The sequence below is a fragment of the Dermacentor silvarum genome, chromosome 4, assembly GCF_013339745.2.
Source record: "Dermacentor silvarum isolate Dsil-2018 chromosome 4, BIME_Dsil_1.4, whole genome shotgun sequence".
NCBI classification, from domain to species: domain Eukaryota; kingdom Metazoa; phylum Arthropoda; class Arachnida; order Ixodida; family Ixodidae; genus Dermacentor; species Dermacentor silvarum.
Genome location: NC_051157.2, coordinates 44,257,796 through 44,329,884, shown reverse-complemented (window position 1 = coordinate 44,329,884; position 72,089 = coordinate 44,257,796). Strand labels below are relative to the sequence as shown.

Genomic DNA, 72,089 nt, shown 5'->3' with positions numbered 1-72,089 from the left:
AAGAACGGTGGCGGTGGCAAATGGCAGCACACGTCGGAACAGTTGACAAAATGACTTGTATTAAAAACGCAACGTAGGTGGAGATATGCATGCTGCATGGATGACAATGAATCGGGCATTGAAATAATGCATGGCTTCAGAACGGCGCAACAAGGAAGACGAAAAGACGAAAGAACACACGAACACGGCGCTTGTGTTCGTGTGTTCTTTCGTCTTTTCGTGTTCGTGTGTTCTTTCGTCTTTTCGTCTTCCTTGTTGCGCCGTTCTGAAGCCATGCATCCGTACCAACTCGCCCAATTGTCAGTGCTACTCATTGAAATAATATTCCGCAAGATAAAAACAAGAAAAAAAGTACAGCACCAAGGCAGGTTGTCACAGGGATCGGGCATATATCTCCCTGTACTTCGCGGTAATTCATGTGCGTCACTGAATACCCAAGAAGATTGCCAAAATAAAAAAAAAAGGGGGCTGACAGATGGAGTAGCACACGTGGTAGAAATGTTATATAAACAGGGCCATCTGTACTATTATAGCGTCATATAAGATTGCAGTGTGCGCTAATGGACACAGGTTGTGACAGAATACTTGTGCGTTGGGAAAACGCTTTGTACTTGTGTCGTTGGCAGAATTATTGGTCGCTTAGACATGTCACAGAGTGCGAACACCTGGAAGTGAAGTGAATTCACACAGCGTACCGAATGCCCGGCTCAATCCTCGGTCGAAGCCGCGTCAAACCAGCTAAGTTGTGCGCGGTGCGATTCCGTGAAGCAGTCACGTGGCATGCAGTCTGGACATTTGGTCTACGGACCGGATGTAACGTGAGAGCTCGTATGTGTGAATCCACCTTTACAATCATATATCGAATGAAGACGGAAATGACTCAATTTCAAAATGGTGAGGGACTAGAATAATTTCTTGCTGGCATAGCGAAGAATATTGAAAGGTGAAAAAAAAAAAACGCACAAGACATGCTGGGAAACGACGAAACCTCGTTGATTTGATTGCCCTCCAATTGTATTACAAATAAATATGACGTCTCAGGGCTACATTGTCTACCAACAGGCATGTCATCGTCAAAGAGTATATATACATGTCCAGAAGATGTGAACATAATGACAAGGAATAAAAAGAGGGTGAGTGAAAAAAAAATACATGACACAATGAAATGATGCGGAAACAATGAAACTAAATGAATAAAATAAGAATATAAAGGTCAAGCAAGCATTGTGTAAAAATACACAGCTACACAGACTCACAGGGCACATGCTCACGGAGATCTAGCACAGGCCGTTGCACGTAACGCATAAGGCAGCTAAAGGAGTACATTATCAGGCAGAAAGCGTCCATAGAAACCCGGCGCAGGTATATATGCGCAACAGAATAAACAGATAACTTAACGCTCTCGCGCCATAAGTATACGACGCGTCAGAGAATGCTGGTGTGCCTGAATTTAAAAGGCTGTTGCCGCACGGAAAAATAAACGAAACATTGTACGCCTGCATCTAATGATCTTTCACCGGGCTGTGCCGTGCATGATTTTTGATTATGTGCGGTCAGCATGCGAGTCTATCGCGGCCGCCGGGCAGGCATTTGATCCCGCGACATCGTGCTAAGCAGCACAACACCATAGCCGCTAAGCCACCGCAGTGGGTGCAGCTGCATTGATTGAACGCATGTTTTAGCAGAAGATGTCATTTAAACGCTCTCGCATTGGCAGTCATCGATAGATGGGTTCTACTTCATTTCTGCCCTCATTTCTTGCCACCCATCTTCATAGCGGGAGCCCTATATTCTAGGCATTTGGCCAATGCTTGATTTACCGAAGAGCCCTTTCCGTTTGTCTCCGCTGAATCCATGGTCCCGAATAGCACCCATGATCAAAGCGGGACTAACTGTACGTAAGGGACAACTTGTCACAGAGCACGTGCGCCGGGTTTCACAGGAACGCTCTACGCCTTTTTTTCTTGCACCTTATTCCCCCGCGGAACGGACCGGCCTGAAGATCCGCACGTCGCGGCCGAGCTCCTGCAGAGCACGCACGGCAATCATAGTCGGGACGTCCGGAATAAGCACCACGACGCCTTCCGGCCGGGGTCGCTCGGCGAGTCCCGCGGCAATCCGTTCGGCGTCCCGACTACACTTTGCCGTGCCCATGTGGCGCTCCAGGTTCGAAAACGCTCGCGACGCGTATCCGCATAATCCACACCCGTATGGCTTGGTTTGGGTGTGGACGAGCATGTGCCTGCAGAAACGATGAAAAGAGGGAGGCATTGGCAAACGAGCAGCAGCGAACAAATAACAGGACTTAGTCACGTTCGGGCGCCGTTTGTAATATAGTGTATGTCCTCGTACCAACAAGCTCGGCTAATCATTACTTTCAAGTATAAATACCGGACCTGCAATCTGGTCTCACAAAAAAGAACATATATGTAACGTTGTACAGGTCTCGCCGTTTCTTCACGGAGATCATTTACAGGTTCTGGAATCGCTTTGAAGTGACCCCGAGCGACACTTGTCAGGAATTCCTAAAGATTACATAATCGCTAAATTTAGCGATTATGCAATCTTTAGGAATTCCTGACGAGTTGTACGTCGACTATATGACGACTTCTGTCAGTACGGACGCCACATTTTTCTCAAAGTACACCAATTTCCGCCCCAATACCTTTGTTCTGTTCTCTCGTTATTTAAACCATTTGCATGCAACCCACATGACACACAGAACAAACTGTAATGAAATCTTGATAGTTGACGCTACAGCCACGAAGAACAGCACTGGTATGGAGAATCCTGGACATGCATGTCTACATTGTATGGCAGTCGTATTTGTCCAATGGTGGCAACCAAACTGCCTCATATAATGCGTTTGCAAATTCCATAGAGCTGAAGGAGTGCTGGTCTTGCCTGGTTGGTACATCCTTAGGATGGGAACAAATAGCGCTTGGACGGGATGAAGTAAATATACTGACAGACAAGGCGCTGACTGTCGTACGCACTTCGTCCCGTCCAAGTGCTGTTGCCGTCCTAAAAATTCCACAGAATATTGGTTCAATATTGAGAGCGTCGATGCTTTACAAGACAGACCTATATTGGAGTGTAGCGTTAATGCGTGAATGAGCTTGCACTGGAACCGATGCACAGTATGTGCACTGGCAAAAGTTTCGATGTTATAGCATTACACGGATTAGTGATCTTCGTTGATGTGGGGTCGAGAGTGATGGAGCAGGCAAGGAGCGATATATATACAAAGGCACGTGCTTGACAAAAGGGGCAAACGTTGCACGCCGGGCTTGCTGGATTGCGTAATGCCCTCCACTACACTGGTCTGCATAAAGGTGATTTTATTATAGCAATGTCGATGAATAAAGTCGGACGATAAGGAAACAACGCCAACGCAATGCAGTCGCTCAAGTCTGGCATGTGAACCTGCGAGCTCTAACAGTTTTTTTTTTTTGACCAACATTGCAATAAAGAATTGTTATCGTGCGCACCAAAAGCATATAGGGGCAACATTCGTTTGAGATGCCCTGAAGCACCCGACTTAACCTGAACGATACAAGAGAAATAACGAGTTTTCAGCGCTAGTAATTTCCGGACATGTGGCATGCATGCATCACTTTCTAGTGGTTACTCGAGCGAAAGCACATGTAGGGCCTTCTTATACTGCATGTTCTCGCGCCTGGCCTAGGTGATGTTGCGACGACGTTTTTCAGATTAGTAAAATAGAAAATTCGCTTCGAAATAGCCCATCTTATTCACTAAGATTCATTGTAGCGGCGGATTTTTTCTTTGCATAAAAATAATCAGTTTATATTGATACTGGCGATTATCGCGCAATTTCTGGTGTCTGGCGCTGCCATGAAGTCTGGCAAGTAGAAATTATTCGACGATATACCCCCGATAATTTATTACCTGAGGCAGTCAAAGGAACGTAAATCGCTGAAGAGCGCGTTACCAACAGTGTGTGGTGCAACGCAAAGGAATCGCCGGTTTCATAGTTCTTGCGCGCCAAGTCGTTGCTTATATATGCAGGGCTTCTTTAGTGATCCGATTGTGATGGCTAGCTATAGCTGCTTATACGTCCTGGATTGATAGGTTCAACGTTGGGCACCTTTCCGATCGCAAACGCGAGGCGCAATGCCGCCCGAGCAAGAATTCTCTTCATTGAATTCGTTTGGCAACACGGCACGGGGCTCCTATGCGTGACAAGTTGCGTCAAAGAATTCACGTTACTGGAAGACAGGCGCGCAGATACCGACACAAGTATTGGCGAAAAGGACAACCTAAGCATGTGTCCGTGTTTGCACGTCTGCATGCGAGTCGAATTATTTGACATTACGAGGAGACGAGAAGGTGTACATAGAGTATCGCCATTTCTTGCAGACGGATTGAAGTCTTTCTTCACGATGGCTCACAGAGCTATCTGAACGTTGAGCATACCGGTATGGGCACAGGAAGGTTGCCAATACGCGATCGCCACCTCACGAATGAGCTCTTGACGCATTCATGTAAACGGGGCTAAGGTTGCCAATACTCAATCGCCACCTCACGAATGAGCTCTTGACGTTAACGCTTTTGACAATGTACTATTTCCAGTGCTAAGACCTGAGAAAGAAGGTGCTCACGCCTTTTTTTTTTTCGCGGTAGTAGAAGTGCTAGTTCTAAACTTGAGGGGCGCCCGAACTGAGTGAACGCACTCGTTGGAGTGTACGAGCACTATATCAAAAACAGGCTTAAATATATATAGAAAAAAACGGTTGCCCTTCAAACAGTATTAGTCGGCGCTCCCTGCTAGTTCAGAGTACTGTATATCCGATGCCCACAATGACCCGACTATATATAAAGTGCTCACCGCTGGAGGTGCGACCGCCTGGGAAGGAGGCGCCCACATTGCTGGCACAGGTGTCCGTCACCATGCTTGAGTTTGCGGTGACGCGAGTAATCGTGGAGCGTCACGAACACCTTGTCACAGCAAACTTTTGGTTCCTTCGCTGGCATGCCCGGGAGAGGGTGTATCAAGCAGGCGTGGACCTTCTCCCTGTGCCGCCTCATGTTGAAGGGCCTTGGGCTTTTGTAGTCGCAGTCGGCAATGTTGCACAGCGAAGACGGCGTCCCCTGGTCATTGCGGCTAGGTAGGGATGGGGGCATACGAAAAAAGAAGAAATACGACTTAACTCCCGAGCGGCGTGCTGATTTCTTTTTCGCGTCTTCATGGTTGGCAAGTGAACGCGTGGCGTGGATGATGCATTAGTGCGAGCGCGATGAAAGCATTGTGAGTCGCAATAGAGCTTTTACCAAGTCTGCACTGGCGCGGTGCTTCTACAGACTATTAAATGCGAAGCATTTCTTGGCGAACATTTGCTACTTTGACCGTATCTATCTAGCCGCCTACGACTTTGTGCTCTCATGGTCGTTTCGTTAACTTGTTATGCACCAAAATTGACATACTATGACAAGAGTACATGACGAACATAAATGATATGACATGAATACTTGACATGCGCGTCATGTAGGTCATGAAAGAGCCGCCTACGTCTTGGTGCTGTCATGGTCGTTTCGTTAACTTGGTAGGCTCCCCGCACACTGCTTCGCATAACATCGATTCCCACAGGGCGTGGGATCTGCTGGTTTTTTTTTACGGGAGCGTTTACGTGCCGCCATCTTGGGCTGGTAACGCTGCTGTTTTTTGTCTTAACAACGAAATGTAGGTACGTTACTACAGTCGATTCACAAGCATGAAAATTGCATAAATGCTGCCAGCGCTTCAAGACCATGTTACGTGACTGGACTTCTCATAAAACTTAAAGATTGGGTAAAAGCCCAAGATGGCGGCGCCCATGAATATAATATAAAATCATCTATAGCAGATACCAGGCACTTTTAGTGTCCCTCAGCTAGCGTGAAACCAGGGGTCCTTTAGACGTCGCATTACAGTAGTGACACTAGCTGCTCGCTGGGAGTCACAGGGACGGTTTCATTGGATACGATCTGGAGAGACAGGCTTTCCTGCCGCGATGCCGCGGCGGGCTAGATCTGGCGCCACACTATTGTGTCCACGTGACTCAGAAGCCGCGAGCGAGAGGGGGGCGAATAGCGAAGGGAAGAGAAACCGCTCGATCGCTTTCGAGCACATTGTTTTAAAGGCCCTTCAAAATATGAACATAAAGCCAGAACACTCCTAGATATGCACGAAGCTTAGGACTTGCGGACACTATATAGCAAGGAATGTGCCGAGCAAACAACTCTTGGTGCCACAAAACAGTTAAATTAAGGGACACTGAAAGCTGCGCTAAATTGAAAAGCCGAGTTAAAGTATTCTAGAGAAAAACAGCTTTTATAATAGGTTAGTGGAGTGCTCTGGAATAACGTTTAGTAAATGGGGTATATATATTTTTTAAATGTTCACCCAAAGCACGAGGAAAATGAATCAATCCGCTAACGTCACTCACCTTTTCTGTAGCTTGCAAGGACAGGCCACATGCTCATACGACATGGTGTTGCGCAGCGTTAACGGGCAACTTCTGGAAACAGGAAGAGTGGAAGTCGGAGGCAGGAAATGAAGCTGCTAAGTGGCATGCTGCTTCAAGCATGCGGCTTGGAATTCAAATGGTTCAGAAGCATTGGGTTTTGCGTGCTATGCAAAGTGAACGAAGTAAAAAAAAAAAAAAACATGAGTGAGAGAAACAAGTTTTCTTTGTCGTTTATTTGTGTTAAAGGATGCTGAACATGTTTCGCTGGCAGTATGACTATATAGGAGGACACTCCAGGTGTCACGGAGCGGCATATTTTCGAATGGTTTGGACGCTGATTAAGGACACGCCGAATTACGAGCGTCAAAAACGTGGGCTCCTGACTGTGCAGCGTATAATGCATTCGACATCGACACGCCGAATTACGGGCGTCAAAAGCGTCGTGGCCGCTCGGGCTGCCATCTCGATTCCAGACGCGACACGCCGATTACGGACCCCGAAGTGTGCGTGTACGGCCACGTGGTAGTGCCGGGCTCGACCTTCGCCCTTGACATTGGGAGAGAGGATAATCTGCGGTTCTTCGTCCATGCTGAAAGGGACGCGGCCAAGATTGTTGGGAGCTAAGAGCCCTGAATTCGGAGAACTCCAGTATCGCCTCGGCCGCCTAGGCGCGTCGGAACTCCAAGTAACTAGTTGACGTACGAGACGTCAAACCAGGGTCTGCAACGAAGTCCTCGGTAGTCCGCCTCAAGTTAGCTCAACCTGCTTGAGGGAAGTCGTCGGATCTAGACTCCCGGGAAACCCATTCCGCCTTTTTCACGGCCCGACGGCGCATGCGCCCTGCCCTGGCGGATTAGTCGCGAAACGTTTTGGAAGGGTCGCGCGCGCGGCCGCGCGGCCCCATCTCAGGCGAAAGTCCTCCGAAAAAAAAAAAAAAAAAAGAACACTCGGACGCGCGCTACTGCAAACACTTGTACTGTGTGTACCGCGTTAAGACTCCGCTGATAGCTCGACGTCGGTACGGCACTGAAAACATACGTAGCGTAAGACAAACTCCACTTTAAAGCAGAAAGTGGCGAGGGCTTCGTCTGGACTTCACAGGGAACCACGTTGCCGCCTTGCATCGATGGCTATAATAGTAAATTTATCGATAAACCCCTGCGTTACACTTGGACGGCACTTAAAAACATCACATTGCTGACGAACACTTCTTGCAGCGTCGGTCCTCGCATGCTGCTGGTGGCAGCGTGTGCCTGACTTCACGCACTTGTGAAGTCTGGCGCGGTAACACTTGGACGATATACGAGACCGACAAGACGCTCACGCCAACGATTGGCCGACTATTCAGCACAGTGTGTCGCTCAGACGATTTTATCATACCAGGCCTTGAAGACGCAACGAGTCATTCTCCCCTGTTCGAAGCAGGCGATGACATTGCAACATTTGCCAATTTCGGAGTGCATGTGCGAGAGAGAAAAAAAAACCGTATCGTTGGTCTGTCATGCTGCTGGCAATTCTTTAACAAATGACGTTTTGGCTTCCCTGCCCTTTAAGAGGGTTGACACTACAACAACGTAAATGGTTTTACTTAGTAGTTTTCGAATTGAAAACGGAATGACACTGAAGGCCATCGAGGCCGAATATTTATTGGCATTTATGGCGAGAAGGCCGAATGCTGCGAGAAAGCGCCAAAACCATGGCCAGGGCGGAAGCTAAAACCACGCCAAGAAAATTAGCTAAACATGAATTGCGCCATCCTATGTGGTAACTGAGGGCGAGCTAAGGTTATACAAGTACATGTCTGCCAATATTGGCTGAAATAAAATGCATAGGAAGTCACCATGAAAACAGGCCGCGGCAAGCCGCGAGTCTCATACGAAAATTACCATAGAGGGAACTGTGGCTGCGATCGTTCAACTGTAAAGGGAATGGTGGGTGCATATGTAATATCTTTGTGCGTGTGGCTTTCAGACGTTGTCTTGGCGTCACTTATCAGACTTTTTTACACATTTCCAAACGATATTTTTAAGCGCACGAATGCAGTAAACAGCTGCGCAGCTGCATTATACAAGAAACAACTCGCAATGATTATGCAATATTTTGTTGAAAGCGATTTTCCAAGTCTCAGCTGTTTAGGCAAATCTAGGTCCAGGCAACTCCCGTTAATCTGGCCACTAGTGGTTAGTTTGAATTCTCGCTTAATTCGAACGTACGAGAATGTCCTAGCGAGAAACCGCGCATTGCTATATACAGGAAATACAGGAAAGCTTGTTTAGCTCGAGCTCGAACGTATGCCGCTTCGGTTAATTCGACAGGCCGACGGGCGCTCCATCATGCGCGCAGAAGTAACTAGTAGCTTGAAAACAGAAATTTTATCAGACGGTTCCACTGCGTAACTAGGCGCGTTGTGCAGTTTTATTTAATTTTAAAAAAATATTTTAGACGTCAACATTCTTTCCTCCCGTGAAGCCATCCATTCCCGCTTGTTTCGTCGGGTCGCGCAGCCATGGCGGAGCTTGTGCAGTGCAGACAAGCGGCCTTTGAAACGCTGCAAACGGCATGGTTCCTCCTAGCTATTCTACCCAGAAAAAGACGTGCGACACGTTGCGACCACTGGAAGGCTGCGCTGGCTCGACGGAGGTAAAACAATAAAAGGGCACTCACAGTATTTCGTCGCAGCCTTATAGTTAATGCATGGAATTGCGTTTATAAGTGCGTTCAGTTCATGCGAAGGCGGGGGAGGAGGGGGGACGCAACGTACGGCCGCAGTCCTTTGTCCCTTTGCAGGAGCGCTGATCTCCACATTCAACTAAGTTCTACACTTGATTTGTCATACGACGAACTATTTTTCGCTGGTAGCGCATCACTGTATGAAACTCACACTTGTTCCTTCTGATTGCGCGATGCAAAGCCACACAAAACCAACCTGCTCAAGCTTCCATACAAGATGACGCTGTTTAACCAAGACGAGAAGTTTGGTATGACGGTACATCTTTGTAACAGATACAAAACAAACTGTACGAGAGCTGAAACTCCGCGAACACTCGTAAAGCGTTTGGGTGCGCATGCAGTTTTACGCGCTGTACCCGTCGTCATGATGCCGGTAAAGTTCCGAGATTTCAAGTTACAGGTGAAACGGTTACGTGGTAGGAACAGAAAATCTACTGTATACTCACTGAGAATGCGAAGCAATGTCGATGTCCTGGATGGAGCAAGGGAATCTGCTCTTGACGGCCACCAGTGCGAGCGGACCCTCTTGATTGTGAAGTCTTCCGCGAGGCGCTGGACACGAAGCTTTCGAGACAAATGTGCAGACCGCTTGCTTCGCCGCCGCGCTCGCGTCTTTTCTTCGGTTCCAATGGTCCAAGCCGACATTTCTGAAGGCCAATGGTGAGCGACGCAGAGTTGACAACAGTTTCCAAGGGGTGATTGCGAAGTGATAGTATCTGTAAGTATCAGACGCATGAGTCAACTCACTGTCGATCTTAATTCCCTTCCCTAGGGAGATTTCGCTCTCTTCAAAGAATAGTTTTTTTTTTTTTTTTAGCCAGTCGCTTGCAGTTGAGCTGCAAGCGTTAACGACCGAGCGCTTAACTATCTGAAGATACGCAGTGAGTCTAGTATTGAAGAAAAAAGAAGTATGGCCGTGACAAATGTAGAAAGAGAATGAAGGAAGTTGGGTTTTGAGAACGTATGTTGTTAGCTTGGCTTCCTATTGAGTGACGGCAAAGAGCTGCTGTTGCTACTTCTAAATGCTAAGGCATCGCAAGTTACGCTGAAACGAACGCTAACAAAAGTCACAAGCGCGAGCAAAGTAGAGGTGTTACAATGAAGTTTTCTAGTAGTTAAATATGCAAATTACTGCATCGTGCATCAATGTAGCAAAAAAAAAAATCCGAGGACATCTAAGCACTTCTTAGAGTTGTGAATGCCAAGCCATTAATGTCCAGGTGAACGCCGCTGAGCGGTCCTTCGAGTTATGAGCTCCTCACCGGCAAGCGGGCGCGTTGAGACTCTGCGCCAGTTTAGCCCAGTGGGTAAGACACTCGTATTATGAGCTTGCGGTCGTAGGTTAGAAACTCACTACCTCCAACGTTTCTCCTTTCAAATTTATTCTGTTTTCTTTTTATACATTAATTTCTTTATAGCGATTACCGAGACGAAGTTAGAACGCAAGGAGCTTGCGCGGACAAGGAACGCGCGGAACACACACACACACAGACAGAGAGCGATCAAAAGAAGGAAATGATTCTGCAACCCCTGAAGGCAACACAGGCTTCCGAGAGCAATGGCGTCACGCCGATGCCATCTATCCTCGCCCAACTCCTGGCGCTCCAGCAGGTGTCTCCTTTCGCCTGCTCTGCTTAAAGTCCCTATATAGGGACTTTAGCTCTGCTCCGTGGAGGCGCGCACCCTGACGCGACGTGGCAGCCAATGGGAATTTAGGTGCCGTTTCGCTGCTACAGACGTCGGCTTTTTCGCTCAATTGGCCATCCGATGCTTTCGCATCGAAAACTCATTCATGCGTGTTGCTGTACGTCTGTGCGCGTGCTGAGCTGCTCTCGTAAAAGGGACTAACAGCGTGTGCTGTGTAAAGGTGATGTTAAGCCGCCGGCAATTGCGATCAGTCTAAGTGGCTCGCACGAGCATGCGCAGTTCGCGGGAATAAGCGACGAAAAGCAATATTATCGAAAATCAATGTATTAACAGGCGTATAACGGTTTATGATGAGGCCTCAGCCATGTTTTCATTTATTGCAGAGACTATAATGAAGAGTTTCACATAATTGCTACCAAAATCGCCGACCATTTTGCTAGCGTGAACGCTGCCACTGCGAAACGCCTTGTTAGCCACCACAGTGTTGCATGCGGTGAATGAAAGTGTATAGAAGTCATGGACCGAACATGCCAAAAGGTAGAACTGTCAGTGCTGCCCTATATATGCGAAGAACTAACTTACAAGTTGTCGCGACGCAAGATAAGACGCTTTTAATGAAAGGCTTACAAGGGAGCTTAACACGTACTACTTACAACGTCTACCCAAGGTCGTGGTATACTGTGAAGCTTGGAGAATGATTCGACTAAAGAAGTTTCTTCTTTTGAGCAGAGAAACTGACAAAGCACCGCTCCGAAGTAAACAAATGGTGGACATAGAAAGTGACACGTGCTTGGTGCTTAGATTATATACAGGCGTTCCAACGGAGCCAGGAAACAAGGGGGTGGCCTGCGTCATAAATGCATGTTCTCGTTTGCTTAATCTGCCGATAAAGGAAAAGGCGCCGAGGTGACGCTACTAGGCGAATGCACGAAGAAAAGAACTAAGCATAGGGTAATGAATTGCTGAAAATAGTTAACAGCTTTGGAGATGGTCACAAATTTTACTTGACGGTTTCTTCGCGCTATACCACTCTTTATTCTTCAAGTATGAACCAGCGCGCCCGTATCCAGGTGTTTCCACAAGTTTGTGTACTTTGGATTGATCGAAATTCCATAGAATTTTTTTTCCTCTTACAGCCGATACAGCTCCATAAAGCCCAAGGCATGACGCGCACGAGTTGATGGATGTGTTGGGAGTGACGATATAGTAAGCACTGACTATTGGTTTCACTGGTCTTTCCACAGTGACCGACCGATTGCCAGATTAAACTATACACAGGATGCGAGTATGAGCCGCCTATGACCTAAATCATACTTGATATGGAAGCAATGCGAGCGCATTTCCAACTTTACCACCTTATGAAATACGCAGCACGTTACAGTTGCATATGAATGATTCGTAAACATTCTTGCACGACATTAAACTCAACCGAAATTGTTCAAAATTTGGTGCAAGCTGACGGCTCCCGAAAAGGTGGCGTGCCACGCGTTGACGGCAGTAGAAGAGCTTCGTCTCGAGAATCATGCTTCGCACAATAGGCGCTGTTATCTTATCGACTCTCTACTGTTTTTTTTTTTTTTTTTTTTGCTTTTTTTTGCGCGTCGCCTTCTGGGGAGATCAAACAGTGCGCTCAAAAGCTGTTTTCAGTCTTGGTTCGTTTGTAATCTGCGGGCCACCAAGCGGAACGATCTGGACAAAGCAGCGACCGGTCAACGTTTTTTTTTTTTGCGATAGGCGAAACTGTCCCCCTTTCCGGCCCATTTCTTTGTCCCCATTTGCTCAGTCGAAGACGCAGGACGTACTTATCGCGTCCTTCACCGTGGTTGACGAAGTTTTTCGCAGCTCGTAGAAAGCCGCATGATTTTATCGCGGAACGATGAGCACAAGAGAAAAATGCTGACAAGAGGGAGGATGGCTCTTTAAGGGACGCCGAACAACAGTAATCAGATGCGGACTCTCCGGACACTCTGAAGGCACTGAAAGAAAAACCGTGAGATTGCAAAGAAAAAGTCAGTGGAATTTTCGAAATTCTACCATGATATTACAGCCGATGCGTTATAATGTAGCCGTGTCATTTTTTCAAGGAGTGTGCCGTTGTTACGGCAAAGCGCGGATATTGTGCGGAAAGATTTGAAATTTTGTGAAGCGGCTTTACGTATTTCGTAATCTACGGACCGCCAAAGCTGCTCTTGATCTCTTTACGGAGATGAGGCGGGCGCGGTGCGCGTGCGCACAAATTGGCAGGGCGTCACATTTTCGGAGCAGTTTGTGCACACGGGCCACGTCGCGAAGTGCAGGTTTGTCGTGGCGAGATGAAATTTAAATATGCCTACGTGGAGTGGTATCGAATTATTATTATTATTATTATTTGGTTTGTACACATATAACACAAGGACACGAAGGAAATAGGGAGGGAGCAAGCTGACAACTGCCACCGACAGGGGCACAACGCCTGCCTGCTCTTTCAGGAGGAGGGAATAGAGGAAATGAAAACAGGGGGAAAGAAAAGAGGAAATGAAGAAATGACGGAGACACAGACAAGCGAATACCGCCCAATCACCCGCTTGTGAGCTGTGAAGCACGTCTGCCTGGGTTAATAAATTGTCTATAGTATATATATATATATATATATATATATATATATAAATGGAAACACGTAGGAAAAACTAACAGGACTTTACTGACGTTTCGGCCGGGGCCGGGGTCCTGCCATCATCAAGAATGCGATTGCAAGTACCCAGAGCTCAATCTATACATCGTACCTGTAAGGGTGAAGCATATTAAAGAACTATTGAAAGACGTTACGGTGTCAGGAATACTGCTATGAGTCACGAATACCTTATACACGCGTACATGCATCAGGAAAAAAAAAAGCAAGTTGACCTATGAAACAAATATGTCGTTATGAATACAAACACGCGTACATTCAGTAGCATCCACAAGGGAGCGGCGCGAGAGACATAAGATGGCAAGACACAGCCAGTGGAATGCAGGGGAGAAGGGTCACATGTTAGCATAGAGCAAGCGAGGGGTCGGAGCTGCCAGAAGAGTCTGGTTCTTTGTTTGCGGTTATTGCAACTTTTGTGAGACCGCGAAGACGGTCAATACACTCCCACCTAGTTATACGACACCCATACTATGACCTTCAGTAACAGAGTTCTGCAAACTGCTGCATTCCATTGCATTCTTCGCACAGGTCGTATATTTTGTTATTGCGGGCAAACTTTTTTTATACTATGTCCCGGCCACGGCGGCCGCATTTCGATGGGTGCGAAATGCGAAAACACCCGTGTACTTAGATTTAGGTGCACGTTAAAGAACCCCAGGTGGTCCAAATTTCCGGAGTCCCCCACTACGGCGTGCGTCATAATCAGAACTGGTTTTGACACGTAAAACCCCATAACTTAATTTTTATACTATGTCTATGGATGTATAGAAAATAAAATAAAGAAATTAATTATACCACAAAGTGAAGTAACAAACGTCAACAGAAGGGCGAGAAGAATCTAATAAATGATGCGGAATTATACATATAGCTTCATAAACATGCTTTATATTATGTGCCATATATAACCGTTAGTATATGCATAAATCAGGCAGGAAAAATATTCAAATGACGCACCAAACGTGTCGGCAATCTTGTAAACACGTATCTCGCTAGTCGGCATAGCCTAACTATGCTTTCATTAATTCCCCTAGAAAGTGTGCTGCGCTTGTGTGTTAGAAGTGACTCGCAAGATTCTCTGTCGTAGAGAATCCCGATTTCTAAATAGTGGACTTAAATTTTTCGAAAGGAAGGCCTAGTGTGTTTACATGTTTGGAGTGGGGGAGCTGCGGTATATATTCTACATGTGATTATTAAAGCGTAGTCCAAAAGGAGTTTCCGTTTGTCCGTTGTATTGTGCGCGGTAAGTGCTAACATGCGACCCGTCTTCCCTGCATTCCACTGGCAGCGCCTTTCCATCTTATATTTCTCACGCCGCTCCCTCGTGGACGCCACTGAATATATGCGTGTCTGTATTCATAGCTACCCTATATGAAATGTTTGTTATTGCTTTTCTACGTGCGCCTATACTTCTTTCAATTCTATATACATATATACCTAACCATTCGGCCACAATCTCACGTATACTAACATGCTAACGCCAAGTATACCTCAAGTGATCGCTGCATGTTGATTTTCATTCTATGCCACATACCCACAACTGGGTATCGGCAAAAAAGCGGGCGGTACACTTAATATGAACAAGAAATGGAATATAAGGCAATACAGAATTTGTCACATTGCGTAACACGAATGCGCGCGCCAGTTTCCCTTACGTTAAAGAAGCAGAAATGAAATGAGCGAATTCATAGCATTTCATTAACCGCTTCACGAAAGCTTTGCTTCACAGATTCCGAAGTGTGCGTTAGATCAGCATAATAGTTTTTTGTAGCGACTTGTGTACCCAGCGATAGACCTGAACTACAGCGGAGGCCGCCTTCTCATTGCGCCGTTTGTCGACGAATCACAAGGCCCCACGTGCTGGATGAAAGGATGCTCACAATTTTTTGCCCCCGATCCTAAGCCGTTTTCATTGGCGGCTAATCGCGCCATCCGTACACTCCCCGCCAATATAAAAGGAAACTTCGCCTGAGTTCGAACAGGGATCCTTGCAAATGTGCAAGTCAGGGCCTCAATTGCTACTTCGTTAATGTTCTGTTGAAAGGTCGTGGAACTTTTCTGCATTGCATGCACGCACAATAAAAATGACCCGCTTTGAACACAACTCCGGTGTTGCCGTTACACTGGCCGAGAATGTAAACGGTGAGCATTCCGGGCGTAATAAATTAAGAGGACGTCTACGCGCTACCTGGAGGCAGAGTTTCCGACGCTTTCGAAGTGTACCGATGTTAGTGACAACATTCCAAGAAGGCGGAACTACACTAGCGGGGACAACCGCTCATCCGATACAATTTTAAGGCGCGGCATGTGCTATGCAGCCGCTGGCGAAGTCGGATAAGTCGCGTTGGCGACTGCAGGAACACCGGAAATGGGCGCCCTGTGTATAATTCGAAATCAGTTCACGGAAGCCCGCAAGGCCCTCCATGAAACTTGCGAGCTACCGCAGATATTATTTGCCATGTTCATTTGCTCATTCACGAAATTTACTTCACCCTACGCGGGATTGCGAATGACTGATTTGCCAGTGATGTTTCTATCGTTGTGTACGAAGCATAACAGCGAGGCACAGTCCTCAACTCAAAGAGTAATCCACTAAAAGGGAACTGACAGCAGCGGCAGAGAAATGTGCACTTATATATAGGCATGGATTAAGTGAGAATTATTAACCTGCGGTAAGCCGACGAGCTTTGTGGATGCCATGTTTCTCGGAGTTTCTTTCACTGCCGAATGCCGAAAAGCGTGCGGTGTCGGCAGTGTTGGTGCATGGCAAATTATACGCCCCTCGTCGACATCCGGGCCACAGACGTCGCTGTCTGTAAGCATAGCCATGCGCTGGCTGGCACAATGACAATATGCTCAAAGAAATGCGCCGATGATCGAAAACGGCGCACGAAAGTTGCAGTTCAGATGGCACTGATAACTGTTTATATGTGCCCAGGTGATAGATGACTCTTGTGCCTGAAACCATACACGTGGCTGGGATTTCGCTCGAACGGGAACTGCGATATGAGGGAGATAAACCACGACGGCGTTTATCTTTCTAAAACAACGAAGTTGCGTTGTAAGGTGGACTGAAGCTATACTAATTACCACGCTTTGTCCGGCGTTCACTATCACACGAAAGGCTTGGTCATGATTTCGCAATTTGTTTCTCTATGATTTTGCTTTGCTCATTTCTCAGTTTTTGTATCCGCTATCTAGCAAGCGCTATACAGTCGAATGCCTCTACAACGTAATGACCTGCATAATGAAGGATTGTTTATGTTCCAACCGAATATATATCTTTGAAATGTCTTGCGAACGCCTCTACAACGAAGATCCCTACAACAAATTTGCCCATACAACGAAGAAATTTAGGCGTCCCCAACGGCCAATTTGTTGCTTTACAACGAACGTCACGTTGCAATGTCGCCACTGCCATCCGCAGACGTCACCGAGGTAAGCTCTGCGCTAGCACTAACGGCAGCGACGCGCTCTACGAACCCATGTCCGAAGTCCTGCTATACACTGCTCCAGGAATCGCTCAACTCGTACGCTGCTTGTTGTAACGCATCAGCGGGTGGCGATGACTGACAAGGCTGACAAATACGTGGCAGTTGATGACGACGTGATGATGTCATCGTAACTGATGACCGCGACGACGTCTTCGAAGCCATCTAGGGCGAAAAGAGCGCGAATATAAAAGAACGCAATAGTGAAGGAGTTCCTATAAACGAAACAATAATTTTGACCGCAAAGGGAGGCGATAGCGGAATTCAACGGTCTGTAGCTTTACTTTATTGTGTAGCTCCTGCGTTTCTTCGTGGGACATGCTGTGGATTGGGGGCATTAAGCTTGGCTGCATTCGCATATTCTTTCAGACGAAGGGCGCGCACACACACAAAGAAATAAAAAAAGAAAGTAGCGAATTATTTCACGAGGCCTCTCGTGAAATCATGTTAAATAAAGGGTGTTTCTTGTTGAGCCACGGCGTACTGGACTGAGGATGCCGCCCACCATGGGGACGGCCATCATCGTGTGCTCTTTCAATAAAGCTGATATATATATATATATATATATATATATATATATATATATATATATATATATATATATATATAGTGAGTGCTATGGTGTGCGATCTCCACAACGGAGAAGTGACCTGTATAACGAAGAACTTTGGAGATTCCGAGCACTTCGTTAGAAAGTCGCCCTGGTAATATTTCTGAAGGGACTTTGGCTAAGTTCAATGTCTCGACCCCGTCTTATCCCAAAGGGGATATGTCCTCCTCCATTTGCGACTACTTTTAAAGACATACCAGAGAGCTTATTTGTGAACCATCTGGGTGCATTAAAGCTGATTGTCAAGGCAAAGCACAATCTCGGGATCTGATACCATTTTAGAAATTCGAGAGTTGACCTTCTTTTTCAAAATCTGATCACTGACTCACCACTGCAGCAAATGACTTAAAGCTATATAGTGTAAAGAATAACAAGGAAGACGTCTTGAAAGAAAAAAAGAAAAAAAGACATTCCAAAGAGGACATAATTTCGAGCAAGGCATTGTCATCATCACTTATTGACTTCTCGCTAAGAAATTGGGTGTTTTGGGCCGCGACGTGGCGACTTCGTCTAAAGAAACAACTAAAAGAAAATTTCAGACTAATGTGCACACTGTGATCGTATGTTGTCTGACTGCATCTGACGTTCACTGGGCTAACGAACGACACGAAGTAGATGCCGATTACACGAAAGCACCTATATGTTATGCAGTATACCTGAAGGTGACGTCGTCAAAAAATATTCGTGGTGATGCTAAGCTCCATCGCGTTTTCGAAGGCTTTATCGCCGTTCCCCTACACTTGTGTTCTCTGCGCGACCCTGTTGCTACTCCGCACCTTGGTCTTCCCAGCATGACATCCGTGCTGAGACTGGAAACGGTTCTTTCAGCTGCGACAAGAGATGGCGCCAGCGCTCCGCTGCCGGCCCCACGTGAAATGCTTGTGCAACTTCGGCCGTTTATTGCAACGCACACATTTATTGTCTTAGTTGCAACCCACACGAGTGCGGCTGCCGTGCCCGTTCTCCATTCGCAGTGAGGGTGGCGGTGAGAGACACTAAAACCTATCCGACATGATAACGCGATGGGCCTACATTAGCGTGCTTAAACTTTATCACGTGACACTCCTTCCCAGTTTCTTTCCTTCATCAATAGAGGAGAAGCTGGAGTGTCTTGCACACAAAAACAGCCGGCAGTTGATTCGCCCAGGCCCCGCTTCGTCAGTTGTTAAATGAAATTGCGGATTTAACGGTCCTGAAACTGTATACAATGGGTCACGAGGAGCGCCGTAGTGGAGGGCATCCGCTGCGGTATAGCTAAGTAACCATGTCACTGCACTGCTAAGCTCGAGGTCGCTGGTTCAATCCCGGTTGCGACAGCCACGTTTCGATGGGGGTGCAATGTAAAAACGCTCGTATACCGTGGCGAGTCTTAAGTTATGTCAGACGCCCTATATCACCAACTGTATAATGATATCTGAGGGAGCTGGGTATGAACCTAGAAAAGTCTGAACACTTGAGTTCGCATATTGGCCACATCCGCAGTATAATGTAAAATTAATTCGATGTGAGGGATAAGGCTTAACGTCACAAAGTATGTAGCACGGGGGCTTTGAAAAACATTGTGATGCAAGGCTCGTGGTTACTCTTGGCCATCTTGGGCTTTTTCTTTAGCGTACGCCAAAGAATCAGACGAACACTTTCACGCTCCACTTACATCGGAATGAGGTCATCACGCCGATGTATATATAGAACCCGTGACGTCATTATCAGCAGCAACGCAATAGGCCAGTGAACTATCGTGGCGCTAATAGGAAAGCTGTGCAGAAAGTGAGGCTTATACTTTTCACTATAAATGTATGCGCAAAGCTGAAGCTGCCTGAATATAAAAGTGAGAACATGACGGTGGGGTGGCGAACACTTCTAAGTTACCACCTGCAAAAATGGAATCGCTTCATTATCACAGATGACGTAAAAAGAGAAGAGGAGGAGGAGGAGGAGGAGAGAGATAAGAAGAAGACTGAAAGGGGGGTCGAGAGGTCTGGGGATTGGGGGTCATATTTATTTGTACCGACAGCGCCTCCCCGAAGAATGCCAAACGTGCCTGGCCTGCGTGAGTCTGTCGGCTCGCATCAGAGTAGATGTACTATACATATAGTATGAAACAGGACATGCGTATTCGTGTGTGAACTGGCCAGCATCTATGCTACTGCACGGGCAAATTGCAGTGTGATGTATACCTGAAGTCAGCGCACGTTTCAAAGAACAACGCAGGCAGCGCAGTGGTAAAGTAAAACAGCCGGCTGAGGTCCTCGACCGAACGATTTATTCTTCCGCAATCGCATGGTACGATTGTAGAGCAGCGAATGCATTCACCTCCTCGTCATGACGCACAGGCGACCCGCGACTACTGAGTCAAAACTTGCCCTTTGACGTCAAACGTTGTTTTGATTCTTCCATTCCGCCAGTCTGAATTCCTGTCTGGCTGCTTGGACCGCAACACGCCAGACATCTTCTTCTTCTATCGTTTTCCTTGCGCCGGCTTTACTGTGCGTTTTTCGCTGCTCTTAAAATGCGAAATTTCGCTTTTATTTTGTTTGTCTGTTTCACTTCTTCAAACGAGCGAGCGGGACGGAGGAGCCACATGCTGGGCACGTTCACCGCTTTGTTTCCAGCACTGTTTCGGCTTCGCTGCATTCGAAGTGTTTGCTTCTTTTCCTTATCGGCCACCAGGGGGCGGCAGACCGGCAAACCTCGCGCCACACGCGATGAGGTGAAGAATTGCAAGCTGTTCGGGGCTGGCCGACGGAGCGAGGACGCGACCTGGGTCCACCAAAATTCGACCTCTGACCCACGGTTGCTTCAGCATAGGTGAGACGGTGCCACGTTGGGTCGCCGTGAGTTGAACAGTTAGAGCTTGTGATCCGCCTCACTCCCTTGTACGGCTGTCTGCGCTGTTAAATGTGTTATGCACGAACTGAACAACCTCCCAATTACGCGCTCCGCGCGCCTTCGGCGTCCCTTTTAACCATTGCTGGCACCAGGTGATCCGCACCATTGCTGACTACACATAAGAAGGAAATTGTAATTGTAAACAGACTGGTACACATGCGTGGTTGTGTTCGAACTACGATAGATTTAATATGTCATGTATATTGAATTCTGTTAAAATGGTGTAAATGATCAGGCATGGTACTGACCGCAATTATTGCAGCTTTGTAAACTGCCTCGCGATTCGAGGTAGCCCCGACACTATCGACGTCAATGTTGTTGATCGGAAACTCTGTGTATGAAGCCCACAAACGCTGCTCGGGGCTACAAATCTGCGAGCGCTGTAATTTGAGGGTAACCTGAAACAGCAGAGTGAAAAACGCTGACTGAAACGCAGTTCCTTGTTCTTTACTACCATCGCCCTTTCGATTAGCATATATTTCAATGCAACCTTCAAAACGAGCTGCATTAGTTTATTTACTTGTTTGTTTTTTAGTTTCGGCGATGCAAAATTTTATTGCAGGAATTCGGCACTCTCACTCACTCACTCACTCACTCACTCACTCACTCACTCACTCACTCACTCACTCACTCACTCACTCACTCACTCACTCACTCACTCACTCACTCACTCACTCACTCACTCAGTCACTCACTCACTCACTCACTCACTCACTCACTCACTCACTCACTCACTCACTCACTCACTCACTCACTCACTCACTCACTCACTCACTCACTCACTCACTCACTCACTTCACTTCACTAAAAAAGGAAAATGAAGCTATACAAAAATAAAACGTGAACAGCAACTAATGGCAACCGCGAGAATCACATGCCACTCATTAACTCGCTCACAAAATTAAGGGGAAAATTAATGCGAAAAGTTAGTGGCCTAAACGGCGTTCGGCGCCTGTCACTCATTCACTCACTGACGAAATAAATACAGAAGGAAACGAAGAAAGAGTGCACGCGGCTGAAACATGGCTTCGCGACGTTTATTCTGCAGCGGCATGCCATGGACTTGGACACTTTCACGTTCCTGCTGGACGCCGGGTTTCACTTCGTGTACGCCGTGACGTCAGCTATCGAGTTCATCATCTACTTCAACAACGGTTTTGGCAGCACAGCCGACGTCTTCGGGCTCGCCTTCTGTGCCGTCGTTTTCGTCTTCCACGCGCTCCAGCTCAGGTGCGCTCGCGCGTCCCGCGGCTACACGCGCTGCTTTACCACGCTGGTCTGCCTGGGGTGCTGTTCTGGAACATTCCGCCATTTTCCTTGGGGCGTGACGTAGGCTCGACGCGTACGTGGCGCCTACGTGACGTAGGCTCAAACGTGAGCTCCCGATTCGATTTCGTGACCTGGAGCAACCTCGAATTTTTTCACAAGAAAGTGCTATAAAAACAATGAACCTAACACTCTTCGTCACGCGGAACTGTTGCAAATCGATGTTTTAGAATCTGATTTAGCTACAAACCTTGCATTCACACTGTTGTCGTGAAGTTTATGGCGAGAAAAAGTTAGAAAATCATCACTACTATTGAACGCAAGAAATGTTAGCGGCTTCTTAAGGAGTTTGCAGCAACATACACAGTGAATTTCATCCTGACACAAGGATTCGCTTATAAGTATACCGGATGTTTCGGCGACCACTTGCAAATTTTTTTTAATATTGCCTGCGGCAGATAGTACAATTCTAATCCATGAGCCGGTCTACTCAAAGAGGCGGACATTACTTGCACAAAAAAATTGAAATGCATAATCGACTAATTAACATAAGTTCACTATAATTAAGCTTCTAACTAATTATCTTATGGCACATATTGCAGTTTACAAATTCTAGCCGGGGAGTTCTCAGGGGGGATCCACTTGGAAAGAATTCTCAGGATGACCCTCGTTTCAAGATATTCTCCGAACATTGCGGAGAGATGCATTGGCATTCCCGTTACCTTTGTGCTTCAATGCATAAAATATGACCTTTCGCTAAGAAAGTAAGTGGAACGACAATGCATTTTTACCACAAGTTTGACGGCGATTATCTTTTTTCAAGTGGCTATGCCTTGCAGTCTCACCCGCTAGAATTTGTAAAGTGCAATATGTGCCATACGGTAATTAGATAAAAACATAATTAGTTATTTTTTGTTAATTAGTTGATTATGCACTAATGTTTTGTGCAAGTAATGTCCACCTCTTCGAGGATAGACCAGCTTATGGACTAGAATTGTGCTATCTGACACACACAATTAAAAAAATTGTTGGAAGTGTTCTCTGAAACAATCTGTATATTCACTGTCTGTTACACTTCGCTCTTCGAAGAGTCAGGACGTGTGTCGAGTGCACTCCTGAATAACACTTTACAATGTGGCGAACGCGGTTTATATAATCGATACGGGACCTCACAGAGATGCGACGAAATGCTTGCGCATTTTTCTCGAATTTACCGCTAAATCACCACAGATTTTTTGTTTTACCTTGCTCCGTGTTTGCTTGGCCTATAGGCACTCCGAATTCAATGTGTTTTGCTGTAAAATAAAAAAAAAGAAAACTGACAGAATTAATACCTCTGTTAAATGGATCGGCCATGACACGAATATGGAATGGGCATGCTGTATATACAAAGCGTTTACTGTTACACAGACGACGCACATTATAATGCACAGCAGTACCTTATACATATTTCACTTGCAGTATTTTCAGCTCCATCGCACCGTATACAGAGACCTGCGTTTTCCCCTCAATATCCATAAAAAATGCTACTTCTCGCTGCTCTGTTCTTGCTCAAATTTTACAATAAGATCGCATTTATCGTCCAGATCGTTCAATGTAACACATCACTGTTGCATGCCTTGTTCATAAAGAAAATGCGAATTTGTCTTCGTCTGCGTCTCTCTTAGGAAGCCGCCGGCGGGGGAGGGAAGCCAAATTAACGCAGGCGCGCACAGGGACCTTTCACTTAGTGACGCATGACTTGTTTCTTCTTTCAACAGAGACCGTCACGTGGTGTGACGGTCGCTTCCGGCATTGTAGATAAAGATAGAGTAATCGACGCGATGGCATGTACGGCACCATTGCTGCTTGCTGCACTTCTATAATTTGACGAGACAGAGATATACGTATGCTAGTAGCGTCTGCAATGAGGTTACTGCGCCCGTGGAGACGTGTACAGAGTTGAAGCCGCAGGTTAACTTATCTTATCAAGCAGCGACGTTGGTCGAATTGGCGCGCATGCCACTCTGATGCTCCCCACGTTCACATGTCTGCGGTTTCTTTTTTTTTTTTTTCAAGTCAAGAGATGTCGCTTTAGTCAGAAGGGCGCAGACCACAGTAGCCTGTTTCAGCTCACTGAAAGTAACGCTCAAAATAGGAACAGCTCAGCTAAACTTCTAATAACAGGTACATTAAGGGGGAAGAAAAAGGGGAAGAAATCTGGCAGTCCTGTCGGCGTAACTTCACCCGCGCTTGCTTCAGCGCCGTCACATCTTTTATTCATAAAGTACATTCTCACGGTGTTTTGCTCAACTGACAGGAGCTCCCTTCCTTGCGTTCCTCTCCGTCGCAAGAATGTCGTTGTTTTCGCAAGTATATTCCGTAGGTGCCCATTTTTCTTCTTTTCTGCTCCCTGTTTCATCCGTGAGTAGTTGCTTCTATTTTTTTTTAACTTTTCTTCGTTGCGTGCAAGTTAGCTCTTTGGCCAGCGTTCCTTTAATTCTAGGTTATTTACTTCTCCGCAGAACAGATATCCGTTGATAAACGACGTCGTTCCGCGACAATTGTGTACGGGTATACTGAGAATTGCGGGAGTTTGACGCATTACCCGAGTTTTGTGACGTCACGAAGCCGGCGTTTTCGCTTTGAGGGTGACGTACTGTGTTGAGGTTCGAATTAGCATTGACCGTACGGAATTATTGATCGGGTGCAGAAATTTCAGTATACACTGGTGTTTTCTCCTTCCACCGTCATCGAGATTTCATCTCCGCGCAGTGGTCTCAAAACGGACCCACGAACCCGCGATGAACAACAGAACCTCATAACACGCTGCAGAAATCGATGACATCATGATTGGGAAGGTCATCTTAGCAATTAATAAAGTGAATACAACTATAGAGACTTTTAACTCATCCCTTTCTCATTGATTCGTGCGAACGATCCTACATTTCGGCCTTGTGTGATGCCTTATAAGGAGCGTGTAAATACTTATAGTCGCGCTGAATAACGCATGATGTTAAAACAGTACATGTAAACGGCAACAGGATAGTTGAAAAAGAAATGGAGACGTTTAAGTGTGTATTGGCTTAGCCTTGCTGCCAGCAACAATGAAGAAGAAAGAAAACGGTCTAATACTAATAAGGCATTGATCTGGGTAAGCTGAAATGACGAATACAGGTTAGCTTTCAGCTCAGAAAGCACAAAACACACGGGAAACACACAGCGATCTGTCCACCTTTATTTTTTGCTTGTGTGTTTGTTTTGAAGTTTCCGTACATTAAGAGGCTACAATTCTTCGAGATAACCGAAACTGACATTATCCAAGGGTAGTTTTGATATCAAGTGCTTTATTTGCAGTGCAGAAATGACGTCTCCCACTTTGAGTATACTTATTCGTACAAGCAGCCGGCGTACCACGACTGCCTAATACAGCGTGCTGAACAAAGAAGCGGAAGCGCTTCCAATAGCCAGTCACATACGTTGCTCATAGAGGCTGCATTGTAATACAGCACCTATGATATACTATGAGCAAGACGAGAACAAGGTGAGAGTAGGAACCAACGTTCTGACAAGTGGACTTTTCTTCAAGGCAACATATGCCTTGAAATAAAATGATATCATGATACTGTGCCAGTCAATCAGCACCGAGAACTTTTAGTGGCGCCCTCTCGCGTGTGACGTCGACTGAGGGACTGCGCGCTCCCGCTCTACGCGTGCGCTCGCTACACGAAGGATGCTCGACTCGTTCGGTCGACCTGCCCTGTCCGAGTTCTTTTTTTTTTTTTATGAGTCGACATTTTTGTAGTACGGTATGCACGGAATATTCCGGAACATTATTACACACGAAGTCAAGCGGAGTCGCCGTCGGAACCATGCTTACCTCCGTATTCTAGAATGTTCCTCTACCCAACACTCCACCTCGACTCAGTGATCATGATGATGATGATGATAATTTATTGGCATCCCCTTTGAAACGAGGCGATGACAAATAGTCACCTGTCCTGTTCAAGTATGTCAGTCAGGTATGCTATACATGTTTTTATCTAGCATTTTTGTGTACATCTCAATCTTTTTTTCCCCTCCAAATATACCTTGTACCGCTACCTATGACTAAGAGATCAGGTCGTATCAATCTCTTCCCTGCTTTTTTCCACCCATACTCTAAACGTATCTTGCTTATCTCGACTGCTGACACATACACATGCCTCATCTAGTTCCGAATATTTGCTCCGTCATGTATTGGTCCTTAGGCAACCGGCTCGAGCCTCGGTACTGCGCATTGTGCTGTCGTACAAGTTTTCCCTTCAATTTCTTTCTTCAAGAAAGTTGATGACAGCGCTGCCTCTCAACAGAAGAGGCAGCGCTTCATTGACACATCGCGGCAACTTTTAAAAAGCGTAGCGCCTTCTTCAGTCGAGGGGCGGCGCTGTGCTCAACTCGCTGAAGCACAGGTTTTTACAGGTCTCACCGGGTGAAGGCATTTACCCGGTATTTACCCGGGTTCGGGAATTGCCACCCCCCCCCCCCCCCCCCCCTGAGGCCGACTTAACCACCCCTTTTGATTAACCATTTTTCTTTCCCTGCGCATTTGAGTACTGCAACTAAGATGGAAGAAGAGCGGGGAAGAAATTAACAGGACCTGATCCATTACGGCATATAGGTACCTATACAAGGTAGACCATAGAGGTTTTAAGGAAGAGATAAAATAATAAGGTTACAAAATGAGACTGACAAAATGCTAGATAGATTACCTGATTAGCCCAAGCAAGCTAGGTGACTATTTGCCGCCGCGCCGTTTCAAAGGGGATGCCAATAAATCATCATAGCCATCATGGAATGGAGGAAGAGCTTCGAGTCGATGATTGCTTGAGAATACGGGAGTCAGTCTGGATTGCTCTCTGTGTCATCTGCTAGCCATCGGAGTGTACGCGTATATGTGCGGCCAGGCTATCTTTTCAAGACTGTTGTGTGGTCCTGACGCATTCATAATGGCTATCGACCCTTTTTTGACGATGTGTTGCAGCATTTGGCATTCAGCTGTGCAGCAAAATGCGGTATTTTGCGGGAATGTAGCACTAGGTAAATGATGAATCAGCACCTTTAAGTGGTCCGGCATGATGCAAACCGAACCTGCTCAGGAAGCACGAAGAAATTAGGAAAACAGGAAATATGGTGGCTGAATTAGAGCACTGCACGGGCTCGGGCTTACCCGAAAGCCCGGGCCCGGCCCGGCCCACGGGCCGGGCCGGGTAGAGCAGTTTTTTCACGGGCTTGGGCCGGGCTCGGGCACGGCGTGTGCTTTTTGACCCGGGCCCGGGCCGGGCTCGGGCTTTCTGGTGGTGTGCATGTAACGTGCAGGGAGTTATTCTCGGGCGTCTCAACTCTGAAAAACATTATTTTTCGGTCTCGGGCCGGGTTCGGGCCCATTTCGAGTTGGGCTCGGGCCGGGCTCGGGCCTAAGGTAAAGGGGTATGGAGGGCCGGGCCGGGCGGGTAACGTAGATTATTTCTGGGCCATAAAAGTTTTGATCAGGCTCGGGCGGGCAGCCCAACGTAAAAACGGGCCCGGGCCGGGCCCGGGCTGAAAAAATCGGCCCGTGCAGTGCTCTAGGCTGAATATCAAATTCCAAGTTTGCCGAACACGTCCTGCGTCTTTCATTTACGAAAGGAATGTTCTCCACAAAAAAAAAAAAATGAAAAAAAGAAAGCAAGCTTAATGTATACAATGAGAGTGTATTTATTAATGCACTCGGAAGGTTGGTTTCAAAACCAAAAAACCGACCAAATTCTCATCGAAGCGCTATTGTGTACATTGCAATGCTTATACCGCCGACCGTCCATCCAAAAGTTTGCGGCGGTTACGAAATGTCTGGAACGTTTAGCAGAAGAGCGGATAAGTCTAATAAGCAAAGTAGAGCTAGGCAGGGTTGGGCTTCAGGGCTGGCCCGCGCATGAAAATAAAAATTGATTACGTCCACCATGACTCAGCAGGGTCACTGCTGAGCGTAACCCGACTCTTGATCTTCGCTCCTGCCATTGTTAGCTGTCGGTCTATAACTCACACCCTTACACCCTTTTTTGTTGTAAGGGCGCGAGTTGTAGACAGATTTACACTCTTTCATTTTTAAGGGTGTAAAATATTTTTACAGTGCACCCGTCATGGCTCAGCACAGGACAGCGCGCACACACACACACACACACACACGCACACACACACGCACACGCACACGCACACGCACACGCACGCACACACACACACACACACGCACACACACACACGCACGCACGCACACACACACACACACACACACACACACACACACACACACACACACACACACACACACACACACACACACACACACACACACACACACACACACACACACACGCACGCACGCACGCACGCACGCACACACACACACACACGCACGCACGCACACATTGATATATATATATATATATATATATATATATATATATATATATATATATATATATATATATATATAACAAGTCGGCGTATACGTATAGCCATCTGTAGTGCCGCTACAGATGCGCCTTTCACCGACTCTGCTCTCTACGGAATTATGCAACGAAACAACAAAATTCTACCTGCAGCTTGTCTTTGGCTTGTTCTCCCATTTTCGTGCTCGGATCTTCTCCACTAAGAGCACTTGTTCTCGAGCAACCGAGTTGTTGGGCGCGTTTGCTATCTAACGCCAACATTACTTACGCGCTGTCGCGTTATGGGGCTTCGTGGTGTCTCAAGGTTTAAATGCAGTGTTCCCGTGGTAAAGCTGGATCACGATTCTCCACCGTCTGGGTTGGCGGTTGCAGGGTGCGTTTGTCGCGGAACTCCGCTGCGCGTCTGTTGTTGAGATGAGCCGAAATTTACTTTTCTCCCATGGGTAATACACTTTCGCAATGCTTTGACCTTGCAAACCTATTACTGACTGTTTTCACTGTTTCTATGACACTCAGCGGTCGCAGCTTCTGCGGTAACAAATAGTCCCAAATGTTTTTTTTTGTGTTATTTTTTCGGCCAGACGAGCTTTCGTGAAACCGTTGACTTCATAATGGCCCATGGTTGTTGCCGACTCGTGCACACGTTCACTCGCTTCCCCTGTAGGTTCTATCAGCAGCACATCACCATACAGCAGGTGAACGCGCCCCAGTGAGCCAAGATGGCCGCCATGGAGGCGGACATGCAGCAGCTGGACGCCATCTTCCACATCTACTGCGCCTTCTGTGCCGTCATCAAGGTGCGCGTTGCTTCTCGTTCTACCCGGTTTCTTTTATTTTACTTTAATTATCTTCAGACATGCGTTCAATGCAATGCAACATGCCAACTAGGTGTGGCAGAAGGAGAGAGGCAAAGCGTATACGTCTTGACGAGGACTACACACCCCGGTCATGGATGGGATAGCAGTGGGTGAGCAGAACGCAACAGCGCAGTTGAAGTGATCAGATAAACATACATAGGTGCGCAGAAGTGAACGAATACCGTTACAATAAACATTACGGAGGGAGTGGTCATATAGCTATGCCAAATGCGTGGCAAATGCAGCTGGAAATAAAACGGTTTAAACTATGCAGAAGACAAGGGTACACAGAAAATATCAAATGCGCAGAAAGCGAAAGCAACACTAGCCCAATACAACTCGACCGGGATCAAAAGTAATCTGCGCTTATCGTTCAGCTCCATGCAACGGAACAATAGCTACGGTTTCTCTGACTTCGTTCGAGTACGGCCACTCGATCAAAACGCACCGTGGTTTAAGGGACGCGTGCAGCGTGAACTAGCTATTTATCCATAACTGACGCGTCCGAACTCTGTCAACTGCACCGAGAAGTGTTCGTGCACCCGTGCTGTAACTCCACATACTTACCGCAGCTCCAGAACACGTAGCCAGCCTACACACCCTCACGAAAATGTAGATTAGTCTATACAAAGTCTGTGAACGTTTTTCTCAATAGATTATCTGTAGGCCATCAGTGGTGTTATAGCCTTGAATGCTCTACCCACTAAGAACTGTAGCTTTTATGCACGCAACCCGCTTGGAAGCCCATCGATCACAGTCTTCCAAAGAAGATATTACCACTGATATTACCGCAGTTTTAACAATTTGATGTTCATGTCTCACCTTAATGATATGAAGTGGCATGTAAAACATTTCGCCAGGCTAACATTTCCAGCTCTTATTAAAAATATTTATGTATATATCTCTCTCTCTTTCTGTACAGGCAGGAGAACAAGCTTGTAATGAGACAAGATCACCTACTAGAAGTTTATAGGAAATCCGTAGACCATCTAAAATAAATTTTATAGGGCCGATGAGCGGATACAGTAGTTAATAGTATACCAGGTAGTGGTATCACATGTTGCATTTATGAGACGCGACCTGTCATCGTCCAACTCTAGGCTCAATGTACAAGACACAAGGCACTCCACAAGCGCGTAATTGAAGGACTACCAAGAGAAACCCAGCCACCAACGGGAAGATTCGACTGCATAGCAAACAGAAAGGTCTCCCTTCTGTGGGCTAAGCCCGCCGAATTCCTCTGTATGACGAAGACGGACCACGCTACCACCTCCAAACGGGAGCGTACACGAAGACGCAATGTCTTTTGCACACGCCTTTAACGCTAGAAGAAATTGGGACAATTAAATAAACACACAAAGTCACTGCTAATCAGAAATCCACCATCTGCAAAGTGCGATGCATAGCCGCGTGTACGACGTTACAGGTATGCCTGTGCTCGGATGCGCTTGAACAAAGAGCGCTTGAACTACACGTGCAGCCGAGGGTTGGCGCGCCAAGGAAAAAAAGAAACATTACACCAATGTCTCGTCGTCATTTTGAATAAGATTTCATCTTTGCAGTGCAAGTGGCTAGCGTATGTTGAATGGCATAGTAGCAGCGTCATCTGGCCAGCGCATACAGGTATCACCCACAAGGTACCGCTGTCACCATGTTCAATCATGTTCCCTGGTTCACTCATTAAGACAGCGGCCGGTCTGCCCCAATGTTAATCAGTGAACCAGGGAACATGACTTCAATTTAAAGAAAAATGAACTCGCGCATTTGCCCGCGCACTGCAAGGTCTGCAAATGTGAGTCGCGTTTTCAAAAGATAAAAGATTCTCGGCAGGAGCAAGTATCAGACAGCTCGGGAATTATTGGAAGCTTTCCATATATAAAAAAAGAGGGGGAGACTGTATTAGCGATACGTAAATACAGTTGTTTAACTCGGAGACTAGTTTCTTTGAAAGCTGGTTGCCCCTATAGGTGTGAATGATGCTGTCAGCGCATGCGCTTTTCTGTATATTTATTCCAGGGTTGCGCCTGAAATAAATCAGTTGGGAGAGCCGCCTGTGCCTTTGCTTTTTGTACGTGTGTTGTGCTTTTTGCGGCAGTTATGTCACTCAACAATTGCAGTCTTTGGACCAAAATCAATAGCAGCTGAATTAGAAATGTAGAAAGTTTTGTAAACGTAAAACTAACGAGAAACATTGCTCGTTTGCCACACGGCGCAATGCAGGTCCTCGGTGTTTTGTTCGCCAGTGGGAAGGACGATTTCCGCGTCGCCAACTTCGTACGCCACTTCGTGCTGCTGGCGTTTCACGGCTTGAGACTTCGGTAAGCCATGATAATTGTGGCTATAGAGGCATCTATGTTAAACCCTGTATAGCAAGAGGTAATGACACTGTTTGACATGGCACTGAGGTGCCCCCAAGAAGTTTATGCGGTGCCGGTGAGTACATGCGTGATACCGAGTGTGCCGGTGCAGCATATTCCACACGCTGCGAATCAGGGTGTCTATAGCCTTCTATAGCCCGTAAATGGCGTGAAGCGTGTGGCCGCTTTTTCGGTGCAACGCGAGTTTCCAAACTGTGTTTGCAATGCATTTTTTCAAAAGACTGCCATGACACAGCACCATGCAAGATACTTGCTCGGCCTGATAGCGCAGATAAAAATAAGATACCCGGCGGGAGCTGTAAAACACGTCAATATTTGGTGCCTGTAGCACATTTAGAGGTGCCGCTGACTATTCCAGTTGTGTACGTAAAAAATGTTCTCGAATATATTAAAGCTCTCACACGTCCCCCTGAAAACAGCAACCTCGGTAAGCGAAGTCTGCAAGACGCCCGTGAAATGTTTCTGCACTGCCTCACCAGCGGGTGCTGAGGTTTACTGCACCACTTCTGCACCACGCCTCCAACACAGCGCAATCGAGAAGCTGAGTGCGCGTGGGTATGTTTTTGCATCGGGGAATCGAGGGCTGCGGTGGCAGAACACTGTAAACTTGTGTAGGAAGCGCAATTAACCACGCGAGAGTCGAACCGAATCAGTTTGTGTGAAAGGAAAGCCTATAAGTTCCAACCTGAGAAATACTGGCACACCTCCTTTGCCAGCGCTGGAACTTCGAAGTTGAGAGGTGGTTCGTTCAAACAACCTGTTGTAGGGAAAGACCCAGTTTGTATTATTTTAAACTGTACTCTATACGATTTGTCGATTACCCAAACAGTACTTACTTCAAACTGTCTCGGTCTCGCTGTGCAATCCTGGTGTCTCCTGGTCAGTTCAGATGGTAGAGCGACTGCCTTGCAATAGCCTTGGTCCCGGGTTCGATACCCAGAACAGGACCAATTCTTCTTCTGAGAAACCCGGTATGGTTTTCCTATAGCTACGTGCCACTGTCCGGGTGGATTACAATTTTTTTTATTTCATTTAACCGATAGCTTGTGATGGCGCTGTAGTCTCCGGACCAGCGCAATGTAAATTGCAGGTTATCCGTAGGAGGAGTACACTCGTACAGTTCAATGCAGACTGTGTGTCGGTGTACTTCTCACGAAGATCTCACAAATAACCCGGAGTCTCGACTTTTAGCGACTGCGGATCGCCTGACGAAAGCCGCAATCAGTGATACCTACAAGTTTAAGGATTTACAGCTTCGGACAGACCAATGAAAAGATAAACTCGACATTGGTGAATTAGAACGCAAGCTCGCATTGCAGTCTTGCAAAAATTTACACGCACAAACGTAGACGTGCACTGAAGTGCTGGAACTCCTAGCTGCTAGGAGTAGCGCTGGTCGTGAAATCTAACACTCGTTCGAGACAGTGCGTAGAACTCTTAATAGTCGCCAATGTTAAACTCATCGGCTGGCATGGACATCTCACCAGCGACATGCTATCGCGCCCAGTGTGAGCTACAACGCGCGATCGCGCTTTGCCACGCGCTTTCGCGTTTTACTGAGCGTGATAGTAAATGTGACAAATGTGGTTTAGATTGTGCAACATTAGACAATTTTTTTATCACATCCTGGCTGATCACAGGGCCGCAGGATATCGCCGCTAACGCTGTTTTTCACGACTACATCTGCGGCATTTCTGTATATTCCTGTACAATTTTGTGCCTGCGCTATGCTGAAAAACTCTGTTATTGCTGAAGTGAAAAGGAATTAACGAATTTGAGCAAGACAGCTGATGTGCATAAGAGACGAACTTTTGTGTTATAGAACAAGTATATAAAGTTCTAGGGAAGGAGAAGCTAGTTCGAGTAAGACAAAATGGAAGTGAAGTAACCACGAAATTTTCAGATACAGAGTGGCTACGACTTTATGCAGGGCAGCTGCAATTAGCGTGGGTCTGCAGTACATTGGTACGAGTGATTCATAGTGACGCTGCATGGTTGTGACAAGTGTGCACGCTTGAGAAAGAAGTAGCGACAGCTAGAAGTGTATCTGGAGAGCACTTCTTGTCTATATGTCAATGGCGCTTGTCTAGTCTTCAGCTGAATGCCAACTTCGTTGTTGTTTCTCTACCGTCCTGCAGACAAATGTGATGCTCAATATGAAGACCAGGCAAGACACGGACATCGGGCCTAATCTTTTTGATCAGCAGCAACGGACAAGCGTTACCGCTGTCTGCGTTGTAGATAAGTCGAGCGGAAAGGGTGGTGAGTATCTGCCACTGGCATCTTTATGCTCGAAAACGAAAACGAAAAAAAAAAAAAACTGCTATACAGCTTTCTCCTACTTTGTCAGTTGCTTCCTGGAATCTCCCCCCCCCGGTTCCCTTCAGAACTAAGTAGATTCGAAGTGTCGAAGTTTTCGTCGCTTGTTGTTTTTGTTTTCAGTCATATAACATGAACAGCTCGCCTCCGCCGAGCAAGGAATTTTAATTTCACGGTCAAACGGCCAGACGCATTTAATCGAGGCTGAAACGACGATAAAGAAGTTTTAGCCAAGCAACTGCGTCAGAGCAACGTAAGGAGAACGTACACGATGACGTCGACGCAACGCGAAATTTGACGGGCTCGTTACTTTTCGAAAGTTATCGGCCACCACAGAAGCAGTATTCGGTCACCGACTGATTTGAACGCCCGAAAAGGTTTGAACACCTGGGGAATAATTCCTCGGCAGGAAGCTTTTGGAGAGTCTGTGGTCGAGCGTCGTTCAGTTGACTGAGGGGAAACGCTTCATTACTATTCAATTCGATATAGGTTCAACTTATTCTACTTTATGGGAAAAAAGTACCCAGTGGAGATATCGAATAACATGACTAATCTGCAGATTCTCACCCCAATTTAGGCCTCTATGAGTGCTTGAATACAAATGAGGTTTTTCGCCTTGGAGCATACGGTGTTTCAACGGGCGCTGTGTACTTTGCTGCAAAGTGTGCTGCTGTTTCAGTACTTGGGATAGCGAGGCGTGGAAAGTTGTGAGCATTATACGGTTCTGATACATCTAACGTTGCCTGCCGTCTCTCGTCCCTCATGTCCTATAGATAAGGTGGAACAGTTAATTCTGGCTAGGAATTGGAAGAAAGCCGCAAGCAGCCTTAGAATAAGATAACAACAAACACATGTAATCAAAGGGTAAGGAGCCGTTATAGTATTCGTTACACCGATGGGACACTACAGACACGCAATTCGCATAAGTGTCATGTGTAAAGACCAATGATATCATAATAAGGCATCACAATAACGCATCGGGCTGCTAAAGTTGTAGAGTTCCCCACGGCCCTCACTGTGGCATGTGTTGAGGAGGGATGAGAGAATGCAAACTAAGATTTTCCTGCTAGTTTGTTCATATCTGTTGAAAAAAGCACTGAGTGCAGAATGAAGACGAAGACATATTTTTAGATAGACAAGACAAACATTGGTCTTTAAGGTGTGTTTCTTCCTCTATATTAGTCTTAATATAGCGTTAATCTTTTCGATAAATGAGAGAATAGTCTGAGACCTAAACAACCTTTAAATGGAACGAATGAATGAATGAATGAATGAATGAATGAATGAATGAATTGTGAGTGGGTAAATTAATGGGCAGGGCGGACGAATGAATGAATATAAGGATGGGTGGATGAATCCGTGAATGGGCGAGTGAGTGATTGGTTAAGTGGGTAGGTGGTTGAGAGAGTAAGATAATGGGTGGATGAATGTACGTAATGTTGGGTGGGCAAATGTTTTAGTTTATGAATGGAATCTGGGTGGATGGATGAACGGATGTTTCCTCTCTGTTTCGGCGTGGCGACATACGACACCTCGCCAGAAAGAAAAATATCACAGAATAAAAATTTTCTTTCGCCTTCGCAGGTCTATTCTATCTTGCAGTTTCCTCTTAACTCACACTACTGCATATAATTTTCCACTTAGGTGCTTTTAAATATTGTGCGTCTGTGGTTTCCTTATTTAGTTGGAACTGGAAGGCAGTGCGCTATATGTTATATGTTGAATTGCTTTTCTATCCTGCGTGTAGCAGGCGGCGTATACACTATTAACAGTGTAAATTTCTGTAAAACTATAGCACTTGGCATTCAAGCAACCAAGCTTTGTTTCAAGCCAAGCTTTGTTTCATGCAGTAAATCGTAATGCAATAATTGTATTGTAAATCTTTTTTAGCTAGTCTTCCCGTAAGTGTTCCAGGTCGGCTTATCTTGCCCCTCATTTTAGTCCCAACGTGTGTTCTCGTCATTTCTCACTGTTTGCTGCAATGTTACGCGTGTGTTTAGTGCCTTACTGTGGCGCCCATAATTTACCCCTGATCTATCATTGCCACTCTGGTGAGCCGTCCTACGTATGCCTGCGTGCTTTCATGTCGCCGCGTACCCGTCGTGGCGGCGTTGTGGCTTTGGCGTTCCGCTGCTAAACCCGAGGGCGCGGGATTGAATCCCGCGGTCGCCGCGACCGCATTTCGACGGGGGGAGATGCAAAAAACGCCTGTGTACCGTGCATTGGGTGCACGTTAAAATAGTCCCAGTCGGTCAAAATTAATCCGGAGTCACCCGCTACGGCTGTGCCTCATTATCATATCGTAGTTTTGGCACGCAAAACGCTAGAATTAATCAATGCGAAATCATTATATGGCTCACGAGGCGGGAAATCCGGTGCTGGTGTGACCGTGCACGCCATGGTCCGGAAAGGCTACACGAACCCACGACCATTTGTTGTAGTCTAACCCACGATCTTTGATGTTAATTAAGGCGAAGTTAATTTAGCCACAGTTAATTAAGGCACTCGAGACCACCACATTCGGTGGGAGTCGAACCCACGACCTTGCGTTGTGCGCACCTCGTGACCGACATCGTTGGTCACGTCGCGGCGCTTCTGCTGACGCGACCACAAATGGTCGCGGGTTCGTAGCCTTTTCGGACCATGACGTGGACACGCCAACGCCGGATTTCCCGCCTCGTGCGCCATGCAATGCTTTCGCGCATTCATCCACGTAGGGCTAACTAAGTGCCCCTTGGATTTATTTTCATGTCACCGGCGCGCAGGGACCCACTGCCCCGCCAGCAGCAGCGGCCGAGGCCATGAGCCTGTTGCGATGGGAGACGCTGTTCTTTCTGAGCGACGAGGTGTTCCACATGGTTCGGGCCGCCTCCGACCTGGGCGTGGTGATGGACGCCTGCGTGTACGGCATCCCCAGCATGACCGCCCTGGTGCGCGTCATGGCCTCGCTCTTCCTGGTCGCCTTCCACGCGCTCTACCTCGGGTGAGCACGCGGACGCGACCTTTTGCGTGTTTTTTGAGACTAAAAAATGGGGGCCCTCCGGCGTGCGCGCCCTCTGATATTCGCGATGGCGTTCTTCCTTACGATACGCGCAACTTGCTCTTTCCGTGAAACGGGTGGACTATCCTGGACATTGTAATATTCCACCATGTTGTCAAATTCGGCATCTTGTAAGCTCTGATTGGCCTAGAGGTTGACTTCGTGGTAGCGCGCGCCTCTCTGATAGGTTCAAAATGGCGCCATTAAATGATTAAAAGAATATTGCGAAACTTGAAGATGTCCAGAATAGCATCCCTGGTTATATTTTGTGGGAGTTCGATAGCTATATGCTTGCTTGCCGTCGCGTCATTGACCTCTTCGTGCTGGTGTGAAGCTTTTCTTGCTTCACCTTCATATTTTTTTCTGGCAACTCTGTGTCTTTGTGACGGTAGGAGTAAGTATGTAGAAATTAAAGAAAGAAAGAAAGAAAGAAAGAAAGAAAGAAAGAAAGAAAGAAAGAAAGAAAGAAAGAAAGAAAGAAAGAAAGAAAGAAAGAAAGAAAAAGAAAAAGTGGATGCAGGACATAAGAGACGGATCGACAATGGAATGCAGCACCGAGAAGCGGATGCGAAAAGCGTCAAGCGACCAGGGGCAAACTGGCCAACTGTAGACAAGCTTAATTAGCGCGTGGTTTGCGTCTAAGGACTTCGGTGACGCATGTGATGTGTGGGATAGGTTTAATGTTGTCTTACTACCAAGCACTTGTTGTATACTTGTCAAATTCTTGGAAAACATTGTCACATTGTCACTACAGTGTAGTTGCATTTTGGCTGACGCCAGTCTTCTTCATTATCCCACCAATGGCGCGAAGAACAGCGCAAACTTTATTACCTAATTGCAAGAACAACTGAAGCGGCTTTTCTACGTGCAACCACAACAGAGTTTAATCTTTGTTCCCACTTGCATATAAATTTGAGGAGCGGTTGCTGAAGAAAGTTTGGTCGTTCGGGCGTAGGGGCACATCTCTTTATATTGGTCGGCTGGCGAAGCCAAGTGACGCAAGATGCCTTTTATTCTTTTTTTAAATGTAGTACTTCAACACAACAATATTCAATTCAAAGACGGGGACGAAAAGAGCGTGACACGGCACCAGTACTCACAAACGGTGATACAACCACAGCAAATGGTGCACCGCGAATCTAACGTGGCCGGCCTGCTAGCTGCCGGGCTAGATACATCAATTCCTTATCTTACAGATAACCAGTGATCATCCTCGCACATCCGTCGCCCATATGCGCTGCTTTTGCAGACTCGATAATTAATCTCTCGAGTGCCTTGATGAGCAGTCCTGGCCATTGCGAAACAGTCTTTCATCAAAAGCTGGCAGCCGCAGTCACGAACATGAGATGCGAAGATTGTCTGGCACGCAGCTGTTGGCGCCGTAATTATGTTCGCGGATGATTTCGTGTAGGCTGGCGTTCCACCTGGTCGACGTTCTTTCTTTGTTTCAAGTTTGTTCTTACTTTCCCGCATGTCAAATGAATAAGTTATAAACAACGCCTTCAGCGCAGACTCCGTACTTCTTTCATACTGCATTTTTTGTTCGGTGCCATTTCCTGCGGTAATCTGCAGGGACGGGACGGGGGCCGAGTTCGCGCATCTTTTCGTTCCTGAGAAGTGGTTATTATTTGCCGAGTGATATTGTTAACAATATTTTCCATATCATGATTTATCAGCGCATTTATCGAGCAAACCGCTCTTTTGTGTGGCGTACTAAGTCCTTTGTGAATATGGGCCGTATTCAAGAAAGTTTACTGCTCGTAAGAACTGTTCGTAATTGACTGCCCGCACTAATGCTATGATTCCCAATTGACTAGCGCTTGCTCTTACTAGCAGTTCCAGCAGACGAGCTTCTTTACGAATATCAGCATATTTTCATCTCAACAGAAAATGAAATCCGAACGCTATCTATAACACAGTGCGCGTTCTTTTGGGGTCTTCACATTGTGCAGTCTATAACGTGCTCTTGGGACAAAGAAACGACAACGCAGTAGTGCAGACAATGACAAGATCATTTATTGCACCTTTCATACACCAATGCCAGCTAGCCGAATTGCTACCAATAGAACATGCCGACGCGCGGGGACGAATCGAAGAATACCGACTCTCCGGGACAAGATATCGAGTAAATATGTTCGCCCCCATGCTGGACATCAACGCCTAATCGTTCACGTGTACAGTCGCGCGAACGGTGGCGCGTTCGAACCGACTGAGTTCGCCCATCCCTGTGCCCCGCTCCGCAGCCTCGCGAGACGCGCCCGCAGAGCATGTCGCCAGGCGCGGGAAACGTCCGCGCACTCAGCCGACCCCAGATCAAAGAGGAAGGGGCTACTCCCTTTGCTAACTCCGCCGTTATGTGGCGTTAGCAGCACAGCACTCGCGCCATCTCTCGCACTATTTTGCAACCACAGCGACCGCCGGCGGCGCTCGGATGAGTGGTGAAGCCGAATTACAGGAGATGCGAGAGCCATGCGGAGAGAACAATATAAGGGGGTGCAAGAGAGTCGAGCGTCCCCACAACATAAAATAGAAAGAAAGAAAATAAAAAAATCACGATTGTATGTTTGTTTTAATTCGCTGCGGGAAATTCGTTCCTGTACCATTATATTTATAAAATTTTTAATTAAAATGTCTGTAGTTCACAGAAGACCTTTAGCCGAGCCTTGCTGCACCTCTGCATTACTTCAGGGTGCCAAAAGGGTGTCATGTGCAAATTCCGTCGAGCGGCCGGTGGGAAATTGGTCAACTATCCACGCGACCTGTCACCAGATGGCAATTGCTTTGGCGTTCTATCGCCTTGTAGCTCTTGCGCTGTCAAACGAGTTCTTTTCTTGGCGGTTTGCTCCAAAGCATTGCTTGGGCACGTCATACAGACACAGTCGGCTTCGGATGTCATCCTGCTGTTGGTTCATGTGGAAAGCGAACGGAATAATTTTTTGTCATGCACTACATCATTTTTTTCGAAACATTGACACGTTATTAGAGCACAATAACATGCATATTAAGGCATATGAAGTAACATTCATACGAAGGGATGAAATGACAGTTTCCTGCCTTTTTCCCCCCTGGTCAATCAGTTTCTCCTAGCAAGAAACTGTTCTTTATAGGTGGCAAGATAAGAATCAGCGCGTGAGTAATAATATTTTTGTTACTTTTAATTTAATTTGCCTTACGTTATAATTAAACAAACTTTCAAAACATTCAATGCAACATAATAACTTTTAAGGCCATAAAATTTATAGATTAATTGATTTAAAGAAGAAAGTTTGAATATTGTGTAATGAAGAAGAAGAATAGGAAGCAAGCAGTAGAGGGGCGTTGTCGTCGATGTAGAACGCGAACTCAGATCACGAGCTGTTGGCACCGAGACCGTTGTTCCCTTGGAGCTGCGTTGGTTTTTCGGCTGTAGCTTTCTGTTGATAAATCCCCTTATCAAAGTGGTGGAGGTGCTGGGTACCCTCCTCAGACCTGGAGCTCCGAAGCCGCACGTTGCCCAACGCCGCTCCGACAATGCCTGATAACGCCCCTCTACTGCTTGCTTCCTGTTCTTCTTCTTCATTACAATAACTTTTCGTTGCCTTCGGTAACGAGCAAAGGTATATTGAACTGGGATTAGATAAAAACACGCATTGCAAGTACACGACGCGAACTAATTCTGAATTATTTCGCGCAGTGTATTTTCTCGTCGTTAATTTTAGATGCAACAGTTTGCGAAGTAAAACGGCAAAGCGAGTTCACGGGTTCTGAAGGCAGCCCAAGCACGTCTGCGCTGCTTACATCCAAACTGCGTTTATGGCACAAAGGAAGCCAAGTGTAGAGGCACAGCTCTTAATGTGTAGAAACTCTTGCTCTGAGGACATCGTCGTGGAATCTACGATGTTGTTGGAGGGCCACTGAGTCAGTAAACCTATAATTAAGTATTCTCTTAGTAACGTCTGTTAGTATAGATGTTAACGTTAATACTGAACAATATCTTGGTGCACTTAACCTTACGAAGCCGTGAAGTGGTTTGACGTGTCCCTAACATCCCAGCGTCTTCAATACAGTATCACGATCTCTTCGGGGCGGCTTGGACGATACTTGGACGGAATGCTGGTGTGATGCTTCGTAAATTAAAGTTGACTCTCACCTGCGCCGCGACTATATTGAGCACCCGCGAAACTGCCATGAAGAGCGTTGTGCTATAACTGTATACGTACACGCAGCGCGCTTGCCGATATCGTCATGCGTGCCCGAGCGCAGCTGCTTCGGTGGAGGCTCTTATGGCTCTCCTAAAAGCGCACGAGGCACAACTACGGAACGGCGCGACTCCTTCTAGTCCTTTCAACATAAAATAAAAAAATAAAGATAGTTTTTGGAATGAATAGGCCAGTTGCTGGAAAAAGAAAGGGACAAGGTAGTGAAACAGCTAGCTACGAACTTATTTCCATTTTGCGCGAACACGCAAGTAAATGATTCACAGCCGTCGCTGCTGCAGCTGATGCTGCTGCTGTGCCGATGGCGCGCGGACGTAAATATCCGTGCGTATGTGTCCGACACGCGAAGGTGTGGTTAAGTACCATGCCGCTGCGTCCTTTCGGTTGTTGTCAGTTTGCATGCAGGTTGTGCTACAGGCACAGCGTTTGGAACTTGATGCTGCCAGTAAGCTTGAAACTGGCCAATACAGTGCGTAATGTCGATGAACCCGGAGACTAAGCGACACTAGCTGCCAGGAGCATGAGAATACACGACTCTCCCCCCCACGTGCACCGGACAAGCTGTATACTCCTGTGATACGCGAATTGTATCATGTCCCCTCATCCGTCTATTCTTTTTGCTCGCCTACCCTTGTTCACCGTTGTGACCACTTTACTATTCCCAATGTCTCCTTTACTTGATACCTGTGACGTCGTTCGTTTTTCATTGAGACGCACAGCTCCTGTTGCTGAGAGCTTTGCGAATAGATGGCGATGGCAGCCGACAAAACTTCTGTCGTGTTCGGAAAGTTAGTTTTCTTATGAAGCAGTATTTTCCTTCAAACTACTACTTTTCTTTCTCTTATTCTAATGTGCCAGATTATAGAATCATTTTAATGCATCCCAAGCGGCCAGGTACGGCGGCCGTGGGGGATATAAAGGCGGCATCCGGCATTCGTAGCTTGCGTGATGAAAGCATGCGTGATGTTCTCGAAATCAAAGGCAAGGAATTTAGGTTACAAGCGCCTGCCGCAACCGGTGCTCGCAGCCGGCCATGGTTGTAGTTACTGCGCAGGGTGACCCAGCTAACAATAGCCAAGCTCTTAAAAAATAAAATATAGAATATACGAGGACGCAACACATATATTATTCTGCAGTCCTCCACTACGGCGTGCCTCGTACGTAATCAGATCACAGGCACACGCAAAGCAGAGCAGAGCAGAGCTGATGGAAACTGACGGTGGTCTGTCTCGAAAAGGCAGGACACGTGTAAAGTGAGCTGCTGAACGACACTTTGCAATGTCGTAATGCTAACGCATTTATCTCGTTGGAAGGAGGACTGTCTCTCGTTGGAAGTTGGGAGGCGGCCCGCGGTAGCCTCATTTTATAACACTCCAAGCGCATTTTTGCCGTCGTCGTCGCCGTCGTCGTCACCGTGAGGTTCCATATAAAGTCCAACGGCGATAAAACCATCGCCGCGCGCCGTACGCTGTGTGTGCGAGTGAAAGCGGCGAGGCTGAGCCGGCAACCGCAGCTTAATATCGCGCACGCGAGAGAGGAAGGCGGCCGGAAGCGCCCGAACCGGAAGCGCGCGGTCTTCGTTCGCGCGCGAGTCACGTGGAGGAGGCGACGCAGACAGTGGGGTCTGGTCTTGCGGCTGCTGCTCACAGAGCGGCCGTGCGGGCGCCGTATCTTGAAAGCGATCAGCGATGTGGCCGAAGTGTGCGCCCGCGGGGGCCTCATCTTCAAAGCGATCTGCGAATGGGTACAAAGTGCATGCGCCGAGTGCCGGTAGCTTCCTATGCGCGGTGCTTTCGACGTTTAGTTCGCGTTGAAGCGAGAGCCAGCGCGAAGGTCAATTCGCTCGTTGCCAGTGGCGCGCTTTCTCACTCCCACGTTATGACGAGTTTCCGCGGTCATCGAGCGAGATGTGTTGTTTACCGGTGCGCGCGTGACACCGTGCTTGTTTATTTATTTAGTCAGCGAATATTTACAACTTTATACGGCCGGTAAAACTACTTCTTTACTTCGTATCGCTGTCTACTAATTTGCTATCGCAATCGATGCTTCGCCTTTCGGGCGAAACTGTGACATTTTTAAAGTAAATTCGGCTCCCTCATCCGAAAAAAATTTTTTTTCGTCCATTTGCATTTTCATTTGCCTTATTTCTACATTTCCATGAAACGTCTTCAATGCCTGTTACTTCGTGTGGTTGTGACTAACAAAAAATCGAGACGCTCGGATACGCTTACTCATCCCCATCACCCGCCATGATGATTTGGCGGCTATGGCGTTGCGCTAGCACAAAATGGCGGGCATCAAATTCCGGATGTGGTGGCCGCATTTAGATGGGGGAGAAATGCAAGAACGCCCGTGTTCCGCGCACTGTGTGCACGTTGAAGATCCCCAGGAGGCCAAAATTTACGGTGTCTCCCACTATACGGCGTGCCTCATAATCATATCGTGGTTTTGGCACGATGTGCTGGATAAGCTGAATTTCAGCTCATCCCCACGTACACATATCTCAAAGTTCAGTGTTCTGTTTTTTTTATGGATAATTATGCACACATCGTCCACGTCAGCGCATGAATGTTTCCGGAGCTCAGTGAGAATACGCTCGCTCGGGTCGCTTAGCCTTCATTACTGATGGGGCTTTGCGTGCTTCCCCCTGAGGTTCCACAGGGGACTTGGAGGGACGCCGTGACGGAGGAGTCTGGATTCACTTTGACCACATTGCGGTTCTTTAACGCGAACCTAAATCTAGTGGCACAGGAGTGTTCTCGCATTCCGCCTCCAACAGGAATGCAAGCGACCGCGGGCAGGAATCGGCCACGAATCACGACTTCGTGCTCTGCAGCAGAACTTCTCCTATAGCCCCAGGACGACCGCGGCGGATATTGTAGCCTTCATTCAAAAAAGCGTGCGCGAACTCCGCGCCTCTACAGAAAAAAAAAAATAACGATAGCAACAACGCCGCTTAAGGACGGCTAAAATCTGCCCTGCGATCAATGTCGCACGATGTGTGTATGTGTGTGTCCGTGACATAGATGCAGTGTAATGCTTACTGCAATAAAAATGTAAAAACCAAACAAGACAATGCACGAACAACGAAACAAGGAATCAAACTAATAAAAGAAAAAAAAAAAGCATGCTTCGCCGCCACTGCTAATACCCGAGCTGGGAATCTTAACCGGCTCATTAACTTCGCACTTCCTCGCGTTCTCTTGCCGGGCTGCTGGGTTCGGGTCGATTCACTTCGCCCTCCAAAATTTCTCCACTGTGCGTGCGAGGCACGCACTGATCAAGGCGACCAAGGTGGCGAGGGCATCATGGTCGGCAGGCCTCGTTATAAGCGAGCCATGCATGTGGTTGACGTGGCATTGGGCCACGTCGTGGCTTCGGAAGGTCGAGATTGGCATCGCGCTGTGCGCGACGATGTGTAGCTGTCGCTCGCGGTTGCGTTTCCGCGATTAGAAGAGGGTCTGTACGCTGCCGGCAGGTCGTACTCTATGCTTTATCGCCGGCTCGCGCCTTTCGCGCCCGGGGAGGTTGTTGTTTACGCGAGCGATTGTGCTCGAGTTCTTATTTCAGGATGCTGGCGCGGGGTGTATAAAAGGCCCCGAGAGCTTCCGGGACACTTTCGCAGGATGTGTGCGGTCTGTCGCGAAAGTTGCCAGGCCAAATGCTATAGCTTTGCTACCATCTCAGGATTCAAAGCGATAAGCTCAGACAACAAAGCGAACCGCGGCAGCCACATTTCGATGGAGTGGAAGGGTCAAATGAGAAAACGCTTGTGTGCTTAAATTTAGGTGCACGTTAAAGAACCGCTGGTGCTCAAAATTAATGCGGAGCCTTCGACAACGGCGTCTCTCACAGCCGAAGTGTTACTGTGGGACGTTAAACCCCACAATTTAATTTTGCGACACCTTTTCGAACAGCATCAAGTATATAGTCGGGACGCAAAGAAAATTTGAAGCTTGCGTGGGGGGCTGCAAAGAACGGACATGTCTTTCCGGCCAATAGCGTAACGTTCCTTACAAAAGTCGTTGCGGAAACGTTGTTGTCTTTCTACTGGCTTTAACCGACGTTCTGTTGAGGTGCGACTGAACGTAATCCATATCTTTTGCAAGGGACGTGGCAATTGCGCACGTCTCGATGCTGCCGCATGATGCATCACGCTGACTTTTCTCTCCCTTACTCTTTCTCTCTCTCTCTTCTGGTTCAGCGAAATTAATTTCGTGTTAATTTTGTGCAGCAACTTATGCGTAACAAACAAAGCTTTTATAAATATTTTCATTCGTAAGAATTGTTTGCTTGCCTCCTTTACTATAGTGTCATGGTAGCATATGCTCAATACAACGACTGACACCTGTTTGCAAAAACAGGTGTCAGTGCTTCATTTTCTTGTAATGCATTTATTTTTCTTCACGGCGTGGAAACCTAACAAGTGAAACAGCAGCGCACTTCAGTGCAGATTTCAAATGCTTCATTTTTCGAATCTACAGTGCAAGGCACAATGTTTCTGGCATAAGGTTATGGTATGAGTGTTGGCAGACTTGTTCAATACTGCAATTACAACGTACCCTCTACATCATTAGTTCAAAAGTTATTTAGCAAAATATTGTTAATTGATAATTGTATTGACAGTTATCGCGCTCATTCTGATGTCCACCGCTGCCGTGCAACTTCGCCAGTAAAGATGATCCTTTTGTCTCAAACTCCCTATTATTAAAAATTGGAGACAGTCATCGCAGAAACTATATATATATATATATATATATATATATATATATATATATATATATATATGACTGTTTGTAAGGCGTAGATTGCAGCCAATCGTAATGATGGAGGTATTCTTAGCAAAGGTGGCCAGCCAATGGGAAACAGCACTTACGAACAAGAAAGCTTTATGAATTTGGCAACGGTAGTCCTCTTATGCGTTTGTCTGGATAAACTTTTTGTGGTGGGTTTTTCAGGCCTCTTGTAAGCATGCCGTGTTCCACAAATAAGGAGTTGGAAAAAAAAATCGCCAGTAAACTTCACAACGTTCCTCAGCGGATAATTTAGGGTCCGGTGTGCCGAGATGCATGTAAAAAGTAACGAGGAATGATGGCCCGGCCCGGCCTGGCAGAACTTGTTCGCAGTGCATAGGCCATTGGGCTCGGCGTGATCCCTCACTGCGTGCCACGGACGAAATAGGCGCGTGTTTCTTGCTGAGCGACATAACATCTCGGTCAGAATGAAATACGTAACGGCCCGCAGGGCGTGGTTGGTTCCGCTGTAGATGTGCCCGGAGCGAATTATTCCCACACGTACCGAAGTGCTCCTTATAGAACTCTAGAGGTCGTTTCGAGGAGTCGCTGTTATATACTTCCTGTTCGCAGCTGCCGTCTGCCGGTGTTCGCTAGGGCCGGCCGTCGATGTTATACGAACCCCGATATAGCTTCGAAGGATTCGAGTGCTTCGCGTGCGCGTTCGGGGGTGAGAATGAGCGCCCTAGTTAATTGTTCGCTCCGGCTTCGTTCACGAGTTACATTAGCAAACATACGTGGCACCGCGTGCCTTTACGTTGTTTGTCTTGTTAAACGTAAATGTGTTGTAGATGTAAACCTGAAGCGGTAAAATGCAACGTTACTTTTTTCTCCAATCTATAGTCCTCGGCTGTCGCCCGCTACTGTGACTGACCCCACTATAGGCAGGTGGGGCGCCGCTCAGCGCCAATGACGAAGCACGATAAGGAGGGGAATGTGAATGTAATTGAAATTTAATTGATGCATTGGTATACAAGCAGACCAACGACTAAACGTGAAAAGGGACGAAATCGGAATAAAAATTGTCGCATTGGTCTATGGCGCGTCCAGTGATGAAACGCGAACAAGAAGGGGATCAATCGGCTTCCGGATTCTATTTATATTGCCGTATATAGACCTATGCAACTATTCAATTGCGATTTTATGAAAAGTCCGTAACGCATTGATTTCGATTGCGTTTCCTCGTCACTGGCATCGAAGATCGACACGCCTGCGTCATCGCTTGCAGTGGCTATCTGTCGGGGCGGGTGCTTTATGAAAATAATATAATCGAAGTAATAAAGCCATCATGATTTTTTTTTACCGGTCCAGGTTTACTCAACTATATAAAAAAAAGTTATGCGGATTTCACGTGCTGTGGAGATTGATCTATGCGAAGCCTGCTTTGGCGTTAGCGAATATTTCTGTTCTTGCTTAGCTAAGACCATTTGCAATGATGTATCTCACGGCGAAGTTAATTAGCGAAGTTTTCACCAGGAGGGTGCATCGCTCAACGCAGACGTGTGGTGCTTCAACACCGCCAGACACGTCCGACCGAAATCAGACTGGTCGCACACATTACACACCGAACCAAACTCGTGCTACACTAAGCGTTTCTAAACGACCCTGTTTGCGCACGTAAACGGTGTTTTGTCTGCAGTAATCACTGTGTATAGATGATCTCGGGCTTCGCGTTTAACTAACAAGTGTGACGCTCACCGTGCCAACCCATTCTTCGCTGCGTATTGCTTCGCGCTTCTGGCGAAATGTTCACCGCGCTTCTCGCGTTGCTCGCCGCCGCCACTCGATGTTGCTCCGCTTCGCGTTTATACGAGTCAGCGTGCGCTCGTGTTCTAAACCACGCTCCGATGCGTAACGAAGACGTTATGCTGCTTCGCTCGACGCTTCTTCCGAGCCTCTGTTCCGTCCGTAGACAGTAAAGGCTTTGCCCCGGTTTTATTTGTGTTAAAGAAAATGCATACGCTTGGTGTACAATGTCCATGGTTGCTTCGCGTTGCCTCGGTTTGCACAAACTCCGGGACCGGCCGATCGTGCAAGGCAGCGGCCCGTAACCAGCATCCGGAAAGTAGAAGGCAAAGCCTGATAAAAAACAAAGCGTTGCTGTATAAAGTATCTGGACCGATAAGCTTTTTTTGACAATAATACGATCGAATTCTTCAAGGTACACATTTTCGGAACTATGTGTGAGCAAGGGCATAGCGGCATAGGCAGACTTACTTAGGTTAAAAGTTTATTGCTCCATATGTACAAATCGTGATTTCGGCCTTGTTGATGTGAAGGAGATGGTTTCTTCATTTGAGAGGATGCATCTAAATATCAATGATTCTAGAAGCAGTATTGCCTGTCGACAAGTTCTTACCTGCAGCAAATGCTGCTTTCCTGCATCTCGCAACGTTTAAAATTATGGCCTCATCACGTAGGGGAACCTGCAGGCGTATTCCGCTGGATATCTCTTGTTTTGAGTTATTTCGCTCAAGCGAAACGCGCTGTCTTCGGATACCTATACGTAACCTCAACCTGCTTGCACAATGCACACCACCTCCATTAGTCTGCGAAACTCTCGGTGTATGTCCGGTCGCGTCCGATTGCCTGTTCTCGAGGACCATCTACTCGCACAAACGAGCTCCTAATGAGCCAAGAATAGACGGACATTTGTCGTCGAGGGACCGTGTTATGTAGCGATTCGGGTCTTTTTATCTTTTATGTTCTTCTTTGTTTTTTCCACTGATTCATTCTTATGACCCTCTGCCACTGCCTACTGCAATTTAAAATGCGTCACGGTGGAACTCATACGCACGCCACGGCACTTCGTGAAACCGCAAGCGTCGACTGCGGTAAGACGACGTTTGCACAGTCTGTATGACGACGGAAATTAAACGCATTGTGTAATAAAAGCAAGTAGTGCCGTTCCAAGAGCATTTAAGAAAGGCGCCGTAGCTGTGTCATACTGCAGATGTTGTGCTGCAGATAGCTCATGTCAGGAGACGCACACACGAACGCACGCACGCACACACACGCACGCACACTTTGATCATGATCATGATGAAGAAGTGAAGAAGGAAAACGTTTTCGGATCAGCGAATTCACGCAATTTCCCTGTTATTTCGAAGCATAGGTTTAAATTTAGGTGAACCGTATGACAATTACGGGGAGGTATATTTCGCATCGTTGGTTTCTAGGGCGGATGCGTTGGCTGCGAAGGAATTCTTATTCTCAGATCCCGTGCTTAAAAAAAAAAAAAATTACGGATGAGGGTACATCCGTCTATCTGTTAGGGGCAACGCTACGATTCGTATATATTTTCTAATTTTCGACCAGCTAATTGTTCAAAATTTGAAAGTAATTAGAGTCCAAGAAGTCTTTAGCAACAGGTGTAATCATCTTGAATCTTGTAAGCACGCACATAGCATCTTGCTAAAGGATGCAGCACACGTGAAATGCATAGCGCATCAATGGTTTGAGTGGAGCTTTCCACCACTATACGTATATACAGCGTCTGTCAGCCGGAGTTCATTGAAATTCTGTAATCGAGTGTGAGCCAAATAATGAACCAGAAATTGTCTGAAGACAGTTTATGGAGTTAAAACCTTACTAATGTTTAGTAAACTATGGTGCTACCCACTTTATATCGTTACTCACAAGACGCAGATCATAAGCGTTTGATGTCTCATTCAAAGGGGCCCGAAATCTGCCACCAGAAATATTCATGCACTTCCTTACGGGCAAAGCTTCTTTTCTGCTATCCTCTTAGGGCGTATTGTCACATGTTCGTATTCTTAAGACGGGATCATAAGCCAACAAACAATGACACCAAGGACAACATAGGGGAAATTACTTGTACTTATTAATTGAATTAAAGAAATGATATGGATGAAAAGCAACTGGCCGTAGGTGGAGAACGATTCCACGTTTTCGCATTACGCGTGCGATGCTCTTACCATTGAGCTACCTCGGTGCCGTTCTCCTCGTTCATTAAGACGGGATAGTGTCATAAGTGCATGTTGACACCTATATTCAAACGCTGAGGTAACTGCGGAATAGAAAACAAACAGGGAAGGAAGCGGTTCTGGTTTTAGTGTTTCGACTGCACGCATACGAAATGCTGTTCTATAGGCGTTGAGAAGTTTAATGAAACCCTAAATCTCCTGTTGGTTGTTGTTGTGGTTCTGGTGGCGCAAGTGTACCATAACGACGACGTTCGTATCGCATTTGGACGCTACACTTTTTCATCCAGTCCTTAGGTTTGCTCAAGTTTTCCGCGAAATCACAGAATACGCGGTATCGTTTGCCAAGGTTGGCATCGTTTGCTTCGCAGACATTTCATAACCTTTATTTTGTCTCGTCACCAGTTTATCAGCAAAACGGTCCTTGCGCAGCCGAAATTTTATTGTTTTCATGATAATCGGTGATAACGGTGTTGTTGTGTGCGGTTCATTTCTCCGTAGAATTAATGCAGTAGGTTAGGTCACTAAAGCGGCTAGTTCTTAAAAGTGATATCTCTGCTGCATTAAAAGTGAATTGCCCTATATTATCTATATGATGTTTATGTATTACGTGCACGCAAATGAAAAAAAAGAATTAGGGGTCAGAGCAGCCTGCAAGGTGCCCAAATAATAACGCCTAACTTCGCGAGCCGCACGTTATGCAGACCGCTTAACACATGATGCCGGACTACCAAGTGTGAAAAACTGCAATAAAAAAAGTACAAGGCCGAACGCTCTCGTAGGGAAGAGCTCCATCAGTATTCGGTGCGATATTACTTCAACATTCCACATTCTTTTGACTTAATCGGGGAAAAGTGGTTGATATTACGCCTAAAGCCAGATAATGTCATTACGGCGAGCTTCGTTCGAAATTGGAGCTGCTCAGATCATCACAATGCTAACGTATAGTGTTTAGCTAAAGAGCTCTATTCTTCCGTTTTCCTCCGCCAGGGAAGAAATGTCGAGCTACAACAAGCGAATACGGTCTGCGACCGGCCTGAAGGGCCGTCGCCCTGGGCCTCTGCTGGCTTTTTGAAGGATCCCTTCCCTCTTTTTTGTCGCCTCGAACTGCCCACGTAGCCCGAGACGCTGCGTATATTCCCACACTCATTGGTTTGAAGTAATCTGGCCGGACAGCCCTGGAAGGTGCTAAGTAGTTCGGGATGTCAAATCGAAGACACCCAGAATACCATGGAAAAGAGGAAAAGAAACGGCCTAAAAACAGAAAAAGAAACGGCTAATCTCTTCTTTCTTCGCACCATAACCATTTATGGAACTCTTGTGGATGTAAAAAGAGGGCTTCGTTTGTTCAATGGGTAACGCACTCGCGCTTAAGGTGTAACACCGCATTGTTGAAGGGTACAATTTTTTTTTCTTTTTTTTTTCTTTTTTGTTGCGACATTTCATGGCAAGCAAACACGATGATAACTTTGACGGACTGCATTAAAATTGTATGAAATAAACTTTAATAGCCGTCACCGTTCGAACGCTGGTGTCAGCATATTACTTTTTGCACCAGGTGGTCAGAATTCATAAGCAGCGTTTCACTACGGCTTCTCTCATCGCAATCGCTATAGTTAGAGCTCACTGTCGTGCACAATAAAATTGTTTTACCTATGAATATACGCGCGGTAGTCGTGGGACCAACCAGCGCCCTTAAGTGCAAAAAAAGTTTTAGGGTGTAACTTATCGTATTAGGTCAAATAGCCGTATTCCTAACGCAATAAGCCTTCCTTCGATCCATCAGTATAATCACAAACTCACGCTAGAGCGCGCACGCGCATTCGGCGCGTCGCTGTCGCAGGCCCCGGTCGTCGCTGGCTTCGGACGCGGCCATATTCTTCGGCGACATGCAGTTTCACTTCTTCCACATGCTGCTCTGCACCTGGCAGTTGGTGTACTACCTGTGGACGACGCAGAAGAGGAAAGCGCGCACCTACGTGTATCATTGGACCTGCTTCCTCTTCCACACCGGCATTGTGTGGTGCGTGCTCCGACCGCACGTCCGTCATCTATGCCTTCAATTTCAGTGCAGAAGATCGGTCAACACCTGCCTTTGTCCCGCAGTGGACACGAAATAGGATGACGGTGACGAATGATCGGTCATATCGATGACGCTGGACTATTAACGCGAATGTTCGCACACCGCTGCGCTAAAGTAACAAACCCAAACATCGTCAATTACGTGTCTTCAAGGCGCGTTTGTCACTGGCTAACGTATCCCTGTGCGTACAGTCTCTGTCAAAAGTGTATTATTGCGATAGCAATTATATGGACACTAAAAAGCAGATTTCTGCCGTCGCCGTCGCCGTGAGGTTCCGTATGACGTCAATGGAGATGAAATCGTCGCCGCGCGCCGAACGCTGTATGTGCGAGTGAAAGGGCGCGAGGGGCGCGCGCTTTCACGGGGAGTGAACGCACGGCGGAGAACAAACGCGCGTTCTGCGCCGTGCTCCCTTAAGGGCTGCAGAAGTAGGCGTCTCTTTCCTCCTTTACAATCACCATATATGTAGAGCAAACGTGCCTTCTTCCGACGCGCGAAAGGCCATGGGCGAGGGGGGGGGGAGGGGGAGGGAAGGGAGGCGACGTTTAGCTGCGGCACCAAGTGCCTATTTACATCAGAGGCTCCGGCAACAGTCACCAATGCCGCACGCATTTTGAGCGAACGCGGGCAAAACGCCGACGGCGTCGACAACAGTTCTGCGTGTTGCCGGTGCTGCTGCATGTCCAAGTTTATACAGCTGATAAAGCTAATATCATTATTCCGTATAGCTCTCTACAAATTTGCTATCGCAATTGATGCTTCGCCTTTCAGGTGAAACTGCGACAACTTTTTCTGGCTACTCTGCGCCTTGGCCATACACGTATGTCGATCGGCTATGTGGTGGGGTTTCCATGGCGCTTCTTGCACCGCAAGGTATGGTGACCATAGCAGCACAGAACATGGCGAGCCCGAGAGGTCTTTGCATTATCTAGGGCGTTGCAACTTACATGGTAGTTAAGGGCACTCCCAAAAAAGAAGCCAGCAGTCAGCCGGACGATCGCAGGCAACGTATGTCGTATACTTTTGACAAAGAGTGAACGCGTCCGATAGCCAGTATATAGGGCGCAGAATCCACTCCATTAACAACAGGTCAGACTCGCGTTATTCTCAGCTCTTGGCTTTTTAGAGTTGGTTATAGAGACGATTTAACTAGTAGCTATTTGAAGGCTTCTACATTCGAACTCTGGAAACTAGCACGAAAAATGTGTAATTGCAGTGATCACTGTCAGAGGGTGCATGCCGGTAGTTATTTTTGAGATAATCGCCGCAAAATGACAGATTAAGCAAAGGGAATTATTATCCGGTGTATTCAATAACTTCTAAAAAATCTAAATAAATAAAAATAGCCACGGAAATAAACGCCAATACGGCTGTAACATTTGGCCAGGCATACTGCATATCGAATCTTCCGCTACTTTCCAACATGCGGGTCAGATTAACCTTCGGCTAACCAAAACATTGCAACCGCCTCTATAGGTATAGGTAGCCTCCGTTCTGTCGGCTGGCTCAAATAAATCAAGACGGGTTCTGAATTTTCGTATTAGCAACCAACCGGCGCCAATTTTACAGCCCCCCCCCCCCCCCCCCCCCGCAGAGGGTGATTGAGAGTGCGAATAATTATTATACTTATAATTCCATAGACCCGCTCTTTCTATTTGCCGCTCGCAGGTTCTACACGAGCGGCATTACGGTGAGCATCCGCGTGCAGTTAGTCAATGGTCCAGGGGCAAACGATGCTCCCGTACCGGTGCCGCCACCAATGCCGCCGGTGCCGAACCCCGAGGCCGTAGCCATGGCCATCGCGGCCGCGCGGGCTGTCGACGCCGCCGCAGGGAGACTCGACTCGCAACACCGAGGGAGCGCCGCGTCGTCGCCGAGGGGCGGCAGCCCGCGGTTCGGCTCGGGCTCCCCGCGGCGGAACAGCTCGCGCTCTTCGTCGCGACGCGACTCGACAGTGGAGCAGGAAGCTCTCGTAACAAGCTTTTCGGAGCCGAGGAGGCTGCCACCCGAAGACAGCGGGGCGGAAGAGATGTTTGGCTCCGTTACCCAAACCCTGTCGGGCGCCTCGACGTCGGGTTCTTCGAAAACGGCTATAGTGCCGTACGTGGAGCGCCCACTGATCCCGAGGAACGACGCTCCCGGCCAGCCCGAGCAAAGCCCCGTCGTCCAACAGGCTCGTACATCGAATCCGTCAGGCGCAGCCGTCTGCTTGGCCGGAGTCGATGTGCAGCCCGCCACGGCATCGTCAGAGCCCGCCGCAAACGAAGCGCGTGGCACTTCTGCTCCAGGCGCTGCTGAAAGCCTCACCAGAGGTGAAATTAAGGGTCACGTGCAGAGTCCTGCTTCCCCAGATGTCGCCCCTGGCAGTGTTGATGGCGCTTCCGCAGGCCCTGCCACTGCTAATGACCGTCTACAAAGTCCAGCTACGGAAGAAGACTTCGAGTCAGCTTCGCGTGCTGCTGCTCGAGACTCCGCAACAACCATGACCTACTGCAGTTCGGAGCTGGTGGTTGACCTTGCCGAGAGTTCTGTCAAATGTCCCACTTTAGGTAACAAAGCCGGCACGTCTCCGACGTTGGCTAAAGTGTCATCACTCCCTGGTCCGTCTTGCAGCCGTGGCCAGGACATGGCGAAAAAGTCAGAGAGTTCTCGTGAGCAATCGGCCAAGCAGTCGCCTTCAACGTCCCGGAAGTCATCCTCGCCCTCGGCCACCCCTTTTAAATCTCCTACTGGAATTCAAGGTCCTTCTTCTCTTGGCTCCCCTTCTGGGTACGCTCAAGCCATAGAGGAGCCACAGCGTTCTCCTAAAGAATCGCAGTCGGCTAAACAGTCCCCAACAACGTCGAGGAAGTCATCCGGTTCGGACAACCTTTTCAAATCTCCAATCGGGGCTCAGTGCTCTTCCAGAGGGTCGCCTTCCGGACGCGTCCAAGAGCCAGTGGAAAGACCCGAGCGTTGTCGGGAACAATCTGCCAAGCATTCATCCGCAGCGTCGCTGAAGCCTTCTGCTCCGGCTACCCCTTCCGAATCTCCTGAGTGACTCAAACCGAGCCCGCTGCCAAATTTACCTTCACCGAGGACTTGTGCTTCCCGGGATTATGCCTGACAGGCAGGCGGTTGAGACGTCGTCTCAACAGACGTTCCAGACGTCGTCTTATAGCTTTAGAAAGAGCGTGTAGTCCCGTGTCATTAAGCAGGAGGGGTAACTACTTTTAAGGAAAGCTGCGTTTTTTAAAGGCCTGCGCGTCGAGCGAATTGTCGTTACAGTCAGCAGGAGATTTTTTTTTTTTTGATCGCGCATAAAGGTCAGTCGCGAAAGTACACGCTAGGAGATGCCTGCCGTTATCAAAAGCTATAAACGGTTCCTGCAAACTCGCATGATACAGTGGGTTATTCTGCCATTTAGTGGAAATAGTGATCTAAATGCTGATGCGGACTTCAAACATGCGAATTTCGTTTTCTCTTCCTTAAACATTCAAATTAAATTGTGTATCCGAGGCCGCGCTGTTATTCAAGATGACTGAGTGTAGTAGTTGGCTGAGTAGTGTCTAGGCTACAGCGCTGATAAATCTGGTTTGATTTGATCGGCAACATCTTAAAAAGAAAAGAAAAATGCTGTGTGGATGAACGTTATGTAAATCAAACTCGACAGCCGATAGAATCGGGATACGATATCTATGGCTATGGCTGTGTATTCAAGCATTACGTCTGGTGGTGACTGGGAGCGAGAGACTTTCGAAATGCCAGGCGTGAAGTTGTGGAAATCAATATGTTTAGCCTCCTATCTGTGATATTCTGCGTGTACTTTCATGTCGTTTGGCGAAGCTTTAGTGCTGCAGATTGACGCTTTTATATATGTCGGCGAGAAGGCACTGTCGAGCAGGAAAAGAAATCGGAGCACCTTCACTCCTACAGAAACGGCGCGAAGGATGTAGATTGTGATACTTTCCGCTACTACCCGATGTGGCCGACAGCAGCTCCACTTCTTTTAACCTCCAGCATTTCTGCAGCGGCGTAGTAGCAGAAGAACACGTATCAACTCAAAGGTCAGGTAAATGACATTGCGGAAGACTTAAGTCACGGCAAGAAATTAATCGCCACAATGATTTCACTTCGCGCACTTGCGCTGCGAGAGCTATAGCCATGGCCGTAAATTATTTCCGCGTTAATCTAACCTCGCTTTATTTCAAGGACGCTTTGCGGTTTGCACGACTTTGTTGTTCAACAGTGTTTTCCCTTTCATCTCGCTCCGCGTCGCCCGCGCTGCAAATCTACATGCCTGAGGCCTCAGAGCGAGCCCTTGAAAACGACTCGGGCGAACCAAGGTAAACCGAAGGGGCGAACCGTCTCGTTTGCATACCCGACACTCGCGTACGGGTTTTCACCAATGCGAAAGGGTCGCATTGGTATTCGCGCCGTGGATTCTCGGAACGAGTCCGTGCTCTCGAAGCAGGCTAGCAAAAGTAATAGAGTTGAGGCAGTGGCCTTGAATAGCTGGCATGTGATGAACTGCTTTGTTTTCCCCTCTCCTCTGTATACATGTGCTCTAATCGGTTAATTTGCGTTGATTAGGAAAGAGATTTGCGCGGTTGCGTAGCGAAAGGTTGCAGGTTTCCGCGACACTTACGGCAGGAAGATAACTGCGTCCTTTTGGAGCAGTCATTGTTCACTTCAAGTTCATCCTTGTGTTCACCGTTCCAGGGCGTGTCGTTTTGCGCTAGTATGCTTTAGCAGAACAGATGGTGAACGCTGATAAGAACGCTGGTCTCTTTCTTCTCGTTACCAGGTGCTATTTTTACTCATTCGAATCGCTCGAGACGCCGGCTCCCGGCACGCATTTGACGTCACAGGCAGCCCTTGTAGCGGTCACTGTATCGGCGTTGGTGGAGAACGGCTCTTCGGTCACGTCCACAGACCGTGATCCCGCGTGCGCCTTCTCTCGGACATTCAGCTTGATACGAGAACCCATCACTCCGAGAGAAAATATAGGATGTATCGCTGACCGATCGAACATCAACCTTGCTGCTGCGGAGCCCCGGTCGGCGCCCTTGTTTGCCGAACAGGAAGGGTCAAGCCAATTTCGTCGAATGGAAGTTTGCTCTAGGCAATGACTGAAGGAGCCAGGGACATCCTAAGCTCGATAAGCACTTAGCTATAATGCTCGGTGCAGCATCGAGCTATTGATTATCGCAGAGATCATCTTTTGTGCGTGTGTCCAAAGACGAATCAGGTGCGATGTGAGCCAAGCAGGAGTTGAACAACATGCTTCAAATATGTCTGTTAGGGTGCGCGCCGTATGTGTGTCGTTAGGTCAACCCTGCGCATGAATCCTCACGCCAACCTTTAACACAACTGGCAAAGGCCGAACGAGCTTTCGCGTATAGCTCTCGCGCGAACTCGACGGTGATTAGCATAATGTTTTAAATTTATTGGAAAATCTCCCGAATTTAGCTTCATCGTTTCATAAACACGTTAAATCTTACAGAGATAGCAGTATGCGGCACATTACAGCTTATCTGCATACTGAAAATGATGAGAGCATGCGATAAAATTTGATGATCATTGCTACAGGCCACCTACAGGCTGATAAATGAATACCAATATTATTCTTATATTAAATTATTCGCTTACCCTTGCCCGCATCCTTGGAATGACTGCACTGATCTTATTTACGGTGATGCAGACGCATTTGATTGGACGCGCTGTGCGTTTATATGGTGGCAAAGTATTTGAAGGGACCTTCATGTTGCTTGCCCTACTGTAATTAACTAAGAAGTTCATTAGTCAATTTTTGTTTATTAGTTGAATATGTGTTTCAATTTCTCGTGCTACTAATGTCTGCCTCTTCGAATAACCCAGCTCAATGATAAGAATTATGCTACCTGCCACAGGCGATCTTTAAAAATTCCGTAAGGAGGAGGAGGAATAAACTTTATTTAGAGATGAGCAGACGGTAAGATCGTCCGAGGTGGGCGTAAAGCTTAATTTTGAACACCCGGTATATCATTTATTAGAAAGGCAGATCAAAACCATGGACTCTACAAAGTAAAGTTAACTAAACGCGGCCTTCGAACCGCAGCCAATTTTGGCCTGCTGGTAATGTATAAATAGGGTTCGGCATATCTGACTTCGAGTGAACTACGGCGCGATTGTATAGGCGTTTATTTCAGGCGTGAAACGTGTATTCATTGTCAGCTATATAAAAGCGGGCGTTTTCGCTTTTATCAGTCGGACATGCACCTGTGGAGTGCGCTCGCAACAATTGAAGAGCGTCGTGAAAGAGGTTAGACACCGGCAGACCGAAACGTGCCTGATGTATCTGAAGAATGCTAATCGCAGTAAAAAGCTGTCATAGTGCAATATGATTGTGTCCTGATAATGCGTGTGACTTAGATTCTTATCGGCTCCTGACGTGAGTTTGGCGGGCTGCTACTCGGGGGAGGGACCCCCCCCAAGCCGTTTATTTCGCTAAAGCCGCGCTCTTCGGCTGTCAAATACATGCTGGACTCGTCCGCCGCTCATGCACCAAGATCTCTCCGTCAACCACCGTTCGTCTGCGGTGTTTGTGATACACGTACGAGATCAGGCGCCGACCCTCGAGGCTTATCGTTACCGATCACTGCACCGCCAAGACTGTTGTAGACGCGGATCGGATCACGTACTGATTGTCCGTGGCGCGAAAGCCTATAGATTTTATCAAGACTGTAGTTAACACTATATACTGTGGTCGTGTGCAATATGCTAGGTATAGGGCTGTGTTAGATTGTAATCAGAAGTAAAGCAGTGCGTTTACAACGTCACTCCGCAGCCACGAGTTTCTTTCGGCAAACAAGCTTGGTCCAACCGTTTGTCGTGAAGTCAGCAGTCTCACAGTTTGTGAACCTGAGAGGAGGCGGGCGTGTACAACTTTCTTTGGTGCTGTACGGTTTCGTTATTCGTCAGGCGGGCACGGACACCGCGGCATGTTTCATCATAAACCGCTTATTAAAAATAGCGAAGCTTGCACTGGAGGCACAATGCTAAAGAGACAGCGGAGCTGATGGGCACCTAGCTAGTCCTGGCTTTCGGGCTAGGCTAAGCACTACCAAGTCACCCCAGCATTTCTCTGAATTTAATAATTATTGATAGATCATCGATTAGCTATTGAGTGGCTATCCATTGGCCATCGCAAGGTATTGGTCACGTGTTTGGGCTAGGCTAAGCACTACCATTCCTCAGCATTTTCCGGAATTTATTAATTATTGATCAATTATCGATTAGCTGATTGGCTATCGATGGGCTATCGATGAATGACTAAGCTTAAGACACCATGCTTAGCTAGACTTAGCCAGGCTCAGCTTCGCTAGTTCACAGGGGTATGTGCCATTGCGCTTGGACCCATTCTGCACTGCCGCCAGGATCGGTCCACATTTTCTGTTTACGACAGACAGATTACGCTCGGCATAAACAGCTCAGCTGTTGAAAAATTCCCAGCCCTTCCACTACTGTGAAGATGGAAGCCAGCGAAGCTGTGACTATGGTCTGCTATAGTGAATTTTGTTATAGTGAATTTATATATTATCATTATTGGCTATATTGAGCGTCTTCGGCATGTTCGTCAAAGAGCAAGGACACCAGCATCTTGTTTTCGCCAGGCGCTATGGCCAAGTAGTACATTTGCTGCGCCAAGTCCACCCCATCGTCATAGACTAGCGTATGAGCCACAACATTCACAGCCGCGGCACACTGCACGGCATCATCAGGACCCTGACGTCAGGATCCCGGAAGATGTGGGCAAACTAGCGTCCGTCCCATAGCGAGTCCAAAGGGCAACTGCTGATAACAGCGCTAGCGCGATCTCTACGTCACGAGACAAAGGGGCACAACGACTGGTGGGACGTGCCGCCACCGAGTATCGCGACACTTGTGAAAGAGGCATCGGCGGTGGCGAGGGGTGTAACAATAGGCCATCCATCACCCGTTTTGACAGCTGCGCTAAGGCACAACTGGCGGGAAACCGCCAGGCACATGGAGCCAAAGCAAATGCTGATGATGATAGTTTTTTTCTACACGCGGACACGAACCTCGGGAACCTAGCCCTTAACAGCTTCGCTGTAAAACCATGCAGATCGCACGCACACCGTGAAATCTATGTGAAGCGGTTAATCAAATGCCATAAATTTGCCCATTTTATTCCTCCGTCCTTGAAGTAAAGGAAACGGGTGCGCGCGCATGCGCTCTCGCGCACACGCGCTACACAGTGTGACGCACACGGCGATCACCTCGAAGAGCTAGTTGGTATTAGCGCGATAGAAGTATATGTATGCGATTGTGGCCATCCTAGAAGACGTCCATGACTCCGTGTTCTTGTGGGACGTTCTTAAGCAAAATCTGAAAAAACATTGCTGATAAGCCCTTTCGGTATTCGTCTCTTGCCACGCGGAGACGCAGGGGTAGTGCCGGCTGACATGATAATGCTTTTGTGTGTGAGCAGCGTTTGGAAAACGCGCATGGGTGTAAGGAATGACCGCTTAGATGCAAGGTCTGCGAGACAACACTTAATTGAAAGCTTTACGTAAACGCGCGATGGCCCTAAAGCACGTGCATGGTTAAAAAAAAAATGGTTGAACCATCAGAGTGGTTTCAGGAACTTCATTGTTTGGTGTCTGTGATGGCCTCTCTGAAGGCCTTTTGAATTAGTACAGTCTAACCGAATGGTGCATTATATTTTGTAGCACCGAGTGACCTGTTTTGTGCATGTGTACGTATCGTTGCTAACAAGGTAACAAAGAAAAAAAATAATGGTCGTGGTCTAATGGTTAGTGCACCGGGTTGCTGTGCTGGGGTACCGATATTCTATATCCTACCATCGGGCACGTAATTCAATTTTTTTTAAAGTATGAGCTATTCACAGCAAGACAGCAACGACCAGCAGCCATGGTAAGGAAATTACGGGAGGGTTCGCAAAGAACGATTCGCTTTAAGAAAATAAGAGGAATAAAGAGAGAGAGAAAAAAAAGTGCAGAGGAATCACTTGGAAGGACCGTTTCCTCTTCCTGCACCATGAGGTCACCTTGTGAGGTCGCCGTATAACTTTTTTCTCCGCAAAAATGACCCACTGAAATGTACGCAAAACTTTCATTAGAGAAATAACGTGTCAACAAGTAAAGCAATCTCATTCGTTATGACGGATGAGCGGTGGCCCGTGGTTTAATTAATATGATCTGTTCAACAAAAAGAATCAAGGCTTCTCTCCTCCATAGTGTGAGATAAATGTCATGTCAGCCATTTCTTGAAGTTATACTGGATTTACCTCGCTACGAGATCAGCTATGCGCACACTCTTCGCTGCTTAGGCATTGACTTCCGATAAGGCGCTGATACCTGAAGCTCTTCGAGGGCATGCTCTGAGATTTCGCCTGGAAGCTTGGGCGTGTTGGTGATTCATTGAAAAAAAAACACAGTGCAAAAAAGACACGGACACGAGAGAGCGACACGCACACAGCGCTGACTTGCAACAGAAACACAGCGCAAAAAAGACATGGACACGAGAGAGCGACACGCACACAGCGCTGACTTGCAACAATTTCTGTTGCAAGTCAGCGCTGTGTGCGTGTCGCTCTCTCGTGTCCGTGTATTTTTTGCGCCGTGTTTTTTTCCAATGCTCTTAGAGTAGTGTTCCTGCATCCTCGTTTGAAGATTGTGTAGTCGCTGCTTTCTTGAGACACAGCGTTTGATAAGTGAAAAACGTGGATATTGATATTGACCCTTTTCGCGGCGATCCCGTGGGCGCTGCCATGTTTGATCACATAGTGATGCGTCCATTGCTTGCCTCAGCTGTCTCCGTTGCCTCCGTGTTTACAATGGATGTCCACGACGCCCGGCGCGGCTCAGGAAACCTCTGTTTCGGAAGATATCGGAGACGCTGACTGGCTGGACGACACGAAGCTTTGGCCAGAGCTTCAGAGGACATGTAAAAGCGCTTTCGGAGCTTTGTCCAAACAGCGCAAGCAGCGTATATGGCGCTTCTCCTAAAAGCGAGGCTAAAATGTATTCCAAGCTATCCAAGCTTTCCGCTTACGAAATGAATCAGCATCAGTGTGTTTTGCTTTTCGTTCTTTATTTGGCAAATACTTTGAAGCAGCGGCTTGTCACGTTTCTGACTCAGTGAAGTTCGTTGGTGCGGTCACTATCTGATTATTTTCTGCCTAATCACTCGCCCGTGTGCTCAATTGCACTAGATTTGTTCTTGCTGCACACAAGGCTTGGAACGTAGCTGTTCTGTACTTTGTAATAGCATGTAGCAAATATGTAGCATCGCTAGTAGCTCGCTTACTCCTGTGAACCGTCACGAAACGTTTACCTTCGTCCATTGGTATGCTGCCGGTGTCGTCGCTGTCACCCATGATTTGGCGCACTGATTGAAGTGTGCGCCCATTCACACATTCTTAATACGTTGGCGATAGAGTGGGTGTAAGTTTGCGAGTGAGTAGAGGTAGATGTGTGTAGATAACGTGCGCGAAACATACTATATACCAGAAGGCGGCGCAACTCCCTTTGTCATTGTTTAAGGAGCGGTACTCACTCTTGCCGACGTCCGGGGGTTGAAGTCTTTTCTTTGGAGGTTAGCGATATAACACTGGCGGATAAGTTAATTTTTTTTATCCACGAGGAAGCTGTCCCTATGTAGAGGCTGTCCGTATATAGCAACGGTCCGTGAACTTGGTCACACATATTCATTCTATTCATTAATATGCCAGTCACTATTTTTGCAGCGAACTATGGCAGACGTCTTCAATACACCGCTCCACATTTTGTAGCATGAATGGAGCACAGTGCGTGAACAAAAACCCAGTTGCATTTCCGACAGCTGATGGCACAGAAACCGGGCAGAAGCGGTGATGATTTCGTATCTGTGCGCTTTCGCTGAGGCAACGTAAAGCGCCATCTCTTTTCTCGAGAAGAAACTTCTCTGCGAAAAGGGCCAATAGGGAGTGCTACTTCGCGACAGTCAGTCAATACAAAGCCTCTGCACCGAGAGAAGTCGCCGGCGAATGTCTTGTAATCTTGCAGCAGCTTTTTCGATCAATCCCATTCGAACGCCATCGACTCGAAGGGACAGCTGTGTCATCTATGCTTACAGTTGGAATTTGAGGCTCTGCCAGCAAAACTAGCTCCGCGTTTGTATTTCTTTCGTTATCCTTCGTGCTTTCTTCGTTCGCTGCGTATTGCGCCACTTTTGGACAATAGTAAAGAGAAAGAAACTTGACGTAAACGCCGGCCGCATTGAGGAAAGGACAAGTGCTCCAACGACATCTTTGCTCCGAATACTATGCTCCCATATCCTAAGTATTGTTCTGCAAGGCCATGTCGCTAATCTTCAAACAAAGGCAGTAATTATTACAGGTGCTGCTTCCATTAGTGAAGTCAGGCGGCGTGTGCATTGTCTCACCGTCTCTTTAATGTTTTTCATTTTGACAGCCTGACTTCAGCTTAAAGTGTTCTGGCTTGACGTAAGCAGTCTTCGTCTTCAGCAGCTGTTGTAACCGACTGCGTGTATGTTTTGTTTAATCTCACACCTGCTTTGTTTTTTCTCCCGGATGCCGGTTTATACGACGTTTGTGACGTGCCTCATTAAATAAAAAAGAGAATCTAAAACAGAGTAAACCAATTTAACGCTATACCATCACCAAGCGACATTCCTAACCACGTCAGGTATACAAAATGTTCTTGCCAAAATTCCGTTCATTAGTTGTTTTTTTTTATCACTTGAGCTTGACTCCTATGGTGCGAACACCAAATGAAAATTATTTATACTTAAAGGCATCATGCGAATCACTCGTGAGACCTCTTGAGCCTTGTTGCTGCGTTGATCTACGTTTTACAAATCTCGGCATGTATTTATCACTGCCGCAATGTTTAGGGATGTTAATGTTTGGAAGGCCCTGCTGAATCCTATATTTCCCGGTTCTTCAGGCTTTGAGCAGCTTCGATCTTTTTGGTGCAGTAAATAGTGCCCCGCACGATATATTTAAGTCTCGCTTACGAGACTACAATGCGAATTGCCTTAGCTTAAATTTGAATTGCAAAGTTGCGTCTTTGTCCCCGTGCGAAAAATTCAATGCGAAGATAAAACGACGAACACGTCGCAATTTTTCCTTCCTACAAAGCAATATCGGTAATGCTGTTCGCGAAACGTTCAAATGAGCCACTATTTTTCTGAAAGAAGAAATTGGTGATAGTCGACTCCGACGTATGATGCGTCTGCTACTGAACGACCCAAGCTTCTTTCGAGGTCGAGTGGTCATCAATCGTACAACGATCTGCAGCTTTCTTGACGGTGCTTCTGATTAAATATTTATAACCTAGCTTTAACGGCGTCTTGTTATGCTTTCCTAAATCTGAGATAAATGAAATTCTCACTTACGAATATGTAGCTCGAGGTGAATACCTGAATTTTTTAAACAATATTTACAGTTCTGCAAGTCGTCTAACCGCAGACGTCGACTTGGAAAATACATTGCCTTTTCATTGGTGTTCCTGCTGCTATATACATCTATATGCTGGTCTGGTAGCGTTAATTGCTTTAGATGAACAAAACTTCTAAGACAAATACGTCAATGTGAGCTCAAAAAGAAAGTATAATTATGCGTAAAATTAAGGGCGAAAAATTCGGGTGGGCTGTATCAGGAGTGCAGCCGCAGTGGGGTACGTCAAACGTCTTGTGCGTATCTGTATGGTCACTAGGGTACAAAAATGACGTAACCAAATACAAAAGTTACATTTGTTCATGCATTAGAAAGCTTACATGCCTAACTGATGTTGCATCTAGTGGGCTCTTACGGTATAATTTTACAATCGTACTCGCTCTCTATAGTGCCCGCTCCCTGTTTCCTGATGATGTTTGGGCACTAGGGTAAAGAAATGACCTCCTTAAAGTAGTGGGTATGAGCCAGTATTTGGAGACAAGCCAAGACATCCCTACCGGTGGCCCCCGATACTGCCCGGCGTCGCTTGAGTCCGCCGGACTCGTAGATGGTCGGGGCTCCTGCGCTTGCCTCAATTTCCTGCGCTTGCCTCAATTTCCTGCGCTTGCGCTCCCAATGGAGACGGACACGTTCCGTCGTGGGCAGAGGGGTTGCGTATTCCTCTGCCTCGCTGGAGGAGGATGATGCTGTAGGCTGTAGGCGGATCTAGCCTAGCAAGACATGTCGACAATTGCTCCCCCCAGTGCCTCATTTCAGAAAAGTTCGTCACTGTTCAGGAGCGCAGCGCGAGACGGGTGAGCAAGACGGGCGCTCCCAGCGAGGCGGAACAGGACATGCCCGCAGCCTGTGGCCGCCCATCACGGCAGGGCCGCCCAGCGCCCGACGCAACACCACGAAAGACATCTGTTAGTCGCTACCAATCACTGATCAAGTTCATCTCACTTAACAACTTAAGGAGGAGTCGGAATACCTCCTTCCAGAATATCCGGTGTCCATGAGTAAGCACGATCGATGTCGTTCACCCCAGCATGTGAAGAGCCGGAGTGTGCCAAACAAAAGGTTGCGCTTTGTAACAAGTTCAGGACACGCCAACAAAGTGTTCTGTCTTCCTGCCCCGAGTCTCCTCACGCTATTTCTGAACCCTACGTATCGAATGCCGGGGGGGGTTCAGTTCGGGTTCGAGTATAGGCTTCTGCGTATATGCCTGTTCGGTTCAGGTTCAGCCCCAGAGCAAAACTATGATGGTTCGCACCGGTTTCATCCGGTTCATACTGGTTCAGAATGTCTCGGAATTAAGGAGAATGAAATGCTTTAAAAAACACCGTTCGCGAAATTATTTGAGCGAAATATAGTTTGCTTCTGTGGTTACGTGGCGGGGATCAATCTACGTGGCCTGTCTCAAAGGTTCATGCAGTGAGTCAGCATTAAATCGTGAGACTCAAAGAGAAAACGTTGGAAGGCGATTGAACCTCCAGTTGAAGTCGATGAAACGCAAAATCTTGTTGGACGAGTTGGGGGCACGTTGGGAGTGAGATTGGGGTGTATTCAATGCGCACGGCACTCTATCGTGTCACCCCTCACGTGATGGGAGTAGGAGCAAGGTCGAACTACTATTGCTGGATTTACCTAACATCGCCCTGTCAGGTACGAAACGTCTCACAGCGCTGGCGTAATGAAGAGCGCCGCCAATGCCGTTGCACGCGTCGCACGTCTATATATAGGCACTCTGCGCTGAAGCTTTGCAAAGTAGACAGCAGCGCCAGAACACACAGCCTAGCGAGTGGGCGAAGCAATAGTGGAGAGACGCTGTATACTCGTACATTGGCCGTGACACTTTCGATTGTTTATCACGATGCAAGACTGTCCGAGTAGTAAAAACCAGTGAAAACGTCGAAAGTGTGTATGGGCAGGGCACAACACTCAGACGAGTGACGAAAAGTGACCGCTATCATTTGGAATGGCGTATCATTTTCATACCTCTCTAGCGGCCGGTGACGGTGACGCTGTGGTGAAAAATGTAAACGTCTCGTAGCGCCCTCTGAACATAGCGAGACTTCCATGTAGGCTCCCTACGCTTTACTCTACGCGCACCGACGGTGCTCGGGGTGAGACTGAGGGGAAACTGTTGGCATTCGGAAAACGCGCCAAGCGTCTCCACGTGTTGGCTCGCATGAGGGAAATTCTTAACGAGAGAGAGAGAATAACATTTTATTTAATTGACAGGAAAGGGGTGTTGGGAGCGGGTGGGTGGGTCCCTATTCCGAGACTCCACTGGCCAGAGCTACTCGCCGGGCCTGGTCGAGTAGACCCATCTGGGTCTCCAGTTCCACGCCGGCGAGGATGGTCTCCCACTGCTACCTATTTGTGAATTTGGATCCCAACAGGGGGGAATTGAAATTTGGGGGCCTACTCGTGCATTCCCACGTTGCGTGGGCGAGAGTTGCTTTCCCCCAGCACACTTACTTTTATTAAGGCATGCGTGTGTGGTTGGAGAAGTGGGCTTCAGTGCGGGCGGTACAACGATCGAATCGCGCCGGCGGACATTTCTGTCTATGTTTAGTTTTTAACGCGATAGCATTAAGGGCGCCGTGTCGCAGAACATCCGGTGTGGGCATCTGGCGCCGGCGTCCCATGAGCGAAAATTTCCATATATATTTAGGTATATGTTTACGCCACGCCTTGCTATATGACATGCGGTATATGCGGGTTACATTACTTCACCATTTCCACACTAAAGTTGTTCATACCTTGTCTTACATTCTTGACAAAGTTATTCCTCGGAATGAGAATGACAGCCCACAAACAAGTGCCATGAAACAAAACGCCGACAGCGCGTGCCTTTTGTGGTACATCTTCTCAGACTGAAATATTACGAGCGCGAAACAATAACAGGAACCTGAAAATGATGTCATTTTTTGGTGCGGCTGCACAGAACCTGCGCGATCGGCCCACGCAAGAGGCTGCGTTTCTACCAGAAAGCTCGCCTGCGTACATAGCGTTCGCCGCCACCGTTTCCCGGTAAACATTACGGTTACATAAGCTGCAGTTGCCGGTAAGCGTGAGAAGCAGTCAGGGATCTCTGAATGTTATCGCGTTCCGCTCTTAAAGGCGAAGCTTAAGCGTCCTCCACTTTTTTTTTTTATTTAACCCTTTAACTTCGCGTACTTGCGGGGACGTCCAAAGGAGCCGGGAGTAGCTACTGACGAAGTTGAAGGTTTGTCCATCGTAGCGCGCGACAAAACTCGCCGAAATCACCGCACCGACTGGCAATGGGCCAGTGCCATTAGCGCCTTTGCTGAGGGAGGAGCTGTATGGGAACACTGGCATGATGAGTGGCATCGAGTCAGCTGTGGACGAAGATGACGACGAATGCGCGAGCAATGGCACGAGCGCGTCTCGGTGACCACGTGACTTTTTGTACCATCTCCGGGGACGCCACCGGATTTTTCGTTTTATGAGCCATAAAATGCTTTCGCATTAAAATAAATACGGTTGACGGCAGCCGCGACAGCGGCCGCAAGACAGGAAAGGTAAGAAACTAAAGGAACAAACAAACAAACAAACAAACAAACAAACAAACAAACAAACAAACAAACAAACAAGTAATTTGGTGTATTCCTGTAATAAATGCGAAATGTCATGATTTTGACTACAAATCCAAGCTTTTCGAAAACAATATTCGTAAGCGTTCAGTGTATATGTATAAAAGACTTGATCTTTACACCAAGTGCTCTCATATGTTTTCTTTATTGGCAAAGCTGCTTAGAATTCTGAAAGTTACATTGAAAAATATAATTGATAAATGCAGTCCGAAGACGGGGTTTGCCTGAGGGAACATGCAGTCATGAAATGTGAGACCTCGGCTCCACTGACACTGCGACAAGCTGGTTCATTTTGCCTGGAATGGGCATGTTGCTTTAGATGCGCCTTCTCATACCATTACAGCAGAATAATAAATATTAAAGAGATGACAGTCGGGCAAATCTGACCTGAGGAAGTTCGACATGAGCACGTGATAGCCTAGTCTTCCACACAGCCGCTTGTTGGCGCGGGTGGTAAAAAAAAAATTGTTTAACATTAAGTTGACGCACAATGTTTTACTTTTAAAATTTTGTTCCTAATCAGGCTACACACTTTTACCTATGTAATAAGTTGAATAGCTAAGACTTGATGCTTGGCAAATGAGCACTGAATCCTCAAAAATATAGATTGTTTCATAGAACGTCGTAACTAACTGTGTCAAATGCTTTCGACACATAAAAAAGCGCCCATGCGAATTCGTTGTTTTCCATTGCGGACCTGGGCCGGTATTTTGTAGCGATGCCTTTAAAGTAATAATGCCTTTTCGCGCTTATCGCGCTTTGTCAGTGGTCGGAGCGACGGTCCGCTCGCGTTATCAACGGGATCCACCGGCCGTGAGCGGTGGATGATAAGACTAGAGTAGCACAAGTCATAATGCCTCGCTACAAAATCGCGGCCCTGATAACACCACAAACTGCATCAAGTGCTGATTCAGTACCGCTGCCGCTCATAAACACAACGTGGTTTCAGGAGAATACAGAATGGATGGTAAGAAAGCTAAGCATATCTATTTGAATATGTATTTTTTTCCAAACTCAAAGTAATTATTGGAAGTATTGATCCGCATGTCGTCGTACACATTGTAAACTTGCACGGCGTTCCTTTTGAGACATGATGGTGGTGGTACACCTCATTTTATAAACTCATGATTTGGCGTCGAAAGTGTTGTTTCCTGTCACGTATGTGGTTCCTACCCACTATGGGTGACTGGCCAAGAAATGGATACGCTTAGCATAGCGGTGCCATTTCGTATTGAAGGATCGTTAGCGCATGACAGAAGACGATGACGACGGTGACCCGCACACCATCAAATCTGTGGCGCATAGGGAAGACACAATGCCGGGTTGTGTAAGACACTGAGAAATTTGATGTCAATCCGAGCATTCTTTGACGTGTTTTTACTCTTTGTGCCGTCGGCCATTTTTGGTACCATGTTTTTGTCACGCCGCCGCCGGATTTCCCACTAAATGGGGCACATAATCTTTCGCATTAAAATTTCTGAAATCTTTGTTTAATGTACATGCACGAACATTTGGACAGACCTCGTATTTCGAAGGAAATTGAATGCACTGTGAAGTAATGCCCGGAGGCGTACTATGATTTGATTTCACCCCCCCCCCCCCCAAAAAAAAAAAAAAAAAAAAAAAAAACAGGAAACGTTGTCCAAGCTTTAATGCCTCTGCGAAAGCATAAAAGTCCTATAATCAATTATCTATTTTCGTTTCTATGCACTGTGTATGCATCTAACCAGCTGGTCGTTTTACGTTTGGTGCCCGGCCATGAGGCATTGCGGGTAATAGCTGCCAGACGAAATTGCTACGTCCATAACAATGAAAGTCTGTAACTCTTCTGTAGCTATCCCTGCGACAGACTTGCAGCCGTTTTTGCTGAAGAACTCAGAAATTTTGGGCTATCCATTTAGGCTAAAGAAACATTCAATAAGCCTCATTTAATCAACCCGCATTTAGGTAATTGGCCGTCGATAGCAAAAGCGCGGCAAACTGGTTTCCTGTCTAGTCGGTTGAGAATGGGGCACACTTATTGCACCCATTCTTACATATTGAGTGGTGGTTAACCTTCCATTTGTGGTAGACGTAGCGAGCGGCTGACCGTACTCGATGTTTAGCTAGAAAACACCCCTGTGCTTAAAGATTTAGGTGCACGTTAAAGAACTCCAGGTGGTCCAAATTTCCGGAGTCCCCCACTACGGCGTGCCTCATAATCAGATCGTGGCTTTGGCACGTAAAACCCTATAATAGAATTTTTTTTTAAATTCCGGGAAGCGCAAGGTGAGCGAAAAAAAAAGAACAAAAAAAATTTCCTGCAGCTTACCAAGAGCATACCCCTCTCCCTTTATTGATGCGGAACCGTTTTTCGGAACCAAAGCTGTTTTAGGTTTCCCAAATGAAGTTGTGTTACATGTAATTAGCCCACGAGATTCGCAGCACATCCTCCCACCAGGGGCTTCTACTATCGATAGTAGCGTTTCGTAGAGCACGCGCCTCCAGCCTTTTGCGTTTAAGGGCCTTGACGCGGCAGCAGTGCTCCTGACGTTTATTCTTTTCAGTGTATCATCAATTTAAACCATATCGCTCCTGTCTATAGCTGACTTCACCATACATTGTCGTCATTGTAACCCGTATATACTTTACTCACTTTACAGCGACAGTCTTCAGGCCTTATACAGCCACGCTACATCTGTATGTACATTTCCAATTTCCAATGACAACTATATTCTATACTGACTTCGGTGATTTCGGTGAGTTCTGTCGTGTGCTCCGATGGACGAATCTTCGACTTCTCTGTCAGTAGCTGCGCCCGGCTCCTTAGGATGTCTACGCAAGTACGCGAACCAGGCCGAGGCACGTTATGTGAGAAATGAAAGAAGGCAACGTGAAAACAATACCATTACGTTTCGTAAAACGAGTCCTCATCGAGAAGACGTCGCAATACTTTCACATTCATCCACGTATAGGAATGCCTAAGTACCCTTGACATTTCGAAAGCTTGCATGCTGAACTTATGATGCAACTAGTGGGGGTCTTGCAATCGTGATCGCTCCCTATTCGCAGTGGACCCGCCATTGTCAAATGTGGTGGGCGCGAATTTTCATCCCTCTTTCTTGTTGTCCGAGTCGCTTCACGCCATTTCTGGACCCTGCGTGTCGAACGCGGGGGCGTCATGTGTGTGTGAAAAGTTTTTATTTACATAAATCCTGAGGCTCGACTCTTTCAAGCCGAGACGGGCCGCACCCACGATGGCACCGTTAGGCCCAGCATTTCAGTGACATCGTGGGCCCTCTGGACAGCCAGTAGATGATCTTGAAACGATGAACTCTATGGTAGCATCTTCTTACAATGGAGCCATTCTTCTTCGGGGTTGGTGAGAGTCGCAGGGTCGAGCAGATCGAGAGAGTCGAGCATGTGTCTGATCCAAACAAACAAATTAACAAAAAAAAAGTGTGAAATTCCTGCAGAGGATTGTATACTTGTCGGTCTTATAACTCCTCATTAGTCGCAGACTTGAGTTTGATGGATTATAATATACTATGGCTGAGCGAGCTCTCTCAAACGCGACTACTCCCCCTCGGATCTACAACCGTACTGCCGAGTTATACCATTCTGAACTCTTGAGCGAGAGGCTAAATTTAACTCGGATTGCGTCATGCGTAGGCGCAACAACGGCGACAACTGTGCATGCGTCACATGCATGATCGAGTAATGGCTTCTTTCTTCTACGCAACGATCCCAGAGTAAGGCACGTAGGTAGTGCGGTTCCAAATATATAAGCGATAATGCTATAACATGATTTTGTTACACGTGGTTTTAGGCAAGCGACTCCTCTGACCGAACTGAAACGTTTCCCGTAAAACATAATAATAATAATAAAAGAAGAAAAAGAAAACATTCATACGCTTAGCGGACAAATATACAGCTATGAAGGAAACTATAAGGAGCAGTTTTCGGTACTCAAGAAACGTTCGGGGAACAACTCGCCTACCATGTGTCTAAAAAAAATAAATAAACGAATAAAAAGAGAACGAGACATTTTCTTTCATATGCGCGAATTTATATCTATACTGTTATAGGCAACAGTATGCGGGAACGGATCTCGTTCCTTCCAAGACCATTGAGGAACTTTATTCGGTAAGACGGGGGGAACATATGAGACGTGTCAGGAATGCGAGTGACATGTGTTCGAATAGAGTGGCCTGGCAG

General features: G+C 47.1%; 1 protein-coding gene across 2 annotated transcripts; it reads left to right on the top strand.

Moving 5' to 3' along the window:
• The first annotated feature begins 20,286 nt into the window (after positions 1–20,286).
• Positions 20,287–55,314, top strand: LOC119448084 (bromodomain testis-specific protein-like). 2 transcript variants are annotated; one of them, XM_049666794.1, is made up of 8 exons: positions 20,287–20,421; positions 21,551–21,732; positions 28,879–29,011; positions 31,292–31,389; positions 33,588–33,711; positions 36,534–36,751; positions 51,585–51,764; positions 53,493–55,314. In XM_049666794.1, exons 6-8 carry the CDS (start codon positions 36,570–36,572, stop codon positions 54,862–54,864), a joined length of 1,734 nt encoding a protein of 577 aa, XP_049522751.1. In that variant the 5' UTR covers positions 20,287–20,421; positions 21,551–21,732; positions 28,879–29,011; positions 31,292–31,389; positions 33,588–33,711; positions 36,534–36,569; the 3' UTR covers positions 54,865–55,314. The 2 variants fall into 2 exon arrangements, with proteins under 2 accessions (XP_049522751.1, XP_049522752.1); XM_049666795.1 differs by lacking the exons at positions 20,287–20,421; positions 21,551–21,732; positions 28,879–29,011 and having other exon boundaries at positions 31,134–31,389.
• The last annotated feature ends 16,775 nt before the right edge of the window (positions 55,315–72,089 follow it).

Coding starts and splice junctions, on each gene's coding strand:
- LOC119448084 (XM_049666794.1), top strand. CDS start 36,570: ATGAGCCTGTTGCGATGGGAGACGCTGTTCTTTCTGAGCGACGAGGTG. Junction 36,752..51,584: donor TTCCACGCGCTCTACCTCGG/GTGAGCACGCGG, acceptor TCGCTGTCGCAG/GCCCCGGTCGTCGCTGGCTT. Junction 51,765..53,492: donor TTCCACACCGGCATTGTGTG/GTGCGTGCTCCG, acceptor TGCCGCTCGCAG/GTTCTACACGAGCGGCATTA.